The sequence below is a fragment of the Cricetulus griseus genome, chromosome 6 (genome assembly GCF_003668045.3).
Source record: "Cricetulus griseus strain 17A/GY chromosome 6, alternate assembly CriGri-PICRH-1.0, whole genome shotgun sequence".
In the NCBI taxonomy this organism is placed as follows: Eukaryota; Metazoa; Chordata; class Mammalia; order Rodentia; family Cricetidae; genus Cricetulus; species Cricetulus griseus.
Window position 1 is genome coordinate 16,538,517 of NC_048599.1, and position 70,965 is coordinate 16,609,481.

Here is a 70,965-nt window from a genome sequence, read left to right on the forward strand (position 1 = left end):
ATGGTGAGGCCATAGAGATGATGAAAGAGGTAATGGCATAGGAGGCTTGAGGAACATGCAAAGCAAAGCTGGGGCCAAGCTCCTTAAGGCCCAGCTGCCCTTTAGAGATCCATGGGAGTTCAATTCACAGACGCCTAAAGCCATCAGTCTACCTTGACACCAATCTGTCTGTCCAGTCTGGTAAGTTCCTGCCCCTGAGGAGGAAGCTGAACTCTTGGACACTTCCATGGTTGGTATTCTCATAGTCAAGTGCTTTGGAAGGGCAGTGGGGCAAAGGAATTAAAAGATTTTGAAGAGATGGCTACAAAGAGCACATGACGTTCATGTCATGTTCCCACCTGCTCGCACACTCTGGTGACCTTAGAGCCGAGCCCTCCTGCTTGACATTTCTGCACAGGAAGCTTCATGCTAACTTTAAAACTGGAGGGTCCATTGAATTCTCTGGCCTTGATCATTTCTATAAAATGTCATGATATCAGGCCCTGGGGGTTCTTATTGTTTACATTTTTAATTTAAAAAATTACGTATGCATGTGCTTATTTGTATGTGGATGGGTGCACATATCTGGGGTGAGTGCATTGCACACATGTAGTCAGAGAATAAAAACTGAGACTTCATCAAGCAGGATAGACGAGCTGGCCAGTAAGCTTCCAGGAATTTGAACTTAGATCTTCAGCTTGCTAAGCATGTACTTTACTGACTGAGTCATCTCCCCAGCCCTGTTGTTTATACATTTTTTAAGTGGAGATTTATTTGTTTAACAGATATTTATTGAGCACAGACTTTTATGTGGCAAGCAGTGATTTTATGAGTTTTCCTTGTATGTGTATCTATGCAGCAGGTGCATGCCTAGTGCCTGAAGGACCGGAAAAGGGTGTCAGATCCCTTAGAACTGAAGTTACAGTTGTGAGCTGCCACGTGGGTGCTGGGAATTGAAAGTGGATCTTCTGGGAAAGCAGTGCTTAACTACTAAGCCATCTCTCCAGCCCCAGTTGATTACATGTTTAAGACAGCAGGTCTATAGTCATTAAACAGTTTTCTCTTTCTTTCTTTGTTTTGTTTTGTTTTTTGAGGTTTTTCTGTGCAATAGCTCTGGCTATACTGGAACTCGCTTTGTAGACCAGGCTGGCCTTGAACTCACAGAGATTCACCTGCCTCTGCTCCCGAGTGCTGGGATTAAAGGTGTCCACCACCACTGCGTGGCTCTTTCTTTTTTTTTCCTTAGCAATAGCATCTCATGTATCTCAGGCTAGCCTTAAACTCACTATGTAGCAAAATGGCCTTCAGCTTCTCATCTTCCTGTCTCCATCTCCCCAGTCCTGGAACTGCAGGAGTACACCCAGAGACTGGCTCATGTGGAGCGGAGCAACCTCGGGCTTCCTGTGCGCCACACAAACACTCTACTAAACAGCTCTACCCTCTAACATCAAATCCTGTAGCTCCATATCCAGCATCTGGAGCTCTTGATGGAATCATATGGGCTCTTACAGCCTTCTGCACTCCTGCCTCTCCAGTTCTGCTGCCTGCAACACAGATAACCTCTCTCTTAGCCTAGTTCTACTTCATAGCTGCAGCTTTCCTTGGTGGACACCCCATAAGGAAAGATACCCTGGTATCTCAAAAATCCAGGTATCTTCATTGTAACTTGGGATCATATAATGGCCTCCTTTCAAAAAATCTGGTCCCACAGTGAATTGCCCAGCCTCAGCAGCTTTCTGGAACCTTGGAGCAGGCTTCCATGACCCCACACTTACATCTCATGCTTGCAGCAACAGTGTCATGTGGATGATCCTGCCAAGTTGCCCTGTCAGCCTGAGATACTGTCTGGCCCACTTTTAGCACAGCCTCTGTGCACCTTGGTGGCTGACTGTGAGAACACTTTCCACTGAGGCATGTGTTTCTAAGCAGGCATGTGTTTCCACAATGTTCTCAATCTGACTTTCTTCTTTCAACACATTTTTATTTTTACCCTGATCCTTTAAAGTATAAAATTCAGATTCTCTAGGAAAGTGGTTCTTAACCTCCCTAATGCTGTGATCCTTCAATACAGTTCCTCATGTTGTGGTGAGCCCCCAACCATAAAATTATTTTCATTGTTACTTTGTAAGTATAATTTTTCTACCACCATGAATTGTAATGTGAATATCTGTGTTTTCTGATGGTCTTAGGCGACCCCTCTGAAAGGGTCTTTTGAATCCCTAGAAGGGTTGCAACCCACAGTTTGAGAACCACTGCTCTAGGACCTCTACCTAGCAGCAGAGGGAAGGAACTGGTCTCCTAAGACATGGCAGCACTGATGTTCACCTGTGCTCCTGGGCATTTCACCACAAAAAGAGAAATGGACTCTGGCTGCAGACTGTTCAACAATGTGAATTTATTTAATGTTGTTACAATACACAGACAAATCATACTGTATTTTCTTTGTAATGTTTCCTCCCTTGAGAGTCACTTTAGTTTAAACCAGAGGATTTTCTTTAAGAATATTTAAGAACACACACACACACACACACACACACACACACACACAGAGCAAGAACAAAAATGTAACCCCATCACAGTGCGTGCGAATGAAGGTGGAAACAGGCTTCATTTTCAAACTCTGAAACCATTCTCTCTGCCTTAGGAATTAAACAGAAAGTTTTATTCCCGTCCTAGGCCAGGGCTGGGCAGAAGCTGGACAAGCCTTCTGGGGACAAAGTGTAAGTGGTTTGTGTTGCTAGAAACCAGGGTACAGGGTGCCAGAAGCAGCCACCCACTCCCTCTCCTCCTGTGCTTCCAGGTCAAGGTGCAATGGTCTCATCTGGGGACCCAGTGGGTGGTGGAATGGTCAAAAGGCAGATTTCTTTTGACTGTTTTATGGTTTGGTTTCTTTCCAAAGAGTCTGATATGGGTCCAGATAGCTGAGACCTCAGGGTTGGGAGGCCTGCAAGTCCTCTTCTCCAGCCAGTTTGTCCATCTGGCCTTTTCACAGGTAACTGTTATGGGCAGAGCTGCATGGCACAGGCTGCTGTCGCTCTCCTTGGGAGCTGTGTGGTCTCACAACACCAGCCAAGAACATGGAACATTTGCTGCCTTCTCAGACAGACCAGTCAGTGAGAGACAGGCAGACTAAAGACAAGAAAGTGGAAGGTTCCACAGCAACCCGGACAACTAAGATAGCAGAGACTGGCTCCTCTTTACTCCCAGCAAGGGGACAATGATGTCACATCTATTAACCTAACTCTCCCTCCCCCTTGGCCAGTCTTGCCCAGTGCCCTCTCAGAAAGGTTGTGCTCAAGAGTTACCCTTGAGGACTGAAAGGGAAAGGCAATCTGAGGCTCTTTCAAAGCTAGCAGGGTGCCAAATGGCTGTCCCCCAGAAGCTGTCTGGCCTAGGCAGGGGAGGTCCCCAAAGGGATAAAATAGGAAATCAACAGAACTTTTGGTTTCTCATTTCTGAGGCAATAATAAAGCTTCATAGTTTAACAATAGCCCTTAATATTCCCAACACCGCACCTCACACCAGCACCTGATAGAATCTGTTGAGTGACTAACACGTACATATGTATGTACGTGTACACACACACACACACACACACACACACACACACACAGAGAGAGAGAGAGAGAGAGAGAGAGAGAGAGAGAGAGAGAGAGAGAGAGAGAGAGAGAGAGAGTATACTGGACTGGGGGACAACCCTGCTTTTCAGCCTGCAGGCCACCTCAGCACCAGATGAAGCTTGGCACTGACTTCCACCTATGGGCGGGGTGGCTTCTGCTGGGCTCTGGTGCTCCCTACATAGGCTGGGGGCGAGTTTGGCAGTAGTTAAGTGGAAACTGAACCTCCACTAGGACAGAAAAGCCCAAGTCCCAGAGCCCCAGCAGGGAGCCAGCTGGCAGTGAGAGACAGTTGGAGAATGGCAAGAAGGGCATAAGAGACAGAGAGTTCAAAGACTGGAGAGGGGAACTTTGCATCTCTGTACTGTAAGTGGCCTCAAGACTCAAGAGTAAAATGAGAAATGTTTAAGGGACACAGTGAATATGATGTCACAGGGGTTGTGTGCTAGACACGGCTACACTCTCCTGGCAGGAGGCTGGGCCGGCAGGGGCCTCTCACTCATGTGTAATATCTTGACTGAGAGTCACAGAAACAGAGAGGATACTGCTGCCACCATGCTGTCTGGAGCTACCCTTCAGGCCAAAGACTCCAAGGTGTCTGACATCCTAGCCTGCACTGCCTACCAGTCCAGCCTGCATCTTCCCCATACCCAACAGACTGCAGCTGCTGGTGTGTAGGTGGCATCAAGGCTCCATTTATTTTAACATGGGCTCTAACTATCTGCTCACTCTGCTGGAACTAAGCCCTGGAACTGGCCACTCCAATGCTGAGTGGTCCTCAACTGAACATGTTTACGAAGGTGCCTTGGCTCTTGATCTCCACCTAGAGGCAAAAGTGGAAAGACAGCCAGAGGCTCCCAATGGGAAACTCCCTTATTTCTGAGACTTAAGCATCTACAGAAGAGCCATGGGGTCTGGCTGGACCCGGCATCTAGGAAGGGTACACAGCCAACAGTAGAAAGGGAGGAGGCACCTTTTATGTGTAAATATGTATGCCAAAGTCATGGTCACTTCTTAGTAGGAGGAGAGGGGCCAAGGAGAAGAGAGCACAGGGATGCCAAAGAGGACCCGGGTAGATGATACCTACTGGACCTAGCTTCTCCTAACTCCTAAGACGGTAACCAAGGTAGCTGAAGATGCAGGCTGCCCTAGCCAGGATACCTGCATTCCTTGCTATTAGTCAGGCCTCAGTTTAGTCACACCCGCACGGGGGCAAACTGGAGACAAATGGACTCCAGGACTGAAGGCCAAGATTCCCTTGCCCAGGCTCCTCTGCTCCCATCCACCTTCTGGGAAGGGCCAGCCCTAGTCAGACCATGAGGACAAGGGTGCAGGAAAGGAGCACCATCAGAGGAGGGAGCCTGGCACGGGTGGGAGGAGGGCCCACTTGGCCGGTCACTTAAAGGTGTCATCAGTGTTTTTGAACATGAGAATGGCGTTATAGATCTTCAAGGCTGGGCCCAGCTTGACACTCATGATCTTCACAATGTCCGCCTGTGTCAGCAAAAGGAAGGCCTCGCCGTCAATCATCTGAGGGGTGGGAGAGGGAGGAGGGAACCGGAGGAGGAGGAGAGGGTGGATGGAGGGGGAGGTGAGAGGAAGGGAGGGGCAGATATGTGAGGGCATGTGAGGAGGGGAAAAAGGATCATGTGACAGGTGGGAGCGGAAGGGGGCAAAGAGAAGGGGGGGGGAGAAAAGGAAGACAGTGATGGGATGGAGAAGGAAAGCAAGACAGCCTGGTTCCCCGTGTTATACACAGAGTTTCTCTTTCTGCTGATGGCCTGTGTCAGCGTCTATACTGGAAAATCCTCTCTGGAGCCCTTACAGACAGCTGCTGGTAGATAGTTGCAGGGCTTTGTACTTAATGAAAATGTAGAACGCCTTGTTTGAAAGTTATTAAGAATTTAGTGACAGCTGAGCACTCAGCCTAGTGCCAGGTTCTATGCACAGGGCCCAGGGAGGCTGCCCAGGAAGCCAGGCAGGCTCCTGGTCTGAGCAGTTTCATTCATTAGTCATCCTTCAAAAATGCCTCCTGGACTCATTTTGTTACCTGGGTAACAGCCTTCATAGCTACACATTTGATCTAGCATTTGTGAAATGTCTGCCGTCAAAACAAAACAAAGGAAGACAAGGAAAACCCCATCATAGCCCCGGTGGGAACCCACTAGTCAGTCTCCAGTGCCACTGACAGCAAGTTGGGCAGACACTGCACTTTGAGGGCTACGGCATGGGGTGCACTGTTACCCCTGACCTATTCCTGTCCCCAAATCAGAGAGACAGAGAACACTTGTATCTAATAAAGCCTTTGGATTGATTTCTAGTTTTCATTTTTTCTACTTCAATCATTTATTTTGTGTACGTATGGGCGTGGGTGTGAATGTTGCGTGTGGAGGCCAGAGGACAATTGTTGGGCATCAGTTCTCTCCTTCCATCGTGCAAATCCCAGTCGGGGACTGGACTCAGGTCTTTAGGCTTGCCTCCACCTGCTTAGCTAACTTGCTGGTCCTCACTTCTAGACTTTTAAAAAATGTCACAAGAAAAAATAAAAGGAGAATAAGAAGAAAAAAGGAGGTTACTATTCTAGAATGGAAGATATTTAAGGGCTATATAACACCTGAAATAATTCATGTGGGCCTTACTTGTCTCAAGAACTATGTTTCAAAATGCTCTGAGGTAACAGGAAATGTGGATACGGGCAGGAGCTACCCCTGATTGCTGGTGCAATAACAACATTGTATAAAAGTCACAGTACTCAGGGGTGACTCATGATGGTGCCTGTAATTTACCTCAAACAACCTCATCCCAAGCCAGACAAAGCCAGTGTGTGAAAGTCTCATAAGTGCACATTCTAGTCAGGGAAGAGAAAAGCTGGTTGTGAGGAGGGAGAGAGACCAAGAAAACAGAGGGAGGAGGTTGTATGGGGTCAGGGACTCAGGAGGGGAAACCACCTAAATGTCCATGAGCAGGAGGCCTGTGGTCTGTTCATTAAATGGAGAAAAACTGAGTGTGTACAGCACTACACAAAACCTCCCGCCAACACTACAGGGAACAAAGAGAGACCCACAGAGCACCTGCTGTCTGATCCTGCTTATATAATTCAAGAAGACTAGGTTAAGCTACACAGCTATAATCCACAGTGCTTAAAAAAAAAGTGCTTATGTTTTAGGGTGGGGACAGACCAACAGGGGCTGAGGCTGAACTTTTGGTGTGATGGGAGTGGTCTGTCTTGATTCAAGTACACACATTTCATAAAACTTGTGGTGTTGGATGTTCACCTCAGTCAATTCGTCCGGGGAGGGTTGGGTGGAGGGCATAGCTACTGAGCAGTGGTAAAGAGCAACCTTAGCATGCTAGAAGCTCTTGGTGCAACCCTTAGCACCAAACCAAACCCTGAACAAACAAAAGTGAAAACAACAAGCCACCCAGGGAGCAGGCAATCAGTATAATTGTTCCATGTTGGTCAGAAGGTTCCAGAAGCAGGAGTCCAGCTGGACACCCAGAGAAACATAAATAAGATCAACAACACAGGGGCCAAGACCAGGAGCCAGGCCAGAAGACGCAAACCGTGCTGGGTCTCAAGACATCCTTCTTTCTTACGGGGGCACAGCTTTAGGCAGCTGAGACCATGCTGTGCTGGTGTATGGGACTGTTTCTACTGTTTTGGAAGGAAGACTGAAAGACACTCAAGGGCTCCTTCCATTTTCAAACTCTACAAATTAATAAGAGTCATGAATAAAGTTCTTTATTTAAGGGCAAATGTGCATAAAAAGCCAGACTACCATTTATAGATGTCTCCCCCATAATGGGCTTTTGGTATAGTTGTGGGATTTCTATATGACTTTATAATGCAGCTAGATAGATGTGATATGAACACGTAGTGATATGAGCATGTAGCTATATTGCAGTGAAGACTCGCTCCTTATTTCCAAAGTTCACAATGACCCGTCAGGCAGCCCTCAGTGCACCTGCTCTACCTCCATCTTAAAAACAGGATCATGAGGAGGGTAGTAGTGCATGCCTTTAATCCCAGCACTTGGGAGGCAGGAGCAGGTGGATCTCTGTGAGTTTGAGGCCAGCCTGGTCTCCAGAGCAAGTGCCAGTACAGGCTCCAAAGTTACAGAGAGAAACCCTGTCTCGAAAAACCAACCAACCAACCAAACCAAAACCAAAATCAAAACCAAAAACCAGGAAGATGCAGGCTCAGAGACAAGCTGCTCAAATTGGTTCAGCTAGGATTCCAGCCAGCTTAGGCTGCCTCCAAACCTGGCATTCTTTGTAACTCACTGTTTCATATCTTTCCTAAGCTCTTGGGTGTTAACTTTGGTGTGTTAGGATCTCTGCAACAAATATGGACACCTACACCACCTACCATCTGCTTTGGGCCCAGGGGTAGGCAGGGATGAGCTCATTAGTGCAGTGCCTGCTCAGCCTGGTTGAAGCTGTGTTCACTCCCTAGCACCCCAAACTGTGAAATGCTTCAATTCAAACAGCCCTTGGCAGAGAGCACAAGAGGAGATGGATCCCTTCTTCAGGATACATTTTCCTTCCCAAAGGGGACCTGAACACAGTATCCCCAAGCTGGTTCATAGTCCCTACAAGATTTCTCCCACAGACATGGGTGACTATGACTGGTCTTGCCTTGGAGGGCATCAGAGGTCCCTCTTGGGCTCGGGTAATGCTGGTGAGGATAATGGCTTCCTGCCATCTCAATGCAGTGACTTGGTCTCTGTTGATCTGCACTTGTACCTTACCTCATCTTTGAAGACGCGTGCTTGGTCCTCAGAGCCCGTCAAGGTCTGAACGAAGCCAAAGACCTTGGAAATCAAAGGAGATATGTTAACCAGGGGGCGGGATCTGGGGGGGGGTGAGTCTACATAGTCTTGGTGTCCCTTGGACTGTGCCAGCAGCTTCTTTCTTGCCAGCCTTAGGGCAGCCTCATGCCTTTGTGTGGCGGTACACGAGGGAAGGTCCCGTGTTCCTTAAAGCACGCCTGTCCTGCTAGATTCCCAGCACACCCTCTCTATCAGCCACAAGCGGCCTGTTTTGGTCAGCCTTGCTGTGCAGCTAAAAGGACTGTGGGTAGGAGGGATGAGCACAAGGCTGGAGGCTGTTGGGAGTGGTATGAGGCTCCATCTGAGCACCCTGGCCTGAGCCCCCTGCTAGGGTGTGGTTTAGAGGGAGCCCGAGGGCAGGAAGAAGGGAGGGAAGGCTAAGGAGGGGCTCCATACCTCTTCAATGGTCCACTTGGAGACTGTGGAGGCTGAGATGCCCGCCACTCCTGGCAGGAGCTTGCAGTGCTGCTCCCAGCCCACAGAGAATGAGCGGTTGGGGTGGGTTGACATGAAGAGGGACTGGTGCACCACACTGGGAGGGAGGGCTAGAAGGCAGAGGCAGAAAAGGATAGGCTAGTAGGAGGGAGAGCTCACACAGGGGACACAGGAGACACTGGTTGGCACAGCTGAGGCCCCCTTGTAAAGCCTGCAGAACCACATGGGTGACCTGGCGTGCTGCTGGTCAAATGGGATGCTTACTCACAGGATCCAGCACTCACTGTGAGTTCTGTGTCCTTTCTAAAGTCCTTCTGGACTCTGACCAACTCTCTTTGACTAGGGTGATTCTGGCCTAAGAGAATGTGTTCTTATCAGCTGCCTTTGCTTGCTTTCTAATCTGCTCGGGAATCTCTGGCTCCGTGGGTCAGGTGACTGATGCCCCTCTGCTTGGCTTCCTCTTTAGCATGCCTGGACTTTACTCAGTTAAGCTTCTGACCGCCTGACCCCATTCTCTGCAGTAGGCCAGGGGCCATAGACAGCTTGGCCACTCTCCCAGGGGTCTACTCTTCCTTGGGCCACAGTTCAAGCTAATTCTTCTCTTTTTAGTGCTTGCTGACCATTCTGCAGGCAGAACGTAGCATTCGAGGTGCCATCTTTTCTGTGGCAGACTATCCTGCCCCATCTCACTCCCTAAGCCTCAGCCTCATGCCTTCTTCAGCTTCTCAAATCTCTATTCCAGGCCTTACGATTCTACCATGGTTTAGCAGGTAAAGGCCTAACTGCCTGAATTAGATCCCAAATCCATATAAAGGTAGAAAGAGAGAACTGACACTATCATGTTGTCCTCTGACCTCCGTGTGCACACCTTGGCATCTCTCTCTCTCTCTCTCTCTCTCTCTCTCTCTCTCTCTCTCTCTCTCTCTCTCTCTCTCCAAGAACTCTTCATATTCGGTCAGCAGGTGCCCTCTGGTGGTTAGAATGTAGTCCTGCAAACGGGAGCTGACCAGTGCACCACAGCAGGCGGAAGAGGGACCTGCTATATATAGCCTGGCCCTGGGATAGTCTCCCTAGGAGGGCCCAGGTGTCAGCCAAGACGCTTGCCATTCAGGCCTGAGGCTACAAGAACTGCCTTCTGTTTCCATCAGGACATCAGGAAGAAGCAGTAAAGAGAGAAGTCAGAGACAGTGTCTTTCGGGCACCAGCTTCTGATTGGTGTGCAGCTGTGCTGAACACTTTACCCACTCCTGCCAGGAGTGGCGGGCATCTCAGCCTCCATGGTCTCCCATGGAGTCCCTCCTTAGCCTTCCCTCCCTTCTTCCTGCCCTCGGGCTCCCTCTAAACCATACTCTAGCAGGGGGCTCAGGCCAGGGTGCTCAGATGGAGCCTCATACCACTCCCAACAGCCTCCAGCCTTGTGCTCAGGGTCTGACTGAGGACACCAGGCTCAGTGAATCTGGTGTGAGACACCAGAGATGTTCACACAAGACAGACCAGCAACGGTGCAAGCACACAGTGGTCTGTGTACCAGGGGGAAAGGCTTGAGAAGATACCAATCCAGATATCTTGCCTGCACCTCCAGAATTTTGAGATAAATAAATGCCTGTTCTTTAGTCTGTGCTATTTTGTTATGGAAATAAATCCAAGGGGAATGGGCATTGACTTGACACTAGAGTGCAGTGCTTTAAGCTTAATGCCACAAGTCAGGTCCAAGTTTGAATTCTGGTTCAGCCCCTTACAAAGTGAATGATCCTGAGCAAATGATTTTGCCTCATCACAGCACCTGGCTCAGTGAACAGTCAGACATTGACTCCCATGAGGTGGGTTTTATCCATATTTTCAAGTGAGGAAAGTGACTTGCTCAAGGTCACACATTGACAGTCATGGTCTCCTGAGGAAGCCTAGAATCACAGAAGAACAGAGAAGGGCCACCGTTCCACCTTTGGAAATCCAGACACAACCCCCGTTTCCCACAGACTCATAGCAAGCCCATAGCTCCAGAAGCCATGGCCACTCAAGGCCTCATCCTGTGCTCTTGCGCCTGCTCAGTGCACCAAAGGCTCAAAGCAGTGATCTCTTTTCCAGGTGCTCTCAGTCTGGTGTCCTGGTGTCTGATCCAGCAATCACAAGGCATTTAGTGTGCCCACTTGACAGAGGACCCTAGCTGGGGACCTGCACTCACCTTGGAAATCTTCCTGCGGAATCTTGTGATACTTTGGAGGGCGTCCAATCCTGGAGAGAAAGGGACCAGGGTCGCAGCAGAGGATCAATGGCTGGCCCAAGAAGACACGAGGCCCCACACCCGTGAAGCCCAGGACCTGACTCCCTGGCCTCCGCACCGGCCATGATGGCGGGGCTTCTTCCTTGGGGACAAATTAGACAAGTTCTTCTTCTTGGCTGCCGTCTCCGAGTCAGATAGGTCTGCCTTCAGCCGGCTCTGATTCCTCTCTGCCAGCGGACAGCCAGAGAGGCAGTGGTGAGCTGTGAACTTGCCTGTGACATGACCGGAACCATCACAACCAGGAGTGGGGCACTTCCTGGGGAGATGAAGGCTTTAGTTGGATGGACCCTCTGGTCTCTACAGAGCCCTCCCTAACCTTGGCCCTGTTCAGGTCCTGGGGAATTCGAATGGGTCTCACTCCACAGCTGTAAAAGACTCCCTGAACCATACCTGTTTCACTCTGGGCCTCAGCTGTTACTTTACTTACCGCTGGTGAAAGTTGTATTTGGAGGGCTTTGTGTGGGGTGGGCTCCTGTGATTGAGAGGAGGGCAGCCCCCAGGTGAGGCAGAGCTGGACTCTCTGGGCTCTGCAGGGGCAATAGAGAAATCAGCACTGAGTCCTGGGGACAGGGGGATGGGACAGAGAAGGGACAGTTTCCATGGGGGTGTCATGGGAGTAGGGGGGAGTCAGTACTGGAAACTAGTTCTTTGGAGACCAGGCCCTAAGTCAAGCTGTGCCCATTGCTGCCATTGGGTATCAGCTATCACCGGGGAAGGAAGGTTTGGCTCTTGTATACTTTGCTGGGACTTAAGGGCATGCCTAGGTTTAGTATAGCAGTAAGTCCTGGGGACTAGAGGGACAGGTACCCCAGGCTCACTGCAGACACTGGAGCCCTGAGAGGGTTGTCAGAGATTGGTGGAAAGGGAAAGAACAGAGCGTCCTGAGAGTACACACGGAGAGGAGGCTCCAGGGGATGTCCTGTCTTGGAGCACCAGCCTGCAGGGTGGATGTCTGGGTGGTCGGCATCGATCCAGAAGTCATAGCTGTGACTCCAGCCATCAAAGTGGAGCTGGGAAAGAAAGGCCATTTTATAGATGATAAGATTAAGGCTTGTAGAGGAAAAGGGACCTGTCCAAGCCCACAACCGTGAATCATAGATAAGGAAAAGAACTGTTCCAGCTTCCTATTTAATGCCATGCCTTTGACCTCTAAGCATTCTACAGAATTCCTGTCCCACTGACCTGTCCACTCCCCCAGGCCTAGGGTCCCAGAGCCACCTTTATCCGATGTTCCTCCACATCCTCCACACTGGCTACCCGAATCAGTGCTGGGTTCCGGCGGTCTACGGCCTCCAGCTTCATGTTGACCAGGAAGCTGTGAGGGGGTCTCTGTGGGAAGACAGGTGCTTTCAGGCTAAGGCCCAGCTCTGAAGAGCTCAGGATCCAAGAAGAGAGCCATGGGGGAGGGTGTGTCTTGGCCAAGGCCCTCTCTAGCTGACTGATGGGACCACATCTTCCTAAGCTCAGCTATGGGGAAGGCAAGAGTCAACTTACCACTTTGAAGGCCCAAGTGGGCACAGCTGAGGTCCCAGTTTCTTCTAGATATTTCTCCCAGCAGAAGCTATCAGGGTCTGGATAGTCTGGGAAAGAGAGTAAGAGCAATGGCCGAGCCAGTCAGGTAGTCAGGGAACTCTCTGTCCCCAGCTGGGATCAAGAACACAGAAGGAAGCCAGGGGTGGTGGCACCTGCCTTTAATTCCAGCCCTTGGGAGGCAGAGGCAGGCAGATCTCTATGGGTTTGAGGCCAGTCTGGTCTACAAAGCCAGTACAAGATAGCCAGGGCTACACAGAGAAACCCTGTCTCAAAAAATAACAGTGACAAAACAAAACAAAAGAACATGGAAGGGGTGGAGAATCTGGGAGAAGAAATTCCCCCCATGGGACCACAATTCGATGCTTGCATGGGGCTCTTAGGGCAGATGAGCCCCAGTGAGAACCAACCACACAGGACCTCAAGAGCTCAGGGTTGCTGGAATCCTAGCTCCATCACTTCTGACCCCATTTCTCTTACTTAGTCCTAGCCAAACCTCTGCTACACTTGGGCCAGCGGTGGTCCCAAAAGGAAGGACCTTTTGCTTGAGACCCTTGCATGCTTGAGGTAATCATTTAACTTTCTTTTCCTAAACCCCAAAATGTCAAGGCTCCGGGCCCTATCTGTTCCCTACTCTGATTCTAAAGGGCCTGCTAAGGTGGTACAGGGACCATGTCTAACATGCTAAAGGGCAAAGAGAGAGTGAGAGCCAGACCTGGGAAAGACGCATGCTTGGGCAGCAGCCTCACCTTGTGGAGGGGTGAGAGGCTTTCCTTGTTTCTGGCACCAGCCTACTGGGTGGATGTAGGGACTGCTGGGATCACACCTGAAACCCAAGAGTATGTCATTGTCCCAGGAGAACTGGGGAGGGTTGAGCCTGCTGTCCCCACAGCATGACACTAGGGACTTCCTCAGCCTCCTTCTTGGTGAGAGGAAGATGGGTGACTAACATCGGATCAGAAACCTGTCATGTTAACTGAAAATTATCACACCATAATAGATAGTGGAGATCTATGGGTGTGTTGTGGACCTCTTAACCAAGGTATTTCCTGATGAAATAGAAAACACTGAGCTTATGTAGCCCGTGACTCAGTTCAGATCCACAGGGCAGATCACTACCCTCTCTCCAATCTGGAGCAAGAGCTGAATAACTGGGTGAGGCCACATGGTGTCTGAATGTCCTAGAGGGGATGCCCCCTGCCCATGGCGCCTCTTTCCCAGAAGGTCCCAGTACCAGTAGTCATAAGTGTCATCCCAGTTGTCAAAGTGCACCAGGAAGCGACTGCCCACCACATCAGTCACACTGGCCACACAGACGAGGGATGGGTTCATTCGGTCCACAGCCTCCAGCTTCATGCCCACCTCGAAGCCCACTGGAGGAGAACTCTAGGAGTAAGAAGAGGGCTGTCACAGCCAGGGCCAGGGTAGCTGGAGCTAGCCCAGAGCCGCTGGCAAACGAAGGAGCAGGTTCTCTACATGGATTGCCTGGGAATGGGAAATGGGCACACGGGAGAAAGAGGCTGGGAATGAGGGTTGCTCTGGGCCACTCAGGGACTTCTGTCCTCCAAGTGCAATGATCCTTACAAGCTGACTTGTGGGAGAAGGGAAGTTATTGTCAGGAGGCTATGGATTTACCCAAAAGTCCTGGCAGGCTGAGGACAAGTCTCCCTTACTCAAATGGGCCTTGCCAGGCTTGCTTGAGGCAGCTGGGGCAGTAGCCGGGTGGTGGGGAAGGGAGCACTGATGTGTTCCACTGCTGAAGGGAGCAGGGAGTGTGGGGGGCACTAGTGTTGGCTGGGTAGTTGCCACAAGCATGCAGAAGCTTCAAAAGACACCGCCTCCTCATCTCTACATGCCTAAGATGGTTATTCTCCTCTTAGAAGTGACATCTATGACTCAGAACACAATGCAGCTAATGGCAGGGCCAGAGGCCAAATAGTGGACTTTAAAAATCTGCATTCCCATCACTAGGCGGTGGGACCCTATCAATCGCCTGTTAACCCCAAGTATCTATAGTCACTGGGGGCAGACAGGAATGGGAGAGTAGCTATCCCTGTGAACAGCATGATGGAGTCCGTGGCCCTTCCATATGGTCACGGGGTGAGGGGTACTCTACTACTACCCTGCATATCCAGCCCCCAGTACAGAAATGTTCTCAATGGGAGCTCTAGCTCTCTATCTCTCAGACCCTCTGCTTGGAATTATGTGACACTTAACTGTTTAAGCTGCCATCAGCCTCTTAACAGATTGAAAACAGGAGGTGAGCTGGTGGGAATGTCAGTAGATGAAAACGGAGAAGGCTGCCAGAATAGACTTTGACATTACACCAATAAGCTGCAGAGCAAACCAAAGGATGAACAACTACGTGGTGACAAGTTAGTGTCCAGGCTGCAGCAGTTGGCTAGGGCCTCTGGAGTGTGTGTGTGTGGGAGAATTCTGCAGCAGAGAATGATATGGTTTGTGTGTCCCCTAAAGGGTCCTATGCTAGAAGGGGACTGAAGGCCTCTGGCTAGTCTCTGAGAGAATAGACACTTATTAGAAGAACAGAGAGCAGGCTAGAGAGATGGCTTGGTGATTGAGAGCTTGCTGCTCAATCAAAAGGACTGGAGTTCAGATCCCAGCACCCATGACCGGCAAAGTTTTGTAACTTCAGCTCCAGGTTCTGATGGCCTCTTCTGGGCTCTGCAGCACATAGGCACTGGCATATGCAGACAACACACACACACACACACACACACACACACACACACACACACAATCGTAAAACAAAATAAAGCTTGAGCCAGGCAGAGGTGGTGCACACCTTTAATCCCAGCATTTGCTGGTTTTTTGTTTTTGTTTTTTCGAGACAAGTTTCTCTGTATTGTCTTGGAGCCTGTCTTGGAACTCGCTCTATAGGCCAGGGTAGCCTCAAACTCACAGACATCTGCCTGCCTTTGCCTCCCAAGTGCTGGGATTAAAGGCGTGCACCACCAATGCCTGGCTAATCCCAGCATTTGCAAGGCAGAGGCAGGAGGATCTCTGAGTTCAAGGCCAGCTTGGTCTATAGAGTAAGTTCCAGGACAGCCAGAAAAAAGCAAAAAGCAAGGAAGATTGTACTTAAATCCCTGTGACTCCCTGTGATCTCTTCCACACATGCCTTTGCCAGTGTCGGAGGCTCAACAGAAAGGGCTACCTAATCAAGGACTTTCTGCTTCTGAAGCTACAGGATAAAGTAAGCCTCTTTTCTTTCTGTATCAGTCAGGGTTAGATACTTTGGAATAGCCACACAATGGATGAGGGCTGGTGAGATGGCTCAGAGGATAGAGGCACCTGCCATTAAGCCACACAATTTGAGTTTTGAGTCCCTGGATCCACATGGTGGAATCGGAACACTGGGTCCCACAGGTTGTCCTCTGACCTCCTCTATGAGTGCTTATGTGGCATGGGCATCACACATACAAAATAAATTTTTAAAAAGTAATTTAAAAGAAAATGGCTGAAGGCAAGTTGGAAGGGGGAAACGGGAATGTATAACCAGCATCCCACATTTCGACTTTGGCCTTTCCCCAGGCATGCCTCTTGAGCCTGAAGAGACCAGAACAGAGCTGAGAGTGACAGACGTGCTCTGTTCTACCGAGTCAGATCCCCTGGGCTGACTGCAGTGACTTTGGCCTGGGGGTGATTTTAGTCAATACTCACGTGGCTCTGGCTTACAAACAGGTGCTTGGGGGCTGCCTGGGCTCTTGTACTGCGCAGGTACTGGCTCCAGCTGAACTCTTCTTCCTTGTAACCTGGGCCCCTCGGGGGAATGAACAGAGCTCTGTGCAGAGGCTGGGCCATAGTGAGGGCCCCAATAATGAAGTAGAAACAGGCATGTCTGAGGTCCCCAAAACCTGCAGGGCCCCTCTACTAAAGGAACATGGGACCAGAATACTAAGAGGGTTCAGGAGCCTCAGAGTGAAACTGTAGCAGAATGGGACAGAAAGTGGCCAAAGTTTAGCTTTTTTTTTTTTTCTTAATGTGGATGCAGGGTGACCTGAAGGAGTAAGGTGTGGGTCTTGGGACTTGCTGCCTTCCAAGGGCCAACCCAGGGAGGTCTTACCTTTGGGAGGCTGCAGCTTATGCCCAGTTTTCTCAAACCAACCAGCAGGATGAATGTCTGGGGAGTTGGCATTGACCCAGAAGTCACGGCACTCAGAATATCCATCAAAGTGCAGGCGCAGGCGGTAGCCACACACCTGGCCGTGACAAGAAGCAGTGGCACGTCAATGCCAGGAGATGCCACCTTCCCACTCCTTCACCTCTCCTGGTCCAGCCTGCAGTCTTGGGATCCAGTGCTAGCAGGTGCCCCAAGTGCTGAGTGCAAGACCGGTAGAAGCTATGGCAGCCTGCTCCCCTCCTAAGCCCCAGCCAGGATGTGGGGGGTACTCCAGACTGCCATGTGTCCCAGGGTCTTCCCTTCAGCCTCCTCACTGTACACCCTCAGTACGCCCTGCTACGTCACACTCTATCTCATGCTCCAGATGCCATTTTGCTGTATCTTCCTGGAGTTTTCTGCTCAAACACAGGCCTTCCTATACTTGTCCTGCCCCCTCAGGCCAGATGGACTATTTCTCGATCTGCAAGCTCATGGCCTGTCGCTGCTGCTGTGCTCATCTCACAGGTTCCCTCCCTAGAGGACAAGGCCCTATTTGATTTGAGACAACATCCCCACCTTTGGGATCGTTCATATTCACCCCTCCCCTCCAAGCACAGACAATTTACACTATTCAGTAATACCAGTATCTCTCCGCTCCCCATCTGCTTTGCAGGTTTTGCTTTTAGGTTTCCCTAAATTCCAATGGACGCTCTTGGGCGTCTGGGCTTCCTGAGGCAAAGCAGTGCCTCCCTCACCCACCCCCACCCCCAGCAGCTCCATCACTCTACAAGGAGACATTGGGAGGGCATTTCCGGCTCACCTCTGCCACAGTGAGGATGAAGTACATGGACGGGTGCTGAGGGTCAATGCCTTCCAGCTTCATGCCCAGTTTGAAGCCATTCTTGCTATGGGTGACTGCCTGAGACTGTCAATGCACAGAGCGGAGAGGACCCGGCTTCCACCCGGCCTTATCCTTGCCTAGTGGGCTTGGGGTGAAGGAGCTGCCTCCTGGTCTCAAAGGGGGTGAATTATTGGAGATCTGTCCTGCAAGGGGCCCTCAGAGGGGGAGAGAGCTGCAGGACTATTCTGAAGGGTTGGGTCAGGGGCTAGAGTTAAGGGTTCTCTCATCTACCTAATGGTGAGGTCAATGCTGAACTGGAGGAAAGGTACCAGAATCCACAAGTCAACAGGTGAGGGGTGAGTCTGGAGGGTACCTCCCTGTTTCTTCCTACCCAGGGATTCCCTTACAGGACACCCTTTTCAACTCTGGACATCTTCATTCTGCTAGTATGTCAAGGATTGTTCAGAAGAAAACCCCAGAATGCCTGAGCTTGGTGGTGAGTCCCTGCACTGACAGGATAAAATCTCCTTAGACTGAAATTGCCCAACTCACGTCCTGGAAGAGGCTGACTGGGGCAGTGACAGCCTTCTGCTCCTCCAGGTAGGACTCCCAGGACCAGCTTTCCTTCTTCTCATCAGACACTGCAGAGACAAGATAGGCAGGCTGGCTCCTGGGTTGCTGCCAAGGCATAAACAATCTTCCTTGGTTTCCTCTGGTTGAGCTCTACCTTAACCTCCAAGCAAACCTTTGCCTGTCCAACATGTACCTCTTGCCACACTCAGCTATGACAGTGCCAGACACAGGGGGCTCAGACCTGAGGCGAGGTCACAGATTCTGTTTGTTTCTCTTCCACCCCCAAGCCACTGTCAGCAGAAGCCCTTTGGATTATACAGCAACTAAGGTCACAAAGTCTCAGCCACTCTATCCTTGGAAATGTGCAGGGTGAGGATTAGTGCTGAAGCCTGAGCCAGAGGACCTAATCACACTGCTACCTAAGCTCACAAAGGGAAGAGGAGGGCGCAGGAAAGTAGGAGGGAGAACAGGGAGGAAAAAGGTGAAGGAGAGAACACACAGAAATAAGATTGTTTTCCTAAGTACTTACAGGCATATACATACAAATGTGTGTGAGCCTAGTGTGCTACAGGACACGGACCAATTTCACAGTCTTCCCAGACATGTACATGCTGAGGGTGAACACGTAATGTGTGTGACGAGTACATGCATTCATGGATATGAGTGGGTGCAACACACACACACACACACACACACACACACACACACACACACACAGAGAGAGAGAGAGAGAGAGAGAGAGAGAGAGAGAGAGAGGCACACACAAATATGAATATATTATTTCCAGAGCCTACAGTTTAGGTCTTGTTTATACCCTTAACAGTGCCTGGGGAAGGAGGGATGGGATGGTTTCCTGCTGCTGGATTCCTGGCTTCGAAGCACAGAACACTTTCAAGGCTGTGACAACCAATCACCTAGAAGGTAGGCTGGCCAGCTCAGCTGAGCTGCCTTCCACTGAAGGCCACAGACTATCAGAGGCCCAACAACACATAAGAATCGGCTTGTATTTTGGGTGGAAACAGCACTAACTTTTGGAAACGGACTCAGCTTTGTGATGTTATCTACCACAGGGTGCTTGTGAGGGTTCTGTAACACATGGTCCAGAACAGGTCCCTAGGAGACACCAAGTCATGTTTCTGATTCTTCCCCCTCTTACTCAAGAGTGGCCCAGCTCTTCCTTGCTCTGGTTCATTCCACCTTGGGTCATTCAAGCTTGTGGCAGTTTGTTGCTCAGGAAGATGGTTTGTTCCTCAGTGGAACTCTTTGTTCTACAGCTGCCTAAATCCCTTAGTCACTGCACCAAACCTTGAGCTCCCAACAACCTGACCCAACTGGGCTAAGACAAATATTTTGTTCATGGACTGATCAATCATTCAAACTCTCTCAGAGACTGATGTCAATGCCAAATCTAGTGCACATCTCTCCAGGGCATCCTTTGTCCTGAGTAAGATCCTACCACACTCCCCCAGCTCTCCCCCAGCTCTCTACACAGCTTCATCTATACTCACTAAGCAGGAGTGTGAAGAAAAAAAAATCAGAGCTCAGGATGCCAGGTTAATCATGTTGCTGCTGTTTTTTTTTCTTTTGTCACTGGGATGCCACACCATCCTGTCTGGTTATCTTATCCACATCACCACTGCTATGACCAAGCCCTTCACAATACTCAGTTCTTTCTCCCTAGATAACATCCTGTTTGCCTTACCCTTCCCAAACTGTGGCACAAGCTCAGTCTGTGGCTGAGTACTTGCCAGCATTCTCATCTCAGGCACCTCTATTGTTCCTAGGTACTTCAGTCCTGAGTTCACTTCCTTTTACCCATCCTCTAATATAGCAAAGCTATAAGACCCCCCCCCCATGCCGAAGCAGCCACTTCTCACAGGCACTTTGCTGCTCTGTTAGCTCTTACGTCACCAGGCCTCCCTCACACCACTTCCTTCCCTGTACCAGTACTTAACTTTTTCCCTAAATGTATATGGTGTCTTACCTGCATGTCTGTCTGTGTACCATGTATATGCAGTGCCCATGGAAGCCAGAAGAGGGTATCAGATCCCTCTAAACTGGAGTTACAAACGGTTGTGAGCCACCAGGTGGATGCTGGGAATTGAACCCTCTGAAAAGCAGCCAACCTCTATAGCACTCACCAATACTATTGTGATGCTTTCACTGGACATAACATGTAGCAGGTCTTCAGCCTTCTGTCTATCACACACCACCTTGTTTTACCTTGACTATTCCTTGTACCATTTAGTGAAGCCACCTATATGCTGCCAGAAACTGGGGGTCCAGATATGCCTCAAGGATTTAATATACATCATCTCTTTTGGAACTCCCAATGCCTTGAGGTGACAGGAAGGACTGGTAAGTACCCCTTTCATAGATGAGAAAAGAGATCATGTATTGTGTATCATACACAGAGAAGGGGCCTGGCTCCAATACCTCTCTGCCATATGTGTATTCCTTCTGTGGAATACCCCGTTTCCTCCAGTTTCCTGCATCCTTTCTTCCCGGTGAACTTTTAGTCTCATCTTCAAGCTCAAGTAAGTCCAAAAGCTCCCCTGTGTGGTAGCACAATCTAAATACTATACACTGATAGCCAGCCAAGGGGCTGCTTGGGGCTGACATCCAGGATGGGGTTCCTTGCCAACCCATGTAGCTGTCTATTGCTGGATATTTGTACACTGTGAGATGTGTCATTGAGATTGGTCCAATAAAAAGATGGATGGCCGCTGGGCATTGGTGGTGCGCACCTTTAATCCCAGCACTCGGGAGGCAGAGGCAGGCAGATCTCTGTGAGTTCAAGGCCAGCCTGGTCTGTAGAGCGAGTGCCAGGATAGGCTCCAAAGCTACACAGAGAAAGCCTGTCTCAAAAAACCAAAAAAAAAAAAAAAAAAAAAAAAAAAGATGAATGGCCAATAGCTAGCAGGAGAAGTTAGGCAGGACTTCCAGGCAGAAAGAGAAACTGAGGGGGATAAATGCAGGTGTGTGAGAGATGCCAGTGAGACACAGAAGAAGTCAGAAATACAGGAGGGGGAAGAAGTAAAAAAGCCATGTGGCAAAATGTAAATTAATAGAAAATGGTTAAGTTATAAGAGTTAGTTGGGTCAGGTGGTGGTGGTGGTGGTGGTACATGTCTTTAATCCCAGCACTTGGGAGGCAGAGGCAGGCGGATCTCTATGAGTTCTGGGCCAGCTTGGTCTACAGAGTGAGTTCCAGGACAGCCAGAGCTACACAGAGAAACCCTGTCTGGAAAAACTAAAAAAAAGTTAGTTGGAAGCAAGCCTAAGCAAAAAGGCCAAGCATTCATAATTACAATAAGTCTCCATGTCATTATTTGGGGGCTAACAGTCCCAAAAGAAAGTCTGACAAGAAAGTCCAACTACACTAGCACCCAACACAGGGCCCAAGAAAGTTGAAAAAAGTTCCTAACATGGAGCTAGACATGGCTTCTTAGTAACCGCCATCTCTCAAGCAGGCCCAGTGCTAGCAGCATACAATGCATGGCTTCTTGAAGAGGGCCTACTGTGAAGCTGAGCACTTGAGCAGCTGGCATGTTACTCAGCACTGGGTACAAACCACAGTGCATACACAGCTTCCCAGAGCTGGGATGGTTAGGTGCAGCTGGGATGATTAGGTGTGGCTGGGACAGTTAGGCACTACTGACCCAAAGGGGGTCAGAGCCAGCCACTATGCCATGTGCCAAGCCAGCTGTGCAGTGGAGGGCCTGGCTATTTAAGGTTTGTCTTCACAGTCAGAGAAGGCTGCAGACACACAAAAAGTCAGATCCAGGCTGAGAAAACCTCTGAACAGGTATAGAATGCTTGAAAATGGTACTGAATGCTGAAGAAAGAAGAGATTATGGGTATAGGCAGTCATAGAAAAAAATAGTTTAAAAATAAAGTCTTTAAAGAGAGTAAAGTAATATAAAATAAATAAGCCACATAAAGATGGGAAATATAAGACATCTGGATCCTATAAAGAACTTTGTTAACTTTAAATATTTTTAAACGCTAATAAAAATATGGCAGCTGCTGAGAGATACAGGATTGTGGAAAAAAACTACTGAATTAAACCAGTCTATATATTTTAAGAATGTCTTAACCTTAGAATAGAAGTAAAATAAATAGGTTGAGTTAGGGAAGAGGTTATGCCTTTGTTTCCACAGGAAACAAAAAACTATGGATTTCTTAAAAATTAATAAAGACCATATTTGATTGGGGGAACCTCCTGAAAATCTTGGCTGAAGATGTGAAGGAAGAAACCAAGAAAAACAAGACAGGTGATGTTTACGCTGATCCCTGTACATGGGAACAGCTCTGAGACTAGATGAGACTTGATAAATCTTGTCTACAGAGTCCTCATGACTTATTATTACGTGTATCCTTTCACATGGCATGGATAGAGATTTATATTACAGTTGAGTTGTGCAGTTCAAACAGATTTATGCCTTTTACCTACCGCCCTTTACCTGTTGACAGATGCCCTTTACCTGCTCAAACACAGAACAGAGACTCATCTTCAGCTGACTTGTGCACACTGCACATTCCATACATCTGTTAATGCAGATATGTATGCTACCTTTAAAAGTTTGCATGTTTTCAGAAAAAAAAGAACCAGACACCAATAAAGACAAGTAGCCCAAATGATCCAGCCTCTCAGACTGCCTCTGTTGCAGTTTCTTCAACAGTCTGTATCCAAAACAACATCCACGTGGCTAGCTGAGATGATCCAGTCTCACAGACTATCCAGACAAGACTTCAGACAAGCCCTGCACTTTCCCATCACACAGAGACTGGACAACAAATGACACAGCTAGTTCTTCCAGGACTTGACCATTATCCCAATGTTCTCAGGGTTCCCTAAAGATGCCATTGCCTCCCCCCCAACACACAATAGGAAGCATAGCATTATGTTGATTTTGAATTTTTTTTTGTTTTTTGTTTTTTTGAGACAGGGTTTCTCTGTGTAGCTTTGGAGCCTATCCTGGCACTCGCTTTGGAGACCAGGCTGGTCTCGAACTCACAGAGATCCACCTGCCTCTGCCTCCTGAGTGATGGGATTAAAGGCATGCGCCACCAATGCCTGGCTGATTTTGAATTTTTTGAATGCTGACAAGAAAACAACTGCTGATGAGAGACATGAGATTAAAAGAGAGACGGATAAAATATACCAACCTAAATATTTTCAAATGCCTTAACTTTAAATCAGAAGTAAAAATATATATATTTGTGAAATGGACTTACAAGATGTATTGCTTTGGAGAAGTGATTTTGCTTTTGTTTCCACAGGAAACAAGAGGCTATGGATTCGTTCCAGGTTAAGATGGACCAGATTTGATCAAGGAAGACCTCCTGAGCCTTGACAAGTGATATTTATCAACAAAGGTTATTATTTGTCTTTCTAGGACTTGGTCATTATCTCAAATTTTGTCAGAGATCCTTAAAGATACTTTGTTCACAGACAGCAGGAAGCAGTTTGGAGAAAACAATGTCCACATTCCGTAGAGTTTGAGGGTATGGATCATCTTTGTTTATTTGGCAGGTTATGTATGTTTGTTATATTTAGGGGAATATAGAAATGTAGGATAAAAAGACAACTATTAATCTCAGATACTTTGCATTGGCATGGATTTTGTTATAGTCATATAAATTTAAAGTTAATTTTGTTACATTGTATATATGTTTCTGTTCTTACTTAAAGGATTTTTGTATATTGATACAAATTTAAGGTCAATTTTGTTATACTATATGTATATTTCTACTCTTGTCTAAGACATTATGTTTATGCAGTTCATTTAAAATGCAATGCATAGTTAAATACAAATAGTCATCTATAATAGTCAAACTTACAGTCATGTTAGTTAGGTTTTCTAGATATGCAGAGATATATTTCTGATGGATAGGTACTCTTCAAACACTTCAAAGACCTACAGAATATGGCATTTAAAATGTTTTAAGAACTTAGATTTTCTTGACAATGAGACATGTCTGCTTCTGGAAGCATCAATTACTTCAAGAGGATGTTGGGCATTGAAGAAACTCCTTATGGAGTTTGCTTTCATGTGGCAAGACTAGCCATTTGGGCAAGAAACTGCTCTTGCCTGGACAGCTTGACAATATGATGTATGAACTGGACATGCAGGACCCACAGAAAAATGACTGCCGAACTTGCCAAAACAAGATGAGAGAGTCCTTCAGGGCTCCTGCTTCATGAAACAGTCTGCCAGACACTCTGCAGGAACACAGAAGAAAGCAACTGACTTCAAATTTCCTGCTTCACTAAGAAGTCTGCCAGCTCCATTATGCCTATAGGCTGAAGATGGGTGCCCCAGCATTACAGGAGAACTCTGGATGACTGTCCGGGCAGCGAGATATCTGCGTCATTTCCAGAGTTTTGGAAGTTGTTTATAATGCACTTCCTGTTTACTTACAGAATATTATATCCTTCTGGGGTCTTTGATGGAGTTGAAACTAGATAGCTATAATTATAGTTTTCCTTAGTTATGATAAAAGATAAATTAGATCTAAAACTTTAGACTCACAAAGATAAGGTAGATGATAGACTATTTAATTTTGCCAAATACAAATAGAGTAAATACTATAACTCTAGTTCTTGATACCTGTTTTGCTATATGTAATTTTACAATGTTAAAGTTAAAACCTTCCTTTTTAATTAGACAGAAAAGGGAGATGATGTGGGATGTTCTGTACATTGGGAATATGTGTTGCTTTTATTTGTTGATAAATAAAGCTGTTTTGGCCTATGGGAGGGCAAAATATAGCTAGGCAGGAAATTCAAGCAGAGGCACAGGAAGAAGGGAGGTAGAGTCAAGGAGATTGCCAGCAGCTGCCCAAGGAACAACATGCCAGAGCACCGCTGGTAAGCCACGGTCCATGTGGCGGTACACAGATGAATAAAAATGGGTTAATTTAAATGAAAAAGCTAGCTAGTAATCAGCCTGAGTCATCAGCCAAACAATTACAATTAATATTAAGCCTCCAAGTGATTATCAAACAATTATAATCAATATTAAGCCTCTGAGTGATTATTTTATAAGCAGTTGCAGGACTGGAGGGACAGAGAAATGTCCAGCTACACCCTTTCTTGATCTTTCTTTTCCAAACTTATCACACTACCAATATATCTCTGAAGCAAAGAGTTTTTGTTTTTTAGTTCCACTGTGTCTTGTCATTTCCAACTAAAGATCAAAATAATACGCAAGACTGGTAAAGCCGTCTGTGAACTAGCCATTCCTTCCTGTTCACACTTTACCATGAACCGCTACACCTCTGTATCTGTGGCTTTGCACAGGCTGAGCCGTCTAGTTTGGTTATCTTGCTCCACAATTTCCTTCCATCCTCCTAACTTTTCCTCACCTTCTAAGACCCAGGCCCAGTTACAGCATCCAGCTAGGGCTTCACAAGGAGTAGGTGTTCAACAGTGTTTATGACTAGAGAAAGGACAGATGGATGTGCTGAGTCTTGGAATGACTGCATGTTGCAACTGTCCTGTGAAACAGCTTTGTATTTACAAACTTCACACATAATATCTGTTATTATAATCACACTGTTACATGATATGTAATACATCATACTGTTAGATGATAGCCACTTGTCTACATATCCATCTCTGCAACTGTGAGCTGGTTAGATGAGCCTTGGTTTCAAGCTCACTCTGAATGCTCAGCTCCAGCCAGTGCCTGATACACTGTAGATGACAATATCTCAAGGATGGGGGGGGGATGTAGCAAACAGGATGCCCAATATTCATGAGCCATCTAAGGCTACATAGTGAGATCTTGTCTAAGAGAGTGGTGTGGTGGGGAGAGATGACTAGGTCATGAGGGCACTGCCCTCATGAACATGCTGCCATTGAGGAATTGTTTTGAAAAGCTAATAAAAGCTGGGGACTATCTTCTCCCTCAAAATGAAGGGTTTGTAGAATTTTGCATGGATTATTGGTTAGGAACTTCAGTTAAGAAAGTGTTTCTCTAGATGAGCATGGTGGCATCTGCCTGTAATCCCAGCTCTATGGAGACAGAGGCAAGGCCAGCCTGAGATGCACAGTGAGTTCCCAGTCAGCCTGGGTGTATAGAATGACAAGATGTCACAAACAAACAAACAAACAAACAAACAAAGAATCAGAAGCTGTTTCTAAGCTGGGTGAGGTGGCTTATACCTGGAACTCAGGATCTGCAAAGCAGAGCCAGGAAAACTGTAAATTGGAGTCTAGCTGGAGACAAAGGTTAAGAACTTGTCTCAAAAAAACCAAAACACCTCACTAAACCAGATGGTCTGGTACATGCCTTATAACCTCAGCACTTGGCTGAGGCAGGAGAACCATTCCTTTGAGGTCAACCTAGGCTGTATAGTGAGACTCTGACTCAAAAAAATCCAAAAGAGCTAGGAGTGGTAGCACATGTCTTTAATCCCAGTACCAGGGAAGCAGATGCAGATGGATCTCTGAATTTGAGACTAGTCTGGTCTAGGGAGCAAGTTTCAGGCCAGTCAGAGCTACACAGTGAGACTCTGTTTCAAAACAAAACAGATCATCCCAAAAAGCCAAAAGGAATTTGAAAGAAAGGGGTTGGGGAGGAAGAGAAGAAGAGAAAGTAAGTGAGAAACAAGATAGAGTTCCTGTAGTTGGTACCCTGACTAGTGTCTATACTGAACTACACTCATATTCTCAGGCCCCTCCCAATTTGATGTCATTATAGCATTTTAACATAGAGTTAGTTTCTTACATCCAATTTAAAAATGAGCAAGAGTCTGAATTTCTCCAAAGAAAACATACAAATGGTCAATAAATTCATAAAAAAGATGTCTCACATATCACTTGCTAGTCGTTAGGAAAACACAAATCCAAACAACGGGGAGATAGCATGCCACACCCCACAGGATGGCTAAGATGGGAAAATCAAAGGGATGTCAACAAGTGTTGAGGGCAGGGATAAGCTAGAATCCAGCACATTCTGTCTGGGATGTAAGATTACAGTATAGCCACTTTGGAAAACAGCCTTGTAATGTATCTTAAAGGATAAACACAGAGTTACTATGTGAAAGAAAATTTCACTCCTTGGTATATGCCCAGCAGAAATGAAGCATACATATGTCTACACAAAGACTTGTACAATATTTCAGATAAGAGAACATAATAGTCCAAGATAGAAGCAATCTGCCCATCAACTGATGAGCAATCATGGCATGGATACTCTTCAACAAAAGGGAATAAAGTCCCCATGGAGAGGAAGACATGGCCAGACCTTTACACTACCATGCTGCAGGACCCCATGCAGGATGCCATTGGAATGAGATGGCCCAAACAGACAGATCTACATATGTGGAAGGCAAACTGCTGGTTATTTGGGGGATAAAGGTGGTTTGTAGGGATGACCACTGGGCACAGTTCACCTACTGAACAGGCATTCATTGAGAACCTGCTCCATACCAGGCTCTAGGCTAAACATCCAAGACACAGTGACTAATAGCCTCAGTGCCAGGCTGGCAAAATGACTCAGTGTGTAAAAGCACTTGCTGCCAAGCCTGATGACCAATCATTGATTCCCTAGGACCCATGTGGTGGGAGGAAAGAACTGACTCTGGAAAATTGTCATCTGACCTCCAACAGGCTCTGAGGTTCATGCGCCTTCCCCAAATAGAGAAATGCAATAAGACTATAAATAAACAGAGAGATAAATTCATGCCCTGTGTTGATATAATTTAAGTGTTGGGGAGGAAGACATAACATTGCTACATAGATGATTACCAGTATGGTAAGCTTTGCTTAGATCCAGTTGACAGCTGTCACCTGGGACTATAGAAATAATAACAGCAGGCCTGAGGGCTGAAGCTAACCATGAAGGACCTCTTCCTTAGAACCGGATCAGAACGGGGTCCAAACAGGAAGGTCAGGCTAATGACCAGTGTGGGCTTGTCAATACCAAAGGGAATTAATACTACATGGCTCCTCAAGTCTTCAGATACTGAGCCCAGACTTCCCAGGAGGGCCTTCTCACAGCTGAATAACGCAAGATAAACAACCCCAAGAATAAACATAGAATCATGCACAAACCACAAATGGTCTCACTCAGTCTCTTTCTCATACACTAACCTGTGCTCACAGGGACCACATATAACCACAACCATGACCCACACCAGTCTCACACCCCAAAAATTATATAAACACTCCACATAAACAAATACACATAGGCCACCATACCCAGCTGACTTCTGCTTCCCTCTTCACTCTCTGGGGCGCCAGTGGTGGGCTGTCTTTCTACATCTTTTCCTTCTTCTTGCTTCTGTAGAAAGAAAGCCTGATTCCGGTTTCCTGTCCTCAAGGGTTGGGATTAAGTTCAGCCTCTGGTCCCTGGACCCTGCCTGGCTCTCTGGTCCAATGCTATGCTTGAAATTGGAGGTTTCCTCTGGGGTACGTACAAGAACTCTGCTCCTGCAGTCAATCCATTGCTTGGGTCTGTACCGCTGGAAGGGTACAGATTCGTGTGAGCACATGCACCCTTGTCACAGCTTGACTTCAATTCTCATCCCCAGATAGGGAAACTGAGTACGTGAACACTTGCTCTGTGCTGATTTTACCTGCCCCAGAGATTTTCCTGCGTCTACAGTTTCAGCCTCTCATCTAGGTGTAAGACTCTAGAGATTATGTTTCCCACTGCCACACATCCTGAGTGGGTGCCAGTTCCCTTGTGTGTGTTGTAACCCTGACATCAGGCCATGATGGGAGGTTTTTCTGACCACACAGAAAATCAGGTGTGGTCAGGAGGTAGAGGCAGAAAGATAAGAGTTCAAGGCAGTCACATCTACAAGTAAATTCAAATTCAGCCTGGCCTATATACAGATTCCTTCCTTCCTTCCTTCCTTCCTTCCTTCCTTCCTTCCTTCCTTCGTCCCTCCTTCCCTTCGTCCCTCCTTCTTTCCTTTTTTTCTAATTAGGTCTAAAACCTGATTCAAAATGGAACCAGAAAATATGGGAGCAGGTTACAATATGAGTCCTAATCCCCTATCTTAGATTGACAAGATTACAAAACGGGGGCTCACGCGTGGCGTCCCTCTTTTTACCTCCGGCTCTGACTCCTCTGATGGAGTCTGGTACCCCATATGTTTCCTCTTCTTCATGGGTTTTAGGAGTTCAGAAGCGATGGTACAGCCTGAGTTCTCTACTATGACTGATCTAAAAGAGGAATGGTCTCATTAGAGGAAAAACCAAAGCAAAACAACACAACCCCCCTCCCCCCAAAAAAACCCATACACTCTGTAACACCCACTATGTTTACATTCTCTTAAGCCTGGAGTCAGAAAGAGACCGTAAGGGCTAAAAATGGGGCAAGAAAGGCTGTAATCCCTCGTTCTTACCGCTTCTGGAATGGTGGAGGGCAGCGGTCGCCCGAAGAACCAAGGTCTGGGGAGGTGCCTTGTTGAGGCCCACAAGTCTGACACTCGCAGGAGCTCGCGTCTTCTGGGGGTTCCTGAGAGGTGGCTTCTTGAGGATTCTGGTGGACATCTGAGGGAGCCCGCTGGGTCTTAACCTTCCCATCCCTGGACAGCCACGTGCAGGCTCCGCCCACATCCCTACAGCCCACTGAACAGCATCCTTCAGCCTTCTCCACTGGGGATCCTTCCGGTTACATTCCCATCCAAGAGACTTCAGGGAGCTCAAACCTCACCCACCACCCACCCACACATTGCCCTGGGGGAGCTGGATCCTAACGGGTGCTGGGTGCCCGTACCGACTCCGGTAGGGTCACCTTCATGTCCAACCAGGCCTTCTTGTTGCCGTTCCGAGCTTGGTGGTCTCTCTACTCCCATCGTATTCAGTGGCACATAGTCGCTTATCCGAAACTGGGGATGCAGAATTCTGAGGTCTGTGACTGCTACATCACCCACCTTCAATCACCCACACACTATTTTGCTCTGCCAGTTAACCAGTCAGGTCTAGACTCCGCCCACTCCTCCCGACCACGCCCCCACCTACGGTGTCAGTCCCAGGATGACTCTAAGCCACCAGCCTCAGCATTTCCGTCTCAAGCCCCGCCTTCAGCCCACCCCACAACTGCCAATCTTCAGGAGCACCAACCAGCAGGCCACTCCCAGCTGAAGGTGTGGGAACTCCTGTCCAGTCCAGAAGCCTGACTGTACTATTGGTCCCTGGCCCCGTGCTTAGCTGTGGTAGGATGGCGGCGGTAATTGGTTCGCTGCTAGTCACTCGCTCCAGGGCGTCCACATGTACTTGTTCCCGGGGATAGGACATATCCAGGCCAGTGCTGGGCAGACCAAGGGTAGCTGCATGGGCTAGAAACAGATACACAGATAAGACAGGCCTCTTGCCACCCATGTGTATGCAGTTGAAAAGCAAATAAAGAAGGTGCATGCCTTTAATCTCTGCACCCAGGAGGCAGAGACAGGTGGATCTCTCAGTTTGAGGCCAGCCTGGTTTACAAAGCAAATTCCAGGGCTTCTAGGGCTCCACAGAGAAACCCTGTCTCAAACAAAACCAAACAAGGCCTCTGACCTTGACTTACTAGGAATAATAAAGGCAGTTGCAGGTACGTAAGGACGAAAATCTGTGCTGTCTCTGGTCAGCAGGTGCACACTGACCTCCCCTGTTGAAGACCCCTTCAGTGTTCTTCGTTTGTCCATTTCCATGAGCCCCTCCATCCAGATGAGTCTACAAATCAAACACAGCCACCAGGATGATGATGGGGGAGGAAAGGAGCTCTTTGGAGGAGAAACTGGTCACCTTCAAGTCAGTAGCTTCTTGAGAAAAGTATCAGTCTTTGAGAGAAGTAGGGCGACTTTTGTTGTTTTTCAAGACAAGGTTTCTCTGTGTAACAGCCAGAAGCAGAGTCTTTTAGGACATCAGCATCAGGTCTGACAACTGGCCTTTATTCAGGTTATTGATAGAACTCTGGCCAGGCCCTGCATCTTCCCTGTCCCATTATTTGTGAGGATGGGCATAATGGCATGTGTGAGGGTGCCATGCACACTGTGTGTACAGAAATGGCTTGTCGGAAGCGTGAGTCAGGCCAAGGTTCTGTTTTGGCTAGTGACAAAGCCCAGGCTAAGTCCAAATCACTTCTTCTTTGGTCCCCCACTTCCATTCCCTTTCTTTGAGAACTCAGGTTCTTCAGGTACCACATTCTATTCTATTTAAACAGGGTAGGTCCTTGTGGAAGGAGACGTCTTTCCCAATCTTGTTCTCTTGTGTTCCCCTGTGCACCACCCCTCCAATCCCAGTCATAGCCTCGGCTGAAGCCTCTGTTGAGCAAACACACGTACCTGAATAGCAAAAGAGTGACATGAAAAAGCCAGTCAGCACAAGGTCCAGAAGCTTATTGGCAAAGCACTTGACTAGCATGCATGAATCCTGTGTTCAAATCCAGCAGAGGGGCTAGGGGATGAAGAAAAGAAGAGGAGAGAAGAGAAGAGAAGAGAGAATGGCATTCTGTAGCATGGCTGCTACTCAGCCTCCCATTAGCAGTCATGGCTTCTAGCATAAATGGTAAGGAAGGATTTTGAGGCTGAGCCCAGGATGGAGCCTTGAGTTAGACTCTCAGCTTCTCGACATTCACTTAACGCCCATGACTCCAGAGAAGTAGTTTTCCCACTCTGAGCTTCAGTTTTATTTTCTTTCCTTTTTCTTCCTTTTATTTATTTATTTTTGTTGTTGTTTGTTTTTTGAGACTTGGTTTCTCTGTGCAACAGCCCTGGCTGTCCTGGAACTCACTCTGCAGACCAGGCTGGCCTCGAACTCATAGAGATCTGCCTGCCTCTGCCTCCTGAGTGCTGGGATTAAAGGCATGTGCCACCACTGCCTGGCAAGCCTCAGTTTTCTTTCTTAACTGTAAAATAAAATAAAGGTGGTAATGGTACCTACCTGAAGGGGCTTTGATGAATGTTGGCTGTGAAGTATTGATACCAGCAGGCCTTCGGCAAATAGCAATCCTCTCCTTTTAGAAAAAAACTCCAGGTAGTTTGACAGCTTTTAGCCAATACCATGGACACTGCCTACTTGCAAAATCAGGTTTCAATGGCTGTTGTCTTGTGCCCACCCTCCCTCTCTCTCTTGCTGTTCTGTGTTCATTTATTTCCAAGAGTCTCCTCCCTAAAACGGAATATATTACAGATGTCTATCATTAGAGGTATAAAGCTGTGGTATAAACAGGTAAGTAGATAAGGTCAGATATGTGACCTGATTAATTAAAGCATTCAAACCAAACAAGATGAGTTTTTAAAACTTGAATTTATAAAAATCCAGGATCCCTGAATTTCAATTCCAATTTATTTTGCTTTTCACAGCTGAGGTGTTTATGCTACTTAGAAATATTTACTTTTATTTTATGTGTACAGTTCCTGAGCACCATATGCATGCAGTACCTGCTGAGGCCAGAAGAGGGCTTCTGATTCTCCGGAAACTGGAGTTCCAGATGGTTGTCAGACACCATGTGGGGTGCTGGGAACTGAACCTGGGTCTTCTGCAAGAGCAACAAGTGCTCTTAACCCTGAGCCATCTCTCTCTGCCTTTATGCCACTTTTAATTATTTTAAATAGAATAAATCTTTTGTTTAAAATACTGACGATCATGAAGAGTGGCTGCTTATTCAAAGAGCTCTTTCAAAAATCAGTCCCATGCAGCAGGTGTCTCAGAGAAGTAGCTGAAGATGGCCTTTCTATGGGGCTTGCTGTCTGCTCTCAGTAAGTCTTGGAGAACCAATGAAGTGCCAGCACTGTTCTATGCTCTGGGGACACAGGTGCTACCAAGACCAAGGGCTCTCATGAGGCTTCTACTTTAAAGGATGAGGTTGGAGCTGGAGACATTTGACAGTTGTTGTACACAGATAGTATTTAAGATAAAGAGGGCGATGCAGAGAAAAGAGTGGAGCACCAAAACACTTACAGGTTGGGTGGGAGGGCAAAGGATATCCAGTGCTGTGTGAGAAGCCTGCAGCGCGATGGGAGGGGAGACAGAAGAGGCGACCTTCTGGAGACTGGCGGAGACAACTGTCAGCCATCTGCCCCAGGTTCTGAATTGGCTAGGGGAACTGTCATTCAGATGTTCTCTCAGTTGAGAGCGAGCTGTCGAAGTCCCAGCCCTTTACCTTCATTCCAGCTCAGGCTTAGGGCTTCCTGCTCCACAGGCTGGGGCCTCTGTTGAGACTATATCAGCATTTCACCGTCTCTGTTCCATCTTGCTGGCTTCCCAAGGCCACTCTCATAAACCTACACTTAAATCTGTTTCCAGAGAATCCTACTTAAAACCAGAGTAGTTCAATAAACAATTTTCGAATGTGTCCGTGCTGCTGTCTCTTGATGTCTGTCAAGCTTTCCACACACACTCCACCCAGAGTCCTTCGAGGCCTTGTATACAGCAGACACCCAATAAATACCCTGCTGGTAGGTGTTGGAGAGAGGGGAGATAGCGCTGAAGGCACACAGAAAACGTGGTGGGGGGGGTCCCAGCTCGCCCCCGCCGACGCTGCAACCTAGACGCTAGCGGGTGGAATGTGCTGTTGGAGTGTCCAAACCCGCCCCCGCCCCCCCAGACTATGCTGACAGTCGCGGGCAGGGCGGTCACTGGTCCATCCGCTCTGCAGAAGGGTTACTTTTTTTAAAAACGCCAAAATGGCGGAATTCTTTAGGTCCCCCCCCACACACCCCGCTTTATAGCCAATTTTTAAAAAATCCTATTTTTTGTTAAAAATACTGAAAATCCATGACAGCGGAAAGTTTGCCAAATGGCCTATGGAAACCTCAAACTCGCCCTTCACCCCCTCTCATTAATGGAAACTCTTGATTGCATCTCTTCGCAAGGCCGAGCGTCTGCCCTCCCCGCGGCTCTGGATGCAGATAGCAGTGTCCGTGGGCTCGCTTGCATCCCGCAGCGCCCACAAGCAGCGCCCAGCCCTGGTTCTGCAGAGCCACCTCCCCAGTCCGCGGACGGTGCGGCTGGAGCTGGGAAAGGACCTGGGGTGGGGCCCACAGGATACTAGCACTTGCCATGCCGGCCGGGACTGGGGTGTGACGTCCCCGGAGCACCCAGCCCGAGCCCAGAGACCCGTGCTTACCTGCGAGGCTAGCGGGTGCAGCCCGCGCCAAGTGACCGTGGGAACCCGGTGCGGCGCGCGCCTGCGCACACAGGGCCGGGGTGGGGGGGCGGTTCCCTGCAGAGTGCGGCGCAGAGCTCCTTAGCCGCTGGGTCTGAGCCGCAGCGGACCCAGGTTGCAGCTTTTGCTTTCAGTAGGAGTCCCTGGGGTGCAGGCTTAATTGCCTGTTCCCCATGGAACCCGCTAGCTTCTCGGGAGAATTGGGTAGAGTATTCTGGGAATCACAGAGCCGAGAGCAGCAGCCAGCTTGATGGACCTCCAGCTGAGTGGTCTACACCAGGCAAGGTGCACCCTTGCATACACCTGAGTCCCACATTTGGAGAAGGGGACTTCAGCAGTTTCTGGAAACTCTCCTAGTATGGGTGAAGAGCTCGCACAGCCAGAGCAAGGAAACCTGGCACCACATGGGGTCTGGCCATGGGCTTGCCTGGCATGAAGGACCCCAGCAGTTTCAGCCTTTGGGTGACCCACTGCCGCTGGCTGCTAATGTGACCTGGACACAGCACTGTACTTCCTGCGCTTCCATTCAACTTTGGGAGACTGTCATGCCATGTTCTAGGGTTCGACATTGTTTCCTGTTGTGTTGATCTGAGCAAGTCACTGGCTCCTCTTGTGCCTTCCCTTCCTTAACTCATCTGTCTCTACCAGACCTCTACTTTGATTGGTTGTTACCACGGCTGTTACATCAGAGACTTGAGTGATTCAGGAGTTAAGGAGACTCTGTGCTCTAGAATGAACCAGTTCCTAGTAGAGTGAGTACTAATTAATGTCTTCTGATTGTCGCTTCAGTGCCCCATTTCCCTTACACACTGGATTTTAATTTTACCCCCTTATTTCACAGAAAAGGAAACAGGTCTATTTGGCTCTCCGGTGGTAGCCATCAACCAAATCTTTAGATTCCTAGTCCTAGGAAATGAAAAAGTCACTTAAATGGTAAATTCTCCCAATTGCTGTGATGAACAGTTTAAATTTATGCCGATTTTAGGTATTGTTCAGATGTGTTCTCTCTGGCCTCAACAGTTTTAATCATATTTTGTGTTCTCAGGGACAAGACTCGTCAGAAAAGAGACAGATTGCCAGAATCATAGAAGCCTCTTTATAAACACCAGCACACAACCACTCCTTTCTCTTTCATCTCTATTCAGACTCTGCTTATTTAAGATTCCAAGATGGTTAAGTCTTAAAGTGGTAAACCTATTAGAACACATGGTTTCTCAATTACAAAGCCATCTTTTAGTGATTCAAACAGATGCATGAAATCTGAGCAGGTGGGATCCACAAACAGCTCATCTAGACTTCAGTTGCTGTTTTCTGCCCATTTACATACTCATGGGTCTTACTATCTGTTGTTTATTCCAACACCTGCCCTTCCAAACTGATGTGATGTGGGCAGCTCTGTCCCTATGCTGTTTACCCTGCTGGCCCCAGCTTCTTTTAGGAGAGTGAGCATGTTCAATGCTTCCTTCACATTCCACCCCTTCCCCAGAGTGGGTCCAGACGGTGTTGGCATAAAGAAGCATGGAGGAGACTGTTGTTTGCATTAGCAGTTGAAGTCACTGTTGGAGTAGTCCAAGGATCTCAGAATAGCAGGGTTTTGCCCTTCACATGTGAAGCATTTCTGCTTCCATAGACATGTCAGACTGTGCAAATCAGGAACCCTTCTGACAGACACCTAAAAAGGCTACATAAAATTAGCACAAGGGAGATTGGAGAGGTGGCTCAGTGGTTTAGAGCATTGTTGCTCTTGCAGAGAACCCAGGTTTGATACGTGGCTCATAACCATTTACAACTCCAGTTTCAGAGGATCTGATGCTGACATGGGTAGGCAACAAGAATGCAAATTGCAAGCAGCAACTAAACAGAAGGGTGGGAGGTAATCACTGAACTTAAGAGGGAAATGGTCAGGAGCAGCATACAGGGACACAGCAACTCTGCCCTGGCATCTCTCTTGTGGAGGTAGTTTTGGGGTGGGGTAAGGCCCAAGAGTCTTGGGTTTTTTTTTTTAATCACTCACAGTGACAGCAGATGGGACAGTAAGCCCTTGTGGTAGTGTGGACTTGGAGCTGAAATTCCGTCTAAAGACCACTCACTCTAAATAGGGGCTCCTTTGAAATTGTTCCTTGCTGTCCTTGTCAGAGGAAACAGTATTTACCTACTGACTTCATTTTTTCCCTCTGGCTTGTTCTAAGTCATTTCTCCTCAGCTCATCTTGACTTCCAGAAACAGCCCAGCAGGCTGACCACCTTGTCAGAACTTACCTGCCCACTCAATGATTTCCCAGGTGACAGCAATAACTTCACCAAACTAGCCCTGTATGACAGAGGCTGCTTGAATGTGTATTTCTTGCCTTGAGTTCTGTCCTTTTTTTGTTAGTTTCTTGAAGGGTCCTAGGACAATGGTCCCATTCCTTCAAGGATGGTCATACTAAATTCTTTACTGGGGACAGAACCTAAGAACCCATGAATGCTAGACCAAACAACCAAAAAAACCTATATCCCCAAACCGTGACCCGACATCTTTTAGAAAAAAAAAAAAGTCATATTGAGATAGTTTCACTAATGTAGCCCTGTGTCAGCTTCCCAAATAGCTGACATTGTAGGTATGAGTAACAGGCCCAATTTAGCCACTATTAGGACCCTTAAGGTGGCCAAATTTGGTCCTTGGGGAACAAGAACCAACCTCTGGTAACTACTTCACAGGCCATTTGGGGTGGGGCTCAGAAGTGTTTTTGTTTGGATGCTCAGTGCTTAGTAAGACATCAGAGGATCCAAGCCCCCACCTCCCAAGCTCACACCGAATGCACAGAGGTTAAGTTCATCTTACCCTTTAACAAGTATTGTGTGTATACGATGTGTACTGATAGATGTGTGCTCATGAACACAGAGTACAACTTTTGGGGGTCAGTTCTTTTCTTTCACCATGGATTCCAAGGATCAACTCTTGATGGCAAGTTTGTATGGCAAAGCTTTTCCCTGGTGAGTTATCTTCCTGGTCTACCCTCTTGGCAGTCATACTGAAGCCAGAAAGGCAAGCAATTCACTTGTACACTTAAATGTACTATTATTCCAAAGAGACAAAACATGAGTCATGGGAACAACCTGCCCATTTACCCATCAGTAGACCTATTAAGTAGCGAGAACCATATCCACACTGACTTGAGATACCTGTACAATTTGAAGAGTATCAGGGAACAAAGGCACATTCATGTAGTCCTAGTGACTGAGGCAAGGGTTTCTTGAGCCCAGTCGCAGGCTTGCCTGGGCAACATAACAAGGTACCATACTGTTAACAGGTTATCCTCAGACTTTTTCCATGTAAGGGTGTTCTGCCTGCATGTTATATCTGTTTCTTGTGTGTGCCTGGATCCCCTGAGATGGATGTTGCCATGTAGTGCTAAGACTTTAACTGGGGTCCTCCGGAAAGGCAGCCAGTGCTTTTAACAACCGAGTCGTCTTTCTAGCCCTTAGATTGCTTTCTTTGTGCCAGAAGGGCATTCCCTATCCTGCTGAGATTTGGAAATTTTGCTTTCACCTGATTTCTTGGAAAGTCAGCCAAATAGTTTAATTTGGGTTGGTAACAGAACTTTTAACAGGAGTAACTCCTCTACTTTGGTCTATTGTGATGTTCACACATTCTGTGTTTTGTGTGTGCATGCACTTGCTTACATGTCTAGAAGACGACTTGCAGTTCTTTGACCATGGGCGTCCAAAGGGCTGAACTCAGGTTGTGTCAGGCTTGATGAAAGATGCTTTTAACTTTTGAGCCATCGCTTGTACCCCCATTTTGGTCTATTCTTTCAGGGTCTACTGATAGAGCTCAATCCACGATGGCCTCCTGTAAGCTTTCACATAGGAAGGGAAGCTCACAATTTTGTATAGAGCCCACCCTCAGATTGCAGATGCTGCATTACCTCTTTTGAACCCACAGGCTGTAGAAGCCTGAGTCTATGCAGCCTTTCTTAGTGCAGGACCAGGAAAGAACAGAGGACCAAAGAAACAAAGTGATGGGACAGCTGTGACTCAGTATGAAGCTCTTTATAGGTTTAGGTTCTTTCAAATTGTATTGCAAGGTTCCAGACACAGAGCTGAGCAGACTCAAGCAAAGGACAAGGTGACAGTAGAGCTTGTCCATCTAGCAATGGAATCTCAAGCCCCAATGCTAAAAGCCCCCCCCCCATCCCACACCGCTTGCTTGTTACTTGGCATGAGAGCATAAGCACTCTGAGAGCTCATTTGCCTTTCCAATGGCAAGTGGCAAGCACCTGGCACAAAATAGGTGTTCAAGAAAAATAATTTTTGATTTTCATCTTGCCCAGGATAGATCACAGTGACACCAGTAAGATACACCACTGAAGGTGAAGAATCAATCGACTTTCTTTTTTCCTCCCCATGTCTACCCTGTTTTGCACATGGACTAGCATTAAGTATGGACATGTGACCTGCACCTAGCTGGCTAATCCAAATGAAGGGATAGTCCAATTACATAAAGGCCTAGTTTAGGAACCGGTTAGCTGATGCATCTCCAACTCCCTGAGCTGGGAATTGCACCCACTTAAGCCTTAGGCAAGGTTCTAATACTCAGTTATACTGAGCCTTTAAAGAGTTATAGTAGTCATCAAATGGTAACTTAGGATAGAGGAAGAAATCATGTACTATTGAGGGAATCATCCAGTTCCTTATCAGAATACCACTGAGACCAGGAGATGGTACAGTGGCTAAAGGCACTTGCTACCAATTCTTGAGTTCAATTCCCAAGACCCACACAGCATGAGAGGACTCCTGAAAGCTCTCTGACACCCACATACATAATAATGTAAAAAGACCATTATGAGTTTGGAATATAGCTGTGGTAGAACACCTACCTGGGATGCATCAAGTTCCAGCAACTTTGCTTCCTGACACTTAGAATGCAACAAAACACTGGGTTGAAATATGGTCAACACAGACCCAAGAGATTGTTATTACATAGCAGTTTCCTGACAATCTAGGTGTGGCTCCATTTTCTCAAGCTTTTTGCAGGCAGGCACTGAATCTAGGGCCTTGTATGTACTTTGTCAACACTACAGCTGTTAACACTCCTGGCCTGTGACTCAACTATACTGAAATTGTAGGCAGATGCCACCACTCAGCTCCTTGGCAGGCTCTGGGTGGCAGAGCCAATGAAACTTTATGAGGAAGTGACTGGAGCATGTGGAAATGGTCTGTGATGGAGTGTAGGGTATCTAACCCACAGCTTCACACATCCTATTACAGTGCTAACAAGTACACCCCAGGTCCATAACATTGTATTAAGGTAATCATTTTGTTAGAGGAACTTGGAGCTGAGTGTAGTAACTACCATGAACTACAAACAATAAAGATAAACTTGCCTTTTGTGCTTCTAGAATTAGACACAATTTACTTTGCTCTGATGGACAGAGCAGATTTGGCTTCACAGGCAGAGGAGAGTTGAAGGAACCAAACAAGATGGGGTCCTTCAAGTGTTCCTTTTCTCATTGAAGGTCAAAGTGGAAGGGCTTCCTTTTCAGGCCAGATAGGACTGGCATCAATGAGGCTCTACCTATTGCCTTTCTCATTTCTTGGGAGGCCAGATAAACAACTTATGATTGGAATCATATTAGGTGGATTTTGCTGCATTAACCTTTGTTTACTTTTTTTGGGATTGAAATTCCTTTCTGGTCAAACTAGTGTCAATCATTTTATTAAATGCTGCAATAGAAGCATGTGAATTACTGTTAAGAGTCAGGTCTACCTATAAAGGCTATTTATTTAGGATCTGTAAGACAATTGTATTAACCTACTCTTTAGCAAACTGGCACATTTGTTGTGGTTAGGATTTTACAAATACATTTCTTATTCAAGATATTGTCACTGAAAATACGTAAGCTTGAAGTAGCTTTGTGAATTAAATGTCACAATTCATATTACATGAACTAAAACTTTCAATTTTACTCGTCATTTAAGGCAGAACTATCACCATAAATTGTGTAAAGTTACACATTACTCATGGTAGGATCAGACTGTTAAAAACAAAAGACAAATGGGTGTGGTGGCTCATGCCTATTAATGCCAGCACTCAAGAATTTGAGATGGTAGGATACTGAGTTGGAGGCTAGCCCTAAATGCTTAGTGCAAGAAAAAAAAGTACATGCCACTAATACTGTCTGAAAATAAGTCCAAAGACATCCTTATAGTTTGAGACCAGCCTAAGATATAAAAAGATACTCTAAATATAGTACCTACCTTAGTAACTGATTTTTTTTTTTTTTCAGACAAGCTATCTTGCTACTTATCACCGGCTGGCCTCAAATTCAAAGCAAACTTCCTGCCTTAGCACCTCCCATGCTAAGATTAAGAGAGTATACCACACTACAATCAGACCCTATTAGTTTGTAGTATATGTGAGGGAGAGCTACATGCACAGTGAGTACTGAATTCAGGGCACTGCACAAACAAACTATACTGGAAGCCCTGATTATTCTTAGAAAAACAAGATGAAACTCCACACTAGGTTCCAATATTCTTGTTTCTGCAATCAGACCAACCATGAGTGAAGACTTTGAGAACAGTATTTTTTTTTTTTCAAGATGGTTTCTCTGTGGCTTTGGAAGCTGTCCTGGGACTAGCTCTTGTAAACTAGGCTGGTCTCGAACTCACAGAAATCCACCTGCCTCTACCTCTTGAGTGCTGGGATTAAAGGCGTGCGCCGCCGCCGCCACCACCACCCGTCGAGAACAAAATTAAGCAATAGGAATGCAACGGTATTGAAAGCTTAACTTGCAATGCCTAGAGTGCCCAGGATTAATGTTAATGATTGTAAGGTATTTAAAACTAACTTGAGAAGCTGTGTTGAAAACTATCGATCACAAGGTAAAAAATGGACAAAAGTAAATACACAAAAATAAAGTTGTTAGTAACACAAGGCAAACCATCTATTATTGCCAGTCCCCAAACCCTGCTTTCTAGAACTAAAACAAGAGCACACATCAATGGCTAGCCAACGGTAACCACAATTCAAAAAACTACCGGCTATATACTTGGTGCCAAGGGACAACACAATAAACTCAGAACAAGTCTTTCCCTTGGTAAGCATTTTATTGAGATAAAGCATAAAATAGGTTAACAAAGTAGAAAAAAAATATCCAAGATGAAAGCAATGTTAACACAGGAGGAGTGGGAACATAAAGGCTGAAGTAGGCAGGACTCAAACTGGCCATAAAGGCACTGTGGCATATCAAGACACGCTTTCATGTCCAACAGGACTCAAGATGTTCCCCACTTCTCTTGTGCTCTTTTATCAGTTGGTGCTGTTGATACTCCACCCAGGGTATCAACCAGTGTGTGCAAGATGGGATTCCTAAGATTCTGCGCATTAGTTGGCAGGGAACTGAATTCACTAGTCAGTAAAGAACTAAACATTTAAGTCAGTCAATTCTGCTAAGGCCAACGCTTTAAATGCAGTGGTCTGTTTAGTGCATTTAGTAACTAGGGTCTACAGGTATGAACCAGGCCTAGATTTTTAATAAAATGGCCTTTTTTTTTTGCCCCCACTAGAAAAACTATATGGGTGTTGGCATTTACCTATACATTATATATATACTTATTGGGGCGGCTAAAACGGTCAAATGCCTCCGTCATGTACTACATTAACAAAGGCAAACCCAGCAGAAGATGCGTGCAGTAAGAAAGTCAAATTTCACCGATAGCCTTTCCTCTTTAAAAGGCTGTGGCTCAGAAAGCTTTTTTATAGATTTTTTTTTCCCTGAAAACAAAGAACTTTGGTCAAACCCAATTCTTAAAGAGCCAACACTTCTGTCTTTGAACAGGCAAAACAGTAAACTCCAACCAGAAACAATTTTCTTTTAACTTTTGAAATTTACACTGGAAAAATAAACCTATTTCTTATAAACATCTAAACAAAGCATCAAAGAAAAAAATGACTAAAGCAGCAGCTTTGACACTATATCCTGAAGTTAGTCTTTAAGATTTTGTAACAGAAATAAATTTCTTGAAAACATTCTCTTTTCCCTGTTCCCAAGTATTTCCAGCTACTGACACCTATCTAGGCCCTTGAATATCCATTTTTCCACTCAGCCTCATTTTATTGCATGTCTTCTGATTATTTAATCCCACACACCAACCCTACAACACTATGTTCAACTATAATCCAACCCTTGCTAGGTTATGTAGCAACAGCTGAGGAAGGTATTAAACCTGAGCCAATTCAACTACACCTTGACTAAACACTGAGGTTAAGTATTTAGGATGAAATGACTTTAACATGTCTGAACAATGGAAAGGTTGTAAGGTAATTCACTTATTGATTGCAGTCTCAACGAACTGGGCTTTTGGATGCATGGAAACTGCGAATCCAGTTATTCCTACAAGTTTGCACTATTTTAACTTTGTTTCCACAGTATTTATAATGCTTTAAAGCACAAAGCAGTTTAAGTTTAGCCATGTCACTGTTTTTCCAAACCAACCACAATGCCCCACTAACACAATGGGGACTGATTGCTGGGAAGAATTTTAATCAGCAAGTATCTTACCAAATAGTCAGCTAAGCACCTGTTAAATATAATCACCTTTCAAGCAGAAAATGCAGCATGTGCTTTTCCACTTTGAATAAGATAACTAAATTTCTAATCAAAGAAAGGTTACTTCTGTTTTTCAAACATTAACGACCACCAAACCATACACTAACACTAATCACGCTGACCACTTCCAGAACACAGGAAAACAAGATCCCAAGTACTAGGACCTACTTCTTGAAGAGTTCAAATTGTAATCCTTTAGGTTCATTTATTTAAAAAACTATTAGGCAAAATCTTGTGACGCTAACTACAAAGTCCCTTTTACTTTTAACTCAACTTGTTAAAGGGGCAGATAAAAGACTTTGGTAGATTTGATTAACAGCACAAAATAAAGTTATCCAAACTGATTAATTTATTGCTGCTGGTCTGAGGCTTGCCTTGTTTTACACTTCAGTGGAATTTACACTGTCTCCATAAATGGCAGGTATCAACACTTACGGGGCCCTAGTAGTGACCTATTCAATAAGGCAATCATCTTGGTAGCAAACTTTTATTTAAATCTTACATAACTCGAGCTTTATAAAAAGCTAACATAATTGAAAATTTGGGTTCTCCCTCTAAAGCCTGCAGTATCCAAAGCTTTGAAACAGTTAATTTAAAAATAAGCAAACAAAACAGAACCCTGCAGCAGATTCTGCTGCAATATTAAAAAAAAAAAATCTAAATGAGCTTAATCTTTACAAAAGTTATTTTAGGCTCAAAGGCTACAAAATCAAAATTATCTTAATTCTACAAAGAAGGGAGAGGGGTTCATACCACCATTTTAGAACCTCATCTTTTTCTCATTAAATTTGGCCACAAATTAAACTCCTGTGTTCCCTTTCCAGGAAATCCTCTTGAAGAAGAGGCCAAGTACAAACTTGGAAGAGTAACTGCCTAAGCAAGTAGGACAGTGTCCCATTATAGTGTGCAAAGAACGCAGAGTTCAGGGTTAATCTCTGGAACTTGATCTGGACCTTGAACGAGATCTAGAACGGGACCTGGAAGCTCTTTTTGGCGGAGGGGACACAGAACGAGCCTTTGAAGGTGGAGCAGGCAGGGGTGAATGGGATCGAGACTGGCTCCGGGATCTGGATTTGGACTTTATATCTCCTTTTCCATTTTCTTTGGGGGACCGAGAACGTGACCTACTTCGGGACTTCCCATACTCATCCTTAGATCTGCTTCTTGAGTGTGAATGGGAACCCCGATCAGACTTGGGCTTAGATTTGCTCTTTGATCTGGATTTCCTGCCTTTTGAGCGGGATCGGGATCGACCTTTGCTCCGCGACCTAGATCTGTGTAAGAAAAGCCAGATTTCTTTCAGTATCTTGTCAGAAATCACATGTACTCCATCAACAGGTAAAATTAAGAAAGACCCACTACCACATTATTTACCGGGAGCGACTTTTTGAGATACTTCGAGATCTACTGCGGCTGCTCCTGCGACTCCTACTCCGTGACCTTCTTCTAGACCGTGATCTACACACAAGAGACAGTGACGTTTGAATCTCTAGAAAGAATGGGTTTGTACTACTCAGCTTTGGCTGAAGTATCTGCTTACTACAACCAAGAAACTCCGTAAGTTCAATTAAGCAACAACTGAAAACTACAAGCCATCCCAGTCCCTCATGTTACCTGGATCTACTTCCAGAGTAAGAGCGCCTATGGCTTGTTCGTGGTTTATCTTCAATAAGCCTAATATTTCTGCCATTTATTTCTGTGCCATCTAGTTTATCCAAAGCACGCTTCATGTCAGAGTAGGATCTAAATTCAATTACACCCTCATTTGTTCGTTCTTTATGAGCATCTGCATAAGTCACTTCTCCTGCTTGCCGCATGAAATCCTAAAATAATAAGACTGGTCAGTCCCAGAAATCTAGAGCATGTCTGTGCAGCACCAACTCTTAAGGAAATGACCACCCACTGTCATTTAAGGCCCAGGCACATACCTTTAAGTCTTGCCAACTGCACCGACTAGACAGATTTTCTACAATAAGCCTGTATTCTGTACGAACAGGTGGTCCATATTTGTCTCTGCCAGAAGTTCTCCGACTGCTGTATCCACCTCCACCACCTTTATCACACGGAGGGAATAATTAGATGCATTGCAATGACAGGGATGCATGTTTTTGAAAGTTAGTACAAACATAGCAACGTTTATTACTGGAGTAGGACTTTGCTATTATACTGCTAAACCCTCGATACATTTGTGATTTGCCACAAATTAAATTAAGGGCAAGTCAAATAGACTAAATCCAACTAACCCTCTCCTACAATCTGTTAGAGAGTGACTGCTCCTTTAGTCAATTTACCTCGCTAAGTTTTATTTTACAGAACATTGTAAAATATAAAACTTAACTGATTACATGCATTTCTACATTTTACAAAAATGTTTACTAGTTACACTAAGTACTTACATCACAGTGTGAGGTTTTTGGTGGTGGTTTGGCCACAAAACACGCAAGGTAACAGTCACCTAGTTCAGATTAACCAGTTTTGTCTAACCCTTGGAATCCTCACCATCACCCTGCGTCTAATGGCAAAAGGCTGCTGTCGTCATGGCTTCCGGTAAGGTCAGCCAAAGGGTCATAGGGCAAGGGTCACACAATGTATGGAAAAGCCAAGGCCAATCAGGAAAGGCAGTCATCTTAGCCTCAGTGGACACAGCCTCAGCCCCATTGGTCACTTTTAAATTGAAACATCAAGGACTTGTTAAAAAGTTTGAATTCAACATGCAACAATTTCAACATTAAACATTTCACATAACCAAAATCCCCCCAACCCCCTCCCAGTAACATGCCCCAAACCAGTTCAAATATAGCATAAAGCTAATTTAGATTTACGTTGTGGTAGTCTACCACATTTAGTTAGTTTTAAATGGCATTCTCTTTGGCCCTCGCCAAGTCTCCCCTCACCTAAGGCTTAAGCTCCAAGCTCCTCCCCTTTCCCCGCCCCCTGCCCCACCTCCACCCCAGCTTTCCTAGAAACTTCCTCGACGCTAGCTAAAGCACTGACAGAAAAAGCAAGGGGGAAATGGTACAAATACAGGCAACCCCCGCTTTCAACGTGGGCAGAGCCCAACACCAGTGCCAACGAGGGCCAACTGAAGCCACCCCTTCCAAACTCAGCCAACCAACCAGCCAGCCACCCGACCAACCCAATCCCCGCGCTCCGGTGTCCTATGGCTCCCCGAGCATGCGTGGAGGCAGAGGGGGCCCGGGAACACCCAGGGCCAACGACCCCCGGCCTCCGCGCCTGCCCGGGTCAGGGAGGTCCCGCCCTGCGCCCCCCTCCCCCGTGACCGCCCCCGCCCGGTACCCAGGACGCGGAGCGCGCGGGGGGGGAAGAACTCACTGCGGCTTCCGTAGCTGTAGCCATCGCGGTCGCGGCGCGGGCCCCGGGCGTGCTCTACGATCACGCGCTCGCCACACAGCTCCTTGCTGTTTAGCTCGTAAACGGCGTCGTCGGCGTCGCGGGAGTCCTCGAACTCCACGAAACCGTACCTGAGGAGGGGCGGAGCGCGGGCCGCGCACCGGCGGGCGTGTCGTTAGCCGGCGCTGCGCGCTCCCGCCACCTCCCCGCGCGCGCTCGGCGCCGCCGCCGCCATCTTGGAGGCCCTGCCACGCGGCGCCGCGGCCTCGGTCGACTCGGTCCTTGGGGGCTCCCTCCGCCACGGGGCGCGGACCCCCAGACCCGACTCACCCATTTTTGAGGTCGATCTCGAGGAGGCGGCCGTAGCCGCTGAAAAAGCGCTGGATGTCCTTCTCGCGGACGTTGTAGCTCAGGCGTCCTATGTAGACGCGCGGCATGGCCGTGGCGGGTGGGGTCCCGGAGGCTAGCTGAGGTGCGGCGGGCCGCGGGGCACGGCTGCGGTGCGGGTGCGGGGACGGCGAAGGCCCGAACACGCGCCTCACACCGCAGCTGCGGCCGAGTCAGCCACACAATGGTGCGCGCGCGCGCCGGCCTACGCTATAAGCGTCCGGGGCGGGGCGGGGCGGGGCGCGGCGCGTGACGTCGGCGCGCAGCACGTCCTCTCCCGCGCCGCGGCGGGCGGGCGGGCTCCCGGGCGACGGGCTTCTTGGGGGACCGCGGTCTCGCGGCCGCGATGTTCCCCGGCGCTCGGCACCCATCTCCGTACCCAGTCCAGCCGGGAGCGGGCCCTTTGACGGGTGCCTTGTCGTCAACCGCTCTCGTGCCCAAGCACGCGGAGAACGGTCCCTAGTTCTCACTGGTTCTCAGGGCTGTCCGTCAAGGCCGTTCCGGTCCCTGATTGGTGTACTGGGAAAAGAGGTTGCGCTCTCCCTTTAGCGGTTGGCTCGCGCTGGTTTCGGTGGGAACGTGCTCTCGGACTCAGTTTTCTCTGCCGCCCCATCTCTGGCCGGGAGGTCGTAGTGACCCGCCGCGGGGAAGGTGCGGTGGCGAGTCTTGAGTCTCGGTGACACCCTTCACCCCGCTCCGAATGCTGACAGCTCTGAATCCCGCGCTCACCGCGGCTGCTCACAAAGGGAGCGTGGCAAGACCCCACGCACCACCAGGCGGGTGACCCGGCGGTCCCCCAAGAACACCGAGCTCCTTTCCTACCCATGCTGTCCTTAACCCTGTTGACTAGGAAGGCACGGTGTTTATGTGGCAGAAATGCACACTTAGGAGTTTGTAGAGGTGACATCTAACGCTGTAGAGCTAGATAAACAAGACACCCCCCCACCCCCTCCGGAGTAAATTAACTTAAGTACCGCAAAAGAAAGGCTGGTTGCAGAGGTTAGGAAACTGAAAGCATAGGGTGGTGTGGTGGAAGCTGGGAGAAAAGGCTGTCACCGAGTCACTCACTACCTGCTCTTCAGGAATTTGTTTTCTGCTCTCCCAACAGGTCTTTTCAGCTAAGGTGGGAAGGAGCGATTCTGTCCTCTAGGGGCAGACAGGCAATGTTGATTGTAACGAACCGGGAGATGAGTTTGTACTAGTATCTAGTGGGGGAGAAATCGTCCTTAAAGTTAGAAATATAAAAAATGCGGGTAGACAGCTTTTTAAAAAATATTCATGGAACTAGTTAGAACGAATTCAACAAATAACATTTTTCTCTTTATCAAATTGTCAGTTTCTTTTGTCATCATCATCATTTGGTTTTTCGAGACAGGGTTTCTGTTTAGCCTTGGCTGTCCTGGAACTTGCTCTGTAGACCACGTTGGCCTCAAACTCACAGAGATGCCCCTGACTCTGCCTCCCAAGTGCTGGGATTAAAGGTGTACATCACCAGCGCCCGGCCAAATTATTTGTGGGCTGGTGAGATGAGCGAATCAGGTAAAGGCGCTTACTGCCAAGCCTGAAGACCTTCAAGAGATCTATATCGTAGGAGGAAAAAGCCAACTCCCAATAAATAAATAACAACAGCACATTAAAATTCACTATTTGTAGCCGGGCGTTGGTGGCACACGCCTTTAATCCCAGCACTCAGGAGGCAGAGGCAGGTGGATATCTGTGAGTTTGAGACCAGCCTGGTCTACAAGAGCTGGTTCCAGGACAGCCTCTAAAGCCACAGGGAAACTGTCTCGAAAAACCAAAAAAAAAAAAAAATCACTATTTGTAACTGCAAGTATATACACATACACATATGTATATGTAAATATATATATATATATATATACACACACATATATTTGGACTTCACATGAGAAAAAAGTATTTGTCAATTCATTGTATTACCATATTTTGTTCCCCTCTTCTACTTTTGCTCCCTCCACATAGTGCCCTTTCTATTTTTCATCACAGCCAACCCCGCCACACACACACACACCTAGTTTCTGAATATAAGAGAAAACAAGGGATATTTTTCTTCCCAAGTACCTAGTTAGATCAGCAGCACCATGGGAGTGTTGTTGCTGACCTAACTTGGTACTCTGGAAGAACAACATAATGAGATGGCAAGCATGTAACAGGAGAATTTATTATTTCCCTTTTAGTGGGCTCAGGAAAAGGAGCTGAGCTAGGAGAATTGCCATGAGTTCTAGATCAGCCCTGGTTACAGTGAGACATTGTCTTAAAAACAACCAGGAAAGGAGAGGGTCAGTTGGGAAAGTGCTAGTCGGAGCTTGAGAAGCTGAATTTGATGCCCCTGAGGAGTGAGTGCCACCTGAAATGACCCTTGGCAACCATGCTTGATGCACACACAAGTTCACAAGTGCACTCATGTGTACACTTTGCACACATGCACAAAAACAAAGCTACCCAAATAAAAAAAATCAGAGTTGGATGTAAACTCTTTACATTGTTTCCTGTTTCTGCATCTTTTGGGCAGCCTAGTATGGACCATCAGAGCCTCTGTAATGATGAGAGCCTGTTCCTACAGGTGTGCTCCCAGCCCCCATGTTCACCTTATTGATTCTGTTATGGTGCGGAAGAGTATTTGTGTGGAATGGAGTGAATGTAACAGGCTGCTCTGGGCATACAATCCAGAACTGGAAGGAGTCCGTTAAAGAGTTAGGAAGTGTTATTAGTCAGGTAGGCTTCTGAAACTTGTCTGCTGGGAGACTGGGGTAAGCCTTGCTAAGCTGGTCCAAACCCTTGTTTAAAGACATGTGAGCCAGGTGTGGTGGTGCACACCTATAATGCCTGCAGGATCAGGCTTCCTAGCAAGAGGATCAGTGCTCAGCAAGGTGCTGTGATATGGCTCAGTGGTGAGGAGGGCACACTCCTCTTGCAGAGGACTGAGTTCCTTTCCTAGAATGAAAGGCAAGTGGCTCAAAACTGTCTGGAACTCTAGCTCCAGGGGATCCTCTGGCCTGTGGGCATCTGCGCACACAAGCACATACCTACACACTCTTTCTCTTAGATAAAAATATTAAAAGTCATCTCTGCTCCTGTGCCCAGGAAGCTACTGATGATGGCCGGTATTGATGACTGCTACACACCAGCAAGGGCCTGCACCGCCACCCTGGGCAACTTTGCCAAGGCCACCTTTGATGTCATCTATAAGACCTATAGCTACTTGACCCCTGACTTCTGGAAAGAGACTGTGTTGACCAAGTCTCCTTAACAGGAATTCATTGACCATCTTTTGAAAATCCTCACTGGAGTCTCTGTTCAGAGGCCCCAGGCTCCAACTGTGACCCCTACATAGGGGTTTTATACAAGAAAAAATAACCAGAGTCTGCTGTAGAATATTATTTTAAGGTGTGTTACATTTCGTTATGCTTTGGAACATTTGTGCTGTGGGATGTTCAGCGGGCTCCCCTGAGCTCTGCCTATGCAGTACCATTAGCTTCCATCTCCAGTGTGATTGAAAAAAAATAAACAGTCTCAAGCCTTCAAATAGTGACAGGTGCTGCTGGGGGACAGAATTGCCCCTGTAGAGAACTGGTTCTGACTGGGAGGGCTGGACTTGGTCTCTTGTGTTTGTGTGGTTAAGGTGGACCTACCTGTCTGTTTATGTGGTTAAGAATTTTCAATAAGATGTCACTATAGACAGGTTGCTGTGCCTAAGAGCAGGCATATGCTGGAGACATTTTTTTTTTGGGGGGGGTGTTGAGACAGTGTTTCTCTGTGGCTTTGGAGGCTGTCCTGGAACTCGATCTTGTAGACAAGGCTGGTCTCGATCCACCTGCCTTTGCCTCCCGAGTGCTGGGATTAAAGGCGTGCGCTACCAATGCCTGGCTATGCTGGAGACATTTAATGGTTTCAGTGTAAACATACAATTTTTGTCGTACTAAATACACAACACACAAATCTGGACCTATAGCATCCAAGCCCATACCTGGCAAAATGCTTGTAGTATGAACTTGTAAACAAACTGTCAGTGCTACATTGGAAAGCATGGGGGACAAGTCTGTGAGTTGTTATAAGGTGGATGAAAACACCAAAGAGGATGAGCCCCAGAGCAGACCTGAGCATCATGTCCCGAGGGTTAGATTCATTTCTGTATACAATTTGTATGCTGCTGGGGACCGAACCCAGGGCTCCGTGCATATTAGGCAAGTGCTCTCCCACCAAGTTCCATCTTCAGCCATCAATTACTATGCATATTTCTTAAGGCTGCTGTCACAAAACCCAGCTATTCAGTGGCTTGAAGCATTACAAATTCATTATCTTCAGTTATGGAGATCAGAAGTCTGCACTGGTTTCCTGGACAAAAAAACAAAGGTGATGGTAAGACCTTGTGTTCTGGAGGCTCCAGGGGGTGAATCTATTCCTTTTGCCTTCTTCAGTGTCTAGAGGTTATTTGCTTTCTCTGGCTTGTGGCTCCTTCTGCCAGTTTCAAAGCTATTAACTTGATAGAATCTATTACACTTGTCACTTGGACCCCAACGCCAGCTTCCCACATGTCCCTCTGGGAGCCAGTTCTCTTCCTGCATCTGTGTGGACCATGGTGATGACATTGGGCTCATCTGCATAAATCAAGACAAACTCACCACTTGAAGTTACGTAAGTTAAAGGCCTCTGCAAAGTTCCCTTTGCTATGTAGGGTGACTTTCCCAGGTTCTAGGGATTAGGATGTGGAAATCTTTATGGAGGGGCATTTTTGCTTAACACAGGAACTCTGAAATTGACTCAAATTCAGGAAAAACAATTAGGGGATTGTGGCTAAGGAGGTAGAAAAACAACACAACCATCAAGGATGAGTATCACAGACGGTAAGAATGGGAAGGATTTCAAGGAACTAGTGGTCACTAAGTTCATAAGCCTTTGACTCAGCAACCTTGCACCTAGAAATCCATGTCAACTGAAGTACAGTGATACTCTGAAATACTATTACAGAGAACACAGTTCATTCATTCATCAAATGGTTATTGGGTGAACTATTTTCAGCACTGAGGATTCAACTATGCACATGTCCCTGCAAACTAGAGCCTTAGCTCCAACTTGTTTTGTAAAGTTTTATTGGCATGCAATACACATTCATTCACTTACATAGGGTTTATGGCTTCTCTTAAGTTGTGAAAGTATTGCATAGTTAATTGTGTTGAGTAGTTGTTACAAAGAGTGGTCTGAAAAACTTAAACATTTGTTTAATATTAAATGAATCAATTTTGGGGTCAGGGTCTCACTATGTAGCCCTGGCTGGTCTGGAACTTGTTGTGTAGACCAGGCTAGCTTCAAACTCACAGAGATCCACCTGCCTCTGATTCCTAGTTGCTGGGAAAAAGATGTGTGCACCACCAAGTCCCCCTTATTTATTTTTTTAAAGATTTCATTCTCTTAAGTGGTGTGTGTGTGTGTGTGTGTGTGTGTGTGTGTGTGTGTGTGTGTATGTGTGTGTTGTGTGTAGATGCCCATGGAGGCCAGAAGAGGGCATCACATTCTCTGGAGCTGGAGTTACAGGCAGGCAGTTATGAATAGTCTACTGTGGGTGCTGGAACCAAACTCAGGTCCTCTGGAAGAGCAGCAAACCCTCCTAACCACGAGCCATCTCCCTTGAGCATGACAGGAGTATACTGCGCTAAGTTAGCTATACCTCCAGCATGAAAACTGTACATAGTATCAGTAGCTCCTCACAGGAGAGTACATAGCCCGAGTATGCTACACTCTTTGATTCCTTTATTATTTAGTAACAAAACAAATGGTTTTAATATATACACGAGACCATTTTTGTAGACCACTTAAAATTCTGAAAACTCAAACCCTTTTTATGACCATTTTTGTATGGGTGTTAGGTTGCCCACCCCCCATGTGTGTGTTGTCTATGAGTTCTGGGCATGGGGAACTCTAGCATGCTACAAAAGCACTCTACTTTGGCCCTTGACTATTTTTTAACAGCAGTTGGGCAGGTTCTATATACATCCCATGTTCCATCCAGTCTCACAGCCTTCCCTACCCTTATTCCAACAGCTTTTCTCTTGAATGTGTCAAATATACACTCACCATGGCCCCTTTTCAGTGAACAGCTCTTCATTTCTAGAACATTCTTTCTTATGGCTTGCTTCCTGGCTTTCTTTTGCTTTCTGCTCAGTTACCAGAGGAGCCTCTTCTACTCATGCATCCTCCCCTGCACTCTGCATCCTCTTCCAAGTACTCCCACTCTGCACTCTGCAGTCTCTTCCCTGTTTTCTTTTTCCTTGCATAGCTTTTCACCCCTTATCACATTTACAGCAGCTTCATCAGAGCATTGATGATGTCCTGTTTCTTTTCTCTGCACCCTGTGACGTCTCAGCAAGCATGATGTCATTCTGGGCTTGTTCAGAACCCAGGACATGGAAATCTGCTGGAGAGCCTCACACATCCATGGATTCATTGGGATATGCAGATGGGAGGAGATTTTCCAGCTTTTGTTTGTGGTCACCTGTTTAGTGCTGTTAGGAAGCCCAGGAGGGAAGGACAAGGATCTGCAGGAATGCCCTCTCTCCCCCTTTTCCCTTCTACCAAAACACATCTGAACAGAAAATTCAGGTTTGGCAAGGAAGCCATGGAGCAGTCAGACATCATTTCTGGGAGTGTAAATATTTTACAGTTGCTTTGGAAAAAAAGTGCACCTAATGTCTTCTGCTACTAAAATCTGGACGTGTCCACCCCATGACTGAGCCATCCCACACCCTACAGAAATGAGTTCACAAGCTTGCAAGGGAAAGTCTTAGAAATACAGAACAGCATCATGGGCAAACCCCTTGTGATGGCTACTCTTGGATATCAACTTGACTATAACTGGAATGAACGATAATCTAGAAATGGAGAGCACACTTGTGATCTGGGTCTTGAGGCAAGAAGACAACAAACCTTTGACGCAGAGCTTGAGGCTGGAAGGCACACATTTAATCTGGGCCACGTTTTCAGCTGGAAGTGTATATAAGGACAATGGAATTACACAACACACACACACACACACACACACACACACACACACACACACACACTGTAAGTGCTGTGACTCTAGAGAACCCGACTAATACTCGAGCTGGAAAACATGCAGCTGCCACCCCAGGTAGAGTGTAGGATTGAGCTGTGAAATATTCACAGTAGGCACCGCCACACAACTGTGAGGCTGAGCCATAATGATGCAGATCTCAATAGTAAGGCAGAGAGGAAACAGCGCCCCCCAACCCCCCCCCCCGCCCCCGCCCCGCTCCCTAGTGTTATTCCACATATGCACAAACAAGAAACCTGCAAGATTGATTAAGTGTGCTGCTGGTGGGGAAGTACCTTCCTTTTGTGGGGGACTGGTGAGAAGAGGCCTGCAGGCTTCTGGGGTCCTGGTCCTGGTTGAATGAGCTAGGTACTGATTGCACCTTAAATGAGCTCTGCTCATGGACATCTGTTACTTGGTTACTTAGGGAGCTGAGTATTTTGCGTGTGTATTTTAATGGGAAAGTTAAAAAACATGCAATCTCAAGAAAAATTGCAGTCTGGTGTGGTGGCTCATGCCTGTGATCACAGTCCTTGGGAGGCTGAGTCGAGATCACTAGGAGTTTGAGACTAGCCTGGGCTACACGATGAGTTTCAGGCAGTTTGGACATAGAAACCAAACTGAAAAACCAACCAACCAACCAAAAGAACAACAACAAAAAAATTCAATTACTTGTGATTGAGCCCTTTGGGTTGTTTGGGGGACTAAATTTAACTAGGAGCTTTGTTTATAGTGTCTGATCACTAATGTCAATTTATCTCAATCAATCATTTGATTTTTGTATGCCAGTTAGAAGTGAAGACTGGCTTTGAAAACGTGCCTTTGTTGCCACCAAGTGGCTGCACGTATGATTGCAGTGGTAGAGAAATTACCGTTGGTTTCAATGAAACTCAGATTTCAGAAAAGTTTTGATGTTCTGAAATTGAAATCTAGTTGTCCAATCTCTTATTCCTCTGAGGATTTCATGCTGTTGTTTGAAAGGTCATTTCTGGGCATCTTTCACTGTCTGTAAATTATTCTGTATATAAATAAACCACTGTCTCCAATTGTTAATCTCTATGGGTCCTAGTATGCAGAAAGCTGTACAGATAAAATACCATATCTATTTCCCATAAACAAAGCTTCTAGATGTTTGGGCTCAGCACTCAGACACTCTTTTTTCCTGGTTTCTTTGAGACAGAGTTTCTCTGTGTAATAGCCCTAGCTGTCCTGGGACTAGCTCTGTAGATCAGGCTGGCTCTAACCAAAAGTTATTGAGAGGATGAAAGCGTTAATTTCATCTATGGATTATACTCCATCATGGAGGGAAATCAAGGTAGAAGCTCAAAGGCAGGCTTGCTTGCCTTCCCATACAACATTATTTCTGATCACGGAGCCCACTTTACAGTCAAGGAAGTATAGCAGATGTGGTGGTGTGAAAGAAAATGGTTCCCAAAGGGAGTGGCACTATTAGGAGTTGTGGCTTTGTTGGAGTAGGTAAGGTCTTGTTGGAGGAAGTGTGTCACTGTGGAGGTGGGCTTTGAGGTCTTATATATGCTCAAGCCATGCCCAATGATTCAGACCACTTCCTGTTGCCTATGGGTCAATATAAGAACTCTCAGCTATTTTCCCAGCACCATGTCTGCCTGCATGCTGTCTTGCTTCCTGCCATGACAATAGTGGACTAAATCTATGAACTGCAACTGAGCCATTAAATGTTTTTGTTGATAAGAGTTGCTGTGGTCATGGTGTCTCTTCACAGCAATGGAAACCCTAACTAGGACAGCAGGAATTATGAACGATACTGTATGCTAGCTGGTTTACAAGATCACACCTAGCTAGCTTCTTTTATAGTCCAGGACTCCCTGCTAGAGAATGGTGCTTCCCACAATGGGCTTTACCCTTCTACATCAATTAACCATCAAGACACCCCTCCACAGGCCAATCTCACCTGTGCAGTCCCTCAACTGAGACTCCTTTCTCACATGACCCTAGGCTGTGTCGAGTCAAGTTGACAGTTAAAGCCAACTAGGGCTGGGAAGTGGTGGTGCATGCCTTTAATCCCAACACTCGGGAGGCAGAGGCAGGTGGATCTCTGTGAGTTTGAGACCAGCCTGGTCTACAAGAGCTAGTTCCAGGACAGCCTCCAAAGCCACAGAGAAACCCTGTCTCAACCCCCCCTCCCCCCACCCCCCAAAAAAACAGCTAACTAGGACAGGAGGCAGTGGATGCTATATCTGACACTATCTGCACCATTCTGTCTTTTCAGCACTCACTTCCTTTCCAAAGGTCACAAAAGCAGTAAACGATTGCTGGTCCTGGGAAATTGCAAGTCAGGCAGTGAGCCCCAGGAATGAAACTTTCTTAAATTGTTGACCATCCTGGGTGGGCTTTTTGGTAACAGAGCTGCCATTGAGTCACACACTCCTGTAAGTAACCCTTCACCTATGCTTGTGGAAGTAAATAAAGCTAGATTTGGGTGGACTAGCCTCTTTAGTTGGCCTTTGGTGCTCTGTTTGGGTGTATAGACTTTTGTTAATGTCTCCCCAGGAGAAGTCACACAATGGCAGGCGATGAGTAAATGTCATGAAAGCATGTACTGATGGCTTAGTAAGAATGGAGGGACTGGGGAAGATTTTGTTTCCCTCTTTGGTAGGGTGTGACGGGGAGGAAATGTCCCTTACTTTTTATTCTCTTCTCGTGCCAGCATGATATAACAAAAAATATTTACTGAAGGAAGATAGCTGTGGAATATGACTCTAACTGTGTTAAGGTGTGTTACATTTGTTTCTGCTGTGGAATATGACTCTAATTGTGTGAAGGTGTGTTACATTTGTTTCTGCTGTGGAATATGACTCTAACTGGGTAAAGGTGGGTTACATTTGTTTCTGCTGTGGAATATGACTCTAACTGTGTGAAGGTGTGTTACATTTGTTTCTGCTGTGGAATATGACTTTAACTGTGTAAAGGTGGGTTACATTTGTTTCTGCTGTGGAATATGACTTTAACTGTGTAAAGGTGTGTTACATTTGTTTCTGCTGTGGAATATGACTTTATCTGTGTGAAGGTGTGTTACATGTGTTTCTGCCAAATTTGCTTAATGACATAAGGTTTTGTTACTTTTGTGGATGCTGCATTTGTTTAATGATATAAAGATCTGTTGCATTTGTTTCACCTGGTCTGCTGAAGGCACCTGATTGGTCTAATAAAGAGCTGAACAGCCAATAGCAAGGCAGAGAAAGTATAGGTGGGGCTGGCAGGAGAGAGAATAAAAAGGAGGAGAACTCTAGGAGAATGAGGGAGAATCCCAGGGCGGCTCAGCCAGGCAGGGAAGAAACAGGAAAAGTAGGACATACAGAAAGAAAAGATAAAAATCCTTGAGGCAAAATGTGGATGAAGAGAAACTGGTTAATTTAAGTTAAAGAAAAAAAAAACTAGCCAGAAATGAGCATAAGCAAGGGCTAAGCATTCATAACTAATAATAAGTCTCTGTCATGATTTGGGAACTGGTTAGTGGCCCAAAAGAAAAAGCCTGCTACTGATAGCAACATATGACATTGGAAGAGAATAGCTCTGGAGTTCAAATCCACTTACTGTGTCCTCAATTTGTTCTCCTGGCTTAATAATAAGACTCACTGCGTGAGGAGGTGCAGGCATTGATGGAGATCTCGGTTAAGGAGTATTCATGCTGAGAAATACTTTGTGAAGAGAAACGCGAGTCGACTCTCTCTTCTGTGATTGTTTAACCCCATGACCTTTAAACCTTAGCTTTTCTGCACAGAAGGCCATTTCTTATCTCTTCCACTCTGCACAAGCAGATTTTTCTGGCCGCTCTGGGAAGAGGTAAGGGAGGGCACCAGGAGAAGTGTATAAAGAAGTTACAGGGAGAGCCAAGCTCTCTGTTCTGAATTCAGGGCCAGGCTGGCAGTAACCACAAACAATCAGCCATTGCCCCAAGGGCTCTGAGTTGGCCATCAAGAATTAATGGCCAGGAAAGGTGTCTGCTGATTATTTTTGCGCTCAAAGTGCAGAGATTACAGACACTCAGTAGAGCCCATCTCAGATCCAGGCCGACTCCCAGTGCTGACTGGCAATCACCTGGAAGACATCCATCTCTGGAGAGCGCTGGGAGTCAGGATCTTGCCTATTAGGGGCTACTCAGACCCCACGTGTGTACAGGTCTCCATGTTTCTCACGTAAAGCTGGCTGATCTGGTTGCCTTTTGGTGGTTGGTCAAAGAGGCCAGATCCTATCAAATTCTCCAGTGCTTCCCTGGCTTCAGCATCATGTGGGGCTGCAGAGCAGATGCATCAAGAGCATTAGTGGTAGCAGTGAGGTTACAGACCAATGCAGTCACCAATGCAGATGGGTCACCTAAAGGTTTGGACTTGGAAGATGTGCTCAGGCTTCACAGAGGTGATCCCAGCATTAAGGAGGTGGAGACAGGAGTGATATTGCTGAGTGGAGAGAGGAATATAGGGCAGGAGGAGACAAGAGAGAGATGCAGTCTAGGCAGAAGGTAGTCTGAGGAAAAGAGCAGTCTGAGGAGCAGTGCAGTCTGAGGAGCAGTGCAGTCTGAGGACAGGATCGCCCCTTCTGTCTGAGCATTGGTAGGGGTGAGAGCTCTCTAGTGGCTGGCCGCTTTGCTTCTCTGATCTTCAGCGTTAACCCTAATATCTGACTCTGAGCATTTATTATCAATACCAGTTAGAATGCTCTGGGCGTAGCGCTTGTTGGTTATCTAGATTAAGGTTAGCTTCTGAGAATGTCTGTAAGGATTATCTTGATCACATTGATTGATGTGGGAAGACCTGCCCACTGTGGGTGGAACCATTCCCTCTGTTTGGGTTCTGGAATGTATAAAAAGGGCACATATATTCATTCACTCCTGTCTGCTTTTGACTAAGATGCAATGTGACCAGCTCCATCAAGCTCCTTTGGTTGTGACTTCCCCATCACGATGGACTATAAACTGCTACTGTGAGTTCAACCCTTTCTACCTTGAGTTGTTTTTGTCATGTTATTTTATCACAGCAACAGAAACATAACTAGCACAATGGTGTTCTTGCCCCATGAGCACCATAGCCTTCTCTATAGGGACATTCAGACCTGCTATACCTTCAGAAGCCCATATTGTCAGTCCCAAACGTGACTCATTTTGGACAATCATCCACAAGCTGGATGACCTTAAGGATCGAGTTGTATTTCTGGCCTCCACCCATGTCCCCATCATTGTTAAACCCACTTGGAAATCATGGCTGTGTTGGAGCTTGCCAAGTAGAGTTTAAAGATAACTTCAGGTTAATTAGAATACCTGGCAAGGGGCAAAATATTCTTTTTTTTCCCCCACAAGGAGAGGGTCAGGAAAGTAAAGCACCGATGTATATCTTGGTTTGGATTGTTCCAGAAGTAGGTCAAGGATTCAAGTGTGTTCAGAGATCTGGGAGGTATTCCAGGAAACCCTCAGGAGAGTAAAAAAGTGGGCTGGGCAAGGGATCCAGCACACTGGTGTATTATCAACCCACTTAGACTGTGGGTAACTGACATCTCATCCGGGGACTCTGGGAAATGAATCTTGAAATTGTATCTCAAAATCATGCCATCTGAGGGACAAGAAAGCTGAGATATGCTGTGTCCTGAGGGTTGTTGGTTGAGGGCTGCTTCAGGTATGTTCATCACCTGGCCTTTCTAACTTGTTTCGTTTGGTGGTTAGGAAAGTCCCCACACAGGAAATGCATTGTTGATAGCTGGTGTGCCCAGGGAACAGCAAGGCCTGGGAGATGAGCCAAGAGAGTCTGTCGTACCATGGTTTGAAGGTTGACTCTTGTCCAGGCACTGAGCACCTGTGAGCTTATTTTATCTACATGTGTTTATCCAAGGCCGAATCTTGGTTGATCCCCTTTCCCTAGACCTATTCTTCAGTGATGAGGTTGGGTAGGTTAAATCAATATTTTACCCTAGGGCAAAATTGAATGGGGCATCAAAACAAATACACAAACTCCACCAACAACCTAGCAATCAAATAGTTTTTTAATGCAATATGAAAAAAGAGGAAACAATATAAAAAGGCATGATGAACAAACCATTAAAACTTTTAATCAACAGGATCAGTAACCTTGCTGAGCTGAACCACATTGGAGCCTGAGGCAAAAGGAGAAAATCAGTATGACTGATTGTGTTCCTGATGGATTGTTTTCTACTTGGTCTAATTTTTAAAAAGTTATTGCATTAAAACATTGTCTTGGTTACTAACCTTTCCCCCATACACTCATGTCTTAGTCTGATTTCTATTACTATAATGGAATATCGCAGACAGGGTAAATCACAAAGAAAAGAGGATTATTTAGTTGATTGTTCTGGAGGAACAGTGCCCCCTTCTGGCAAGGCAAGGGCCTTTATGCTGTTAGTGACTGTAGAGGTGGCACAGGGTGTCATGAGGTGAAGGAGCTCATTAGAGACAGAAACTCCATTTTCTGATAGATTCTTGTGGTGCCTTGCCCACTCCTCTGTAGTACGCATGGCCTCTCCTAGGCAGCTTTAAGTATCCTCTTGCCTTTTCCCGTAAGCTCAGATGTGTCCACTCACACTAGGGCTCCCAGCTGACATCAGTGGCTGCTTCTGTGACCCTGAGTTCAAGTCCTCCCACATCTGTGTATATTCTTTTTTTCTCTTATTATTATTATTAATTCAGGTTAGGGAACAGGCTTGTTTCACATGTAAGTCCCCTCTCCCTCTCCCTCCCCTCATCCCCATTCCTTCTCCCCCACCTCCAACCTACCCCCCACCCCATCCACCCACCACTCCCCAGGCAGGGTAGGGCCCCCAACAGGGGCTCCACCAAGTCCACCAAATCTTCCTGTGCTGGGCCTAGGCCCCTCCCCTCCCTTCTGTGTCCAGAGACAGAGCGAATCCCTTCAAGTGGGATGGGCTCTCAAAGTCCCCCCCACACACCAGGGCAAAATGCCAGTCCACCTCCGGAGGCTCCCAGGAGTGCAGGGGCCTCCCCATTGGCATCCATGATCAGGGGGCTGGATCAGTCCCGTACTGGCCTCCCAAAGAGCGTCTGGGGTCGATATGCTTTCCCTTTTTCAGGCCAACTGTTTCTGTGGGTTTCTCCAACCTGATACAGACCCCTTCGTTCTTCATTCCTCCCTCTCTTCAACTAGGTTCCAGATTTCAGCTCAGTGTATTTCTGTGGATGTCTGTCTCTGCTTCCATCAGCCACTGGATGAGGACTCTGGTCTGTGATGAGTCGGCCGAAAGGGAAGGAAGAGTGGCCTGTACCCAGATTCAGGGACCTGTGTATATTCTTATATCATCACAGAAACTTTCATTCCTATTGTGTTTGGAGGGAGACCTTTTTAAAAATTAGACTGCACTGCAGCCATTTCTCTGCCTGGTGGTTTGGGGCACCCTGTGGCACAGCCTTAGAGCTTTGGCCATGTGGAATGCTCTCTGATCTTTCTTTGTTTCTCCTGTAGTGGTATTTCTATTTTCTTATCTTTCCACATTGACATCAGGCATGACAAAGGTGTCCCCAAGGAGTGAAGGCAAATGCCTTTTTCCTGGCCATATCCTCTCACTGTTTCCTTTGCTCCATCATCTTCTTCTTGTGCTTTTGATGCCTGCCTGATCTCACTAAATTCCATCTTATGGCTGCTGACAAGAAACCCCAGGCTCACACCTCCAAGCTCTGCCCTGGATATGAAAAAGGGAGGTTTTGTAATCAAGGATATCATTCTGTATCCCCAGCAAGGCCAGTTTTGAAGGACACTATCTCCAGACAGATTCCAAGCTAAGCTATGCCCTCTTGATGTTAGGGGTGCGTCTATACTTCTCTTAAAGTAATAAATATATTTAACATGAGCAGAGGGCTGAGGAGATAAAGTTCTTCCTGTGCAAGCTTGAGGACCTGAGTGCAATTCTCAGCTAGCCAAGGATTTGTTTGTCTTTAATCCCAGGGCTGGGGTGGTAGAGACAGAAGAATTGCTGGGGCTCATTGGTCAGCCAGACTAGCTGAATCAGCAAACTCCAGGTTCAGTAAGGTGGGGAGTGACTACAGAAATTAACTGCCATTGACTTCTGGCTTCTATTGATGAAGGATGCCCTTCTGTATATATGTTACTCTTACTGTTGATGAATAAAACACTGTTTGGCCAATGAGGCAGGAAGATAGGTGGGACTAGGAGACAAGGAGAATTCTGAGAAAGGTAGGCAGACGGAGCCCACCAGAGAGATGCCATGTAGCCCGCCAAAGGAGTAACAGGTCTGGGCAATCTCTGGTAAGCCAAGACCACATGGAAATATTTAGATTAATAGATATGGGTTAATAATTAAGACAGAGATAGCCAATAAGAAGCCTAAACCATTGGCCAACAATTTTATAATTAATATAGTGTCTGTTTGCTTATTTGGGGCTGAAGTGGCAGTGGGACCTAGGCGGGACAAGAAACTTTCATCAACACTCTATACCTACTGCATACACACATTGGACATGCACACTCACTCATTTGCATGCACATTCACACACACAATAGAGCAAGGGTTGGTTGGAAAATAGGGGATTTGTTTGATAGATTCAGAAAAATCCTGGGGTTTGAGTGATGGCTCAGCAGTTAAGTGTGCGCTCTGCCTTTGCCGAGACTCAAGTGCAGTGTGCCATGTTAGTCATTCACGTCCTTCTGTAACTCCAGCTCCAGGGCACTCTGTCACCTCTGGCCTTCTTGGGCACTTAGACTCAATGTTCATATGCCACTATACCTCATATACACAATTTAAAAATCTTTTAAAAGCCCAAACCATTATCTCTGTAGACAACTGGGCGGGTCTCCAACTTTCTAGTAGCTTTACTTGCTTCTCGAGTATATGTTATTTCTGGAGAGTTCTGCTAAGTTTTGTGTAGCATTCCTCTCTACATGAAAGCAGACCCCTCTGCTTTCTCCTTTCGTAGGCCATGCTTGTCTTGGGCTATTCCGTTTTTCCTGATGTGATGGCTATTCTTGATTATCATCTTGGCTACATCTGGAATTAGCTAAAAACCAAGCAGCTGTGTACAGGATTTTTCTCTGTTTAACAGCCTTGGCCATCAACAGATCAGGCTGGCTTCAAACTCATAGAGATCCACCTGCTTCTGCCTCCTGAGTGCTGGGATCAAAGGAGTGCACCACCATTCCTGGCTGGGATTTTTTTTTCTTGATTGAATCCTTTGAAATGGGAAGACACACATGAAATTCGGATCCTATAAGATGGGAAGACTCACTTTATTTATTTATTTATTTATTTATTTATTTATTTATTTGGGAAGACCCACTTTAAATCCAAGTGTCACCCCTGTGACAGCCTGTATAAGGACATGGAAGAAGGAAGCTCTTGCTTTTTGCCTACTTGCCCTCGCTCTGACCCTTCACTGGCTTCAGAGACTCCTTCTTCAGGGTTCCAGCATACACTGAAAACCAGCTGAGACATCCAGCCTTGTGGGCTGAACACGTACTGGGCTTTTGGACTTTCCATCGGGGACAGCCATTGTCTAACAGTCAGATCACAGCCTGTAAGTCGCTCTAATAAATCCCACATAGAAACGTATTCATTCTATCAATTCTGTTTCCCTAGAGAACACGACTAACATACTCAAGTAGAACTGTTGCTCAGTCCATGCAGCAGAGTTCATCTGGGCTCCTGGCATCTTGGAATCTTGGCTCAGCACAGGGGTTTAGGGAGATGGATGGGGGACAGGGAGAGTCCAGAAGTCCATCTAGGTACCTGCAGCCACTCTTCTTCCCTCCATTCACTCATGTGTCCATTGGGTATGCACATGAGCATATATGTGCATGTCTACATGTGTGGGCAAGTGTGTGAGAATATGTGTACATTCCTGTGTGTGCTCGAGTGTGTGTGCAGGCCTGTGGTTGATGCTGGGTGTCTTCCTCAGTCACTCTCCCCTTTATTCTTTTGAGTCAGTGTCTCTCACGGAACCTGGAGTTCACTGATTGGTAGACTGGCTGGCCAATGAGGTTATGTTTCTGCCTCCCTGGTGCTGAACTCAGGTCTTCAAGCTTGCACAATGAGCACTTTTCTCCTGGAACCATCTTCCAGCCCCTACAATGACATTTTGATGGTTAGAAGCCAGCAACCTCTTCCATCTGTAGAGCCTCCTCTCATGCCTGACAGTTCCTTTGAGTTGATGTCCCCTTTCCTTCCTCTTCTTGTGACCAGCTTCTCAGGTCATAGCTCACATGCCCCCTCTTCAGAGAGGTCTGCCCTGACCACGCCCTATCTAAAGAGGATCCCAATGGAGTTGTTTATTATTGAAACTTTCTTGCTTCCTTCATAGCATCAATAACAATCTGATTATAACTCTTTAACTCTTTACATTTACTTATCATCTATCTGTCTGTCTGCCTGCCTGTCTGCCTGCCTGCCTGCCTGCCTATCTATCTATCTATCTATCTATCTATCTATCTATCTATCTATCTATCTACCTATCGAGACAAAATCTCATGTAGCATGTAGCTTACTCTAGTCTCAAACTCACCACATAGCTGAGATTGGCTTTAAACCTTGATCCTTCTGCTGAGTAAGTGCTGGGATTACAGGTGTACACCACCCACCCCCAAATTAACCTATATCTTTGGTTTTTTTTGTCCTCTTCACTAGATTGTACACTCTCCAAGGTAAGAGTCATTTTTGTTTTGTTCATTATTCTATCCCCAAACCTAGAATAGTGCTGGCACATACTACATACTCAATAAATATTTGTGGAATGCATTGTCTTCTCTCCATTTAACTTATGATGATGATGTGTGTGTGTACACACACGTGTGCGTGCGTGTGCATGTGTGCACATGAACATGCACGTGTGTGCACACCACACAATGCTTGTGTGGAGCTCAGAGAACAATTTTTAGGGGTTGTTTCTCCCCTTCCACCATGGGTGTCGGGATTGAATTTGGGTTGTCAGCAGGCTTGCTCAGCAAGCACTTTGGTCCACTGAGTGATCTTGCCAGGCCCATTTGATTAGTTATTAGCATACGTTAGTTGTACACATGATAGGTTTCATTGTGGCATTTTGGTTTATGCATAGCATGTACTGTGATCTCTATACATTTCTCAGACAGCCTGAGAGGACATATGATTGAGCCCTTTTGGGAATAGTTTCTGGGTCTATGTCTCCTCAATCTTTAGAAGCATCTGGGGTTAAAATCTCCAAAGTGTGAAGACTCCAGGCTATGAAATCTCACATACCACGGCCAGGATAATTCCAGCCGGCACTCTTTCTTCTTTTTCCTCCTCCCTCCTTCTCCTTCCTCCTTTCTTTTCCTCCCCTTCTCCTCCTCCTTTTTTTTTTTTTTTTTGGTGAGTGATTCCTCCATCTGTGGAGGGGCAGGGGAGGACCCTGTGATGGTTGATGCTGTTTGTCAACTAGATAAGATCTAGAATCACTTAGAAAAGGGGCATGCCTGTGAGTTACCCTGTTCAGGCTACCAGCTCCTGGACATGCCTGTGAGGGATTCTCTAGAGTAGGTTGAGGTGGGAAGACCCACCTTACCCGTGGGCAGCACCATTCCGTGGGCTGGAGTCCTGGACTGAATGAAAGGAGAAAGCCAGCTGAGCGACAACATGCTTGACCCTTTGCTTTCCGATTGCAGTGTGACCAGCTGCCTCAAGCCCCTGCCACAGCAGACTGTTCCCTTGAACTGTGAGCCCAGATAAACCCTTCCTTACTCAAGTTGCTTTTGTTAGGTGTTCGTCACAGCCTTGAGAAAAGGGACTAACTTAGAACTGGTCTACTCCAAGAGCTGAAGACTGAGCGAGCATGTGCAGAGTCATCCCTGCAGTTACCATGCCTTAGGTTTTCTCATTGTTGGTGGAAATACCAGCAGCACAGGGTTTTCGGTCTTGCACTGCAGATGTTTGGGGCTGGATAATTCTGCCTTGGGTGGTGTGAAGTCCTGTGTGTTCTAGGGTGCTTAACAACATCTACCCACTAGATGCCAGTAGCAAACCCAGTTATGACAACCAGAAGGTCTTTAGACTTCACCAAATGTTTCCAGGTGGCAAAGCCACATCTTCCCTCACCCTTCCCTGGAAACAGCTCCAGGAATATCTGCTTTATGCCATTGTCGGCAGTGTGAGACAGGCCATTAAAGTGCTCATGACTGCAGCTGGGATAGACGGAGGATTTACGATGCATAGGTAAAATTGATTACTGTGATTAGTATTATTACACTGAAGGCTGTGGGGATTGGGCAGTGGTGGGGTCACACGGGGATGCAGGAGGGCCCAGGAGAAGCCACTGTGGTACCGTTGGTGTGCAGTTACCTTGTCCCCACTTCTAGATGATACTGATGATTCCATTTTCAGGAAATATGCAAACAAGTTGTTAAACATAGCCGTCCTTGAACTTGGCAATAGCAGGGTAGGAGTATTCACACTCCGAGAATTGGCAAAGGCTGCATAACAAAGCTGTAGTTTTAGAAGCTGCCTGGCTAGTGTGGTGCTTTTTTTTTTTTTTTTTCTTTTCCTTTTGGAGACAGTCTCATGTAGCTCTGGCTCACCATGAACTTCTGATCCTTTTGCCTCAGCCTCCTGACTACTGGGATTACAGGTGGGCACCACCATGCCTGGCTGGTGTGCTGCTTAGTACATGAAACAAGAAAATGCAGGGGTTAATGACTGCCGGTGTGTGGAGAGAGTAAGAGACATGACAGAAATTGTAAATTCTTATGTGCTGCTTTCATTCATTGAAAGCTGACTCTGAGGACAGAATGGGGCCCCTTGTCTCAGACATTTACCTCAAGTGTCCTCAGAGATGCCTTTTCCTGGGGCAGGCTGGCCTCTGACCTTGTAACAGGGAGGAAGGAGAACAGCAAACAGCTATGGGTGTTAAAAACATTGTGCCCCTAGGAACAGCTGGGAGACAGACCATTTACAACAGAGGTTGCTATTGCTTATCCCATTATATAAAGGTATCTACAGTGGAGAAGAGAAGCTGGAGGCTCATCTGTGGAGAGAACACACTGCTTGGCAATGTCCCCACTGGGAACTTTGGCATGGCTGTTTCTCCGGGGCTCCTGAGTAGTTTCTGTTGGATGCTGACTGCTTTGATGTTTTGCTATCTTTCAGCTGCTTGCTATTTGTTCTTTACTTTTGCTTGATACATGATTAATAAACTCACTCATTCAAAACCCAAAGTAAGGCTATCATAGGTCATCTCCAGGCAGAACAAACTGGAAGACAGTATCAAAACCTGTGATTTATACTGGTAGACACATTACAGGTACTGGTTTGCTGCCCACATTCAGATCTGATGGAAATGCTGAATTTCATTTTGAAGTGGCAGAAAACATTTTTAAAAATTTTGTAACCCCCCCGCCGCCCCCCCCCCCCGCCTCCTGTCCCAGCCCAATTCAATTCTATTGATGAATCTCAAGTCTCAGGTAAGATTTTCTGTTCTGAGGGCCAGCATGATGGGTCGGTGGCTATGGGTTTGACTCTTGGAATCTATGTGCCAGAAGGAGAGAACTGAGTCCCAAAGGTTGTCCTCTGAACTCCATACATTCCTGGTGCAATGTGTACTCGAATGTCCCCTTCCAGTAAATATAAAGCGTTAGCTTAAGGGAAAAAGGAATTTCTGCTCTGAGCTGGTCCTGGTGATGCAGGCCTATAAATCCAAGAACTTGGCTGGCTGTGAGACAGGAGGAAAGTAAATTTAAAGCCTGCCTGGGCTACCGAGTGAGTTCAAGGCCAGCCAGGGCTATAGGAAAAGACCTGATTTCAAAAAAAGAAAAAAGAAAAGGAAAGAAAAGTAAGAAGAGGGCTGGGTGATCTAGTTCAGTGCTGCCTAGCTCATTCGAGGGCTGGTGGACACATTTGATGTGGAAATCAGACAGTCATGGCTTCGATGGCAAGTCGTAAGTGACCTAGTTTTTTCAACTCTTAAAATTCTCACATGTGGGGGCTGGAGAGATGGCTCAGAGGTTAAGAGCACCGACTGCTCTTCCAGAGGTCCTGAGTTCAATTCCCAGCAACCACATGGTGGCTCACAACCATCCAGAATGAGATCTGGTGCCCTCTTCTGGTGTGCAGATATACATGGAAGCAGAATGTTGTATACATAATAAATAAATAAAATCTTAAAAAAAATTCTTACATGCTGTGGTGGGAGCAAAATAAAAGGGTGCATTGATTTATTGAGGTGCTGGGGATCATTCCCAGGGCCTTGTGCATTCTAGAATTGCACTCTACCATAGGACTACACCCCGATCCCAAAGGATGTGTTTAAAGTGCTGTGAGACCAGCTTGGCACCCCACTGTTGTGCATACTTCGGGATGAAGATATTTTATTTACAGTATCAGTGTCCGAAGAGATCTCTGCCTTTAAACAGCTAAGGTTGGTGACAGATCACATACCAGGTGGCTCCCAGCTCATCTTCGATTTTAGTTTGTCTGGATGAAATATTTATAATTTGTATACTGGGTGGAACAAATAGAATTATGACTCACTTTCCACAAATTGCATCAAGAATTCCATACACTTCCATGCCTGATTTTCCATCCTGTTTTCAACTTACAAAATGTTTTCTTTTCCCCCCTTTGAGACAGCAGGCCATGGGTCCCAGTGGACATGGGACATTGTGTTCTCTCCCCTTCCCTTCCCCAAGGCACAGCAAGCGAGGAACCACATTCTGTTTCTTCCTTAGCCTGGAAGCTCTATTATTCTCTGGCACAGGACATTTTTCCAGCTCATTAGAATCAGGAGCTAAGATAAAGGAGGGCAGAGCCATTAGGTAGCAATTTATATGTAAATGTGCAAGTTGCCAAAGAAAGATTTGGCTTTTGTTCTTTAACAGTCAAGTTGGGACCTCTGGAAAGCTTGAATCCGTGTCTTCAGTCCACACGGAGCTCTGGAAATCATGGGACCCTTCTGCCAACTTTAAGGTGTGTCTCCTTGACTTCACTTAGAAGGAGACTGCATCAGTTATTTAGTTTTTACCACAGAATATCCTGTGGGAAGGACTTAAGGAAGGAAGGAAGGGTTTATTTGGCCTTATAGTTCCAGTGTGCCATCCAATATAGTAGGGGTAGGGGTGGAAGATGGTGGGATGGTAGGGGTGGGGGGTAAGGGTGGGAGTTAGCGGTAGGGATTGGGGGCATGTTGGCAGGAGCTTGAGGTAACTGGTCACTTTATAGCCTCAGCCAGGAGAGAGAAAGAGGGAGAGATGAATGCTGCTGGTCACCCCACTTTCTTGTTATTCAGCCCAGGATCCCTAGAAAGTTTATGTTTGTAGTTAAGGTGATGACTCTTACCTTAATTAGACTTAATCTAGACAATCCCTCACAGGCATGCCCTGGGCTAACCTCATCTAGATGATCTCTCACAGGCATGCCCTGGGCTAACATCATCTAGATGATCCCTCACAGGAATGCCCTGGGCTAACCTCATCTAGTTGATCTCTCACAGGAATGCCCTGGGCTAACCTCATCTAGATGATCTCTTACAGGCATGCCCTGGGCTAACATCATCTCGATGATCTCTCACAGGAATGCCCTGGGCTAACCTCATCTAGATGATCTCTCACAGGCATGCCCTGGGCTAACATCATCTAGATAGTTCCTCACAGATGTGCAGGAGGCTTGTGTCCTGGGTGATTCTAGGCCTGCCAAGTTTACAATATTGCCCATCACAGAGTCTGATGCCTGAGGTGGCACAATGTGGACAATGTGCAGGGCCAGGACTTAAGGCCCACGGATGACCCCATGCCAGTCCTCGGCCATTTTGTGGGACATCTCAAGAGGCAGGAGCCCTCAGCACAAGTTACAGCCTCACTCCCCTTTCTTCTTCCTGAAGTTTCTGGCCAGTTCAGAATGGCAAAGGCGGTTTCTTTTGGCTTAAACTTCAGTGAGCCTTGTCCTTGACCAGGTGACTGTATTAGTTACTGTTCTGTTGCTTTCATAAAACACCATGACTTATGGTTACTTAAAGAAGAGAGAGTATATTTTGGCTTATGGTTCCAGAGGGATGGCAGTAGAAGCAGAAGCCAAGAGACCCACCCCATCCCATCTATTGCACATATACACCTGTGCATGTGTGTGTATTTGCATGTGAGTATGTTTGAGTGTGCATTTGTATGTGTGCACTACACGTGTGTATGTTCGAATGTGCATGTCTGTGTGCGAGCGCGCGCGCGCCCATCAGTGCATTTGTTAAGGATCAGTGCATGTCCTATGGTACCGTGTGTGTGGAAGGTCATCGTTTTCTGGGACTGGCTTTCTCTTTCCACCTTTATGTGGGCTCTGGGGGTTGAGCTCATGTTGTCGGACCTGTGCAGCAAGCCCTTTACCTGCTGAGCCATCTCACCAGTCCATCAATTCAGCTTTCGAGTGGGGTGAGGAGGGGACTGAGGATCACTTCTTTTTTTCCCCATATCAAATCTCTAGTTGTTCTAGAACTGTTTTTTAGAAACAGCCCCTTCTTTATTGGATTGTCTTTGTTAAAAATCTAGTCTCCCTATGAGGCAGCATGTGCTTCCGGGTCAGTCAGCATGTGCTTCCGGTCCTCTGTTCTGGTCTCTGTTGAGTTTTCTGTCCTTACTCCACGCATCAGTCCCTGCAGCACCCATCACGCAGAATTTGTTAGACTGAAGTAGCCCACACATATGTCCTTTCCCAAGATCGTTTTGTATATTTGCATTTCTTTATACAGTTTAGAACCAATTTGACAAATCCTACAAAATGATTGGGTTAAGTATGGTTGGAAGGTTTTAAACATGCAGGTGATTGATGTCAATAACACTGATTATTCCAGTCAATGAGCTTGGTATATTTCTCCATTTATTTAGAGAGTCTCTAATTCTCTGTAATATCTTGTGGGTTTTAATGTAGTTTTTATTTTCAATAGAGGCAATGTCATTTGTTATATTTATTTCTAACTATCTCATGGTTGTTGACAATACAATAAATGAAATTGTTTTTCTTATTTCACTTTCCATTTTTTTTTACCATTAGAATATAACATATGATTGATTTTGGTATATTGTTATTGTAGTTACAAGTTTTCTTTTTTACTTATGAGTTTTCAAAGATGTTTTATAGGCGCCTTAAGATTTTCTGTAAAACAACCATTTCATCTATGCAGAAAGACTATTTTACTTCTTCTAATTCGCATGTTATTTACTTCTCTCTTCCTTTGCATCACTGCCTAAGATCTGAATGCAGTGTCAAAAAGAACTGGGGAAAATGGATAGCCTTGCTTCATTTTA

The 70,965-nt window shown here is 46.5% G+C and overlaps 2 protein-coding genes across 4 annotated transcripts; both read right to left on the reverse strand.

The window, feature by feature from the left end:
• Nucleotides 1-2,499: 2,499 nt before the first annotated feature.
• L3mbtl1 (L3MBTL histone methyl-lysine binding protein 1) lies at nt 2,500-31,603 on the reverse strand. Of its 3 annotated transcripts, none has more exons than XM_035446786.1 (21): nt 30,744-31,603; nt 30,299-30,513; nt 29,952-30,063; nt 29,578-29,725; nt 29,284-29,395; nt 28,424-28,520; nt 18,188-18,276; nt 17,615-17,719; nt 16,759-16,894; nt 16,356-16,447; nt 13,909-14,060; nt 13,424-13,500; nt 12,639-12,724; nt 12,363-12,473; nt 12,038-12,154; nt 11,572-11,669; nt 11,203-11,400; nt 11,046-11,095; nt 8,825-8,973; nt 8,348-8,410; nt 2,500-5,126 (listed from the first exon to the last, which is right to left on the reverse strand). In XM_035446786.1, the coding sequence occupies exons 1-21, from the start codon at nt 30,877-30,879 to the stop codon at nt 4,992-4,994; spliced, it is 2,478 nt and encodes an 825-aa protein (XP_035302677.1). In that variant the 5' UTR covers nt 30,880-31,603; the 3' UTR covers nt 2,500-4,991. The 3 variants fall into 3 exon arrangements, with proteins under 3 accessions (XP_035302677.1, XP_035302678.1, XP_035302679.1); XM_035446788.1 differs by lacking the exon at nt 2,500-5,126 and adding an exon at nt 7,317-8,234 and having other exon boundaries at nt 11,572-11,671; nt 12,040-12,154; nt 29,578-29,779; XM_035446787.1 differs by lacking the exon at nt 8,348-8,410 and having other exon boundaries at nt 11,572-11,671; nt 12,040-12,154; nt 29,578-29,779.
• A 9,797-nt stretch (nt 31,604-41,400) lies between these two features.
• On the reverse strand, nt 41,401-46,853 carry Srsf6 (serine and arginine rich splicing factor 6). Its single transcript, XM_027423515.2, has 6 exons — nt 46,603-46,853; nt 46,255-46,403; nt 44,850-44,974; nt 44,536-44,744; nt 44,296-44,379; nt 41,401-44,195 (listed from the first exon to the last, which is right to left on the reverse strand). Exons 1-6 carry the CDS (start codon nt 46,707-46,709, stop codon nt 43,850-43,852), a joined length of 1,020 nt encoding a protein of 339 aa, XP_027279316.1. The 5' UTR covers nt 46,710-46,853; the 3' UTR covers nt 41,401-43,849.
• Between the last annotated feature and the right edge of the window lie 24,112 nt (nt 46,854-70,965).

Bases quoted from the DNA above. Each gene is read 5' to 3' on its own strand.
- L3mbtl1 (XM_035446788.1), bottom strand. From the start codon at position 30,879: ATGGAGGGGCTCATGGAAATGGACAAACGAAGAACACTGAAGGGGTCT. The intron at 12,725-13,423 runs GTGAGGCTGCTG...TCTCTTTCCCAG, and splicing joins GCCTCTCACCCCTCCACAAG to ACTATCCAGACCCTGATAGC. The intron at 12,155-12,362 runs GTGGCTCTGGGA...TTTCTTTCCCAG, and splicing joins TGGAGGAACATCGGATAAAG to CTCCACTTTGATGGCTGGAG.
- Srsf6 (XM_027423515.2), bottom strand. From the start codon at position 46,709: ATGCCGCGCGTCTACATAGGACGCCTGAGCTACAACGTCCGCGAGAAG. The intron at 44,745-44,849 runs GTATGTGCCTGG...TTATTATTTTAG, and splicing joins GCAGTTGGCAAGACTTAAAG to GATTTCATGCGGCAAGCAGG. The intron at 44,380-44,535 runs GTAACATGAGGG...TCTTGTGTGTAG, and splicing joins TACTCTGGAAGTAGATCCAG to ATCACGGTCTAGAAGAAGGT.